Consider the following 72,089-nt stretch of genomic DNA (forward strand, 5'->3'; position numbering starts at 1 on the left):
TTAATTCATTAGTTTCTTGTTTCTTTTCAGCCATTAAAAACAAAAGACTTAAGACACATGCGTTAAAATGTTTTAACCACTTGTTACACTTTACTTTAACATTTTATGGGTATTTTCAAATATTTAACATTATTGTCTTCACACATACTTCACCCACTCATATTTGTATATGTATAACGTTGCCACCATTTTAAATCTGCTACATAATTTTTTATGAAATACAAAATTATTTTAAATTACCCCGATTAACATCTCGGCAAGTTGAAAATATTTAAAAGAAAAACACATAAACATTTAAATGATTTTATAATTCACTTGTTGATGGTGTATTTTAAAGTTTATTAAATTTAATGAATATTGTTTAAATAACATTAACAAACATCAGACGAAAAAGTAAACGTTACGAGTATTTAATGATGTTACACAAAAAAAAAATTAAACTTCCACATACACGACGACTACTCAAACAACCTACGCATATTATGAGTTTGAAAACATTTCAAACCCCCTAACATCAGGTGCATTTGGCTGGCGTACGAAAAACGCTGAAATAATAAAAGGAAGTTTATTTTGTTTTCATAAAATATTTGCTGCTACCAACAACAACAACAGCAATAGTAATTTGTCAGTTTTAGTTTAAAAACTATTAAATAAAAATAAAAAACAAACAAACAAACTACCTCGTCTTACATTAGGGCAGTCATATGAATGTTTTTATAGCCATTTGCTTGCTGCATGTGAATTTGAACGTTTAAATGTTTGAATTTGAATAGCATGTGCCAAGTTAATTTGCATATTATGAGACACATATTTTTCCTTATGCGAATACATATTTGTTGTTATATCGAAATTTTGTAGTCCGTTAAGTGTGGGTGGCTTATTTTTCTTGTTACCAGTTGAATGATGGCCATTTGAAGGAGCGTTTTTCAAATGTTTAGTTTTTTTTTCGACTATTTCTTTTAATGACCAATTAAATGGTGGAAACTTTTAATCTTGATTTAATTTAAATTTGAATTTTTGTTTTGTTATAACTGATGTTAGATAGTGAATGAGGGGTTATGAGAAATACCACTTAAAACCGACTTGTACTTCAAAAATGCATTATAGCCTGTCCATAGACAGCTTCATAGACTAGTCCGTAAACTCATATTCAAAAGACTAGACTATAGAATAGGCTAGTCTATAGACTAGTCAATAGTCCATAGACCAGTATATAGACTACTCCATATAGCAGTATATAGACTAGTCAATAGACTAGTTCACAGAGTAGTCAATAGACTAATTCAGCACCTAGAGAAGAACATAGACTAGTCAATGGTTCATAGAGTAGTCCATAGACTAGTTCATAAAGGAGTCAATAGACTAGTCTATATAATTTTCATGGACTAGTATATATTCAATAGACTAGTACATAGACTAGTTCACAGGGTAGTCAATAGAGTAGTTCAGAACCTAGAGCAGTGCATAGACTAGTCAATGGTATAGTTCATAGAGTAGTCCATAGACTGATTCATATACTGGTTCATAGCCTAGACCATAAAGAAATTTATAGACTAGTCTATGGACTTTTCGTGGACTAGTAGTTCATAGTCTAGACAATAGAATAGACCATAGAACAGTCGAAAGACTAGCCAGGGACCTAGTCCATTGAGTTGTAAATGAAATAGTCCATAGACCAGTATATAGACTAGTCCAAAAAGCAATATATATATATATTAGTTAATGGACTAGTCTATAGCCTAGTCAATGGACTATCAATAAACTAGTACATAGACTAGTCAATGGACTAATCCACAGACTAGTACATAGACTAGTTCGTAGTCTTGTATTCAATAGACCATAGAATAGGCTAGTCAATAGAATAGTCAATGGACTAGTCTCTGGACTAGTATATAGACTAGTCCTTATAGCAGTATACAGTCCATTGACTGGTTTATATATGCTATATGGACTAGCCCGTACATAGACTAGTCCACAGAATAGTCAATAGACTAGTTCATAAGTTAGAGTAGTCCAAAGACTAGACTATACAGTAGTCAAAAGTCTAGTCCATAATCTTGTAAATGGACTAGTCCTCAGAGCGGTATATGGAATAGTTAATAGGCTAATCAATATACCAGTACATACATTAATCAATGGATTAGTTCATAGTCTTGTCCATAGACTAGTCCTTAAACTAGTTCGTGAACTCATAATCAATTGACTAGTCTATAGACTAGGCATTGGACTAGTCGATAGACCAGTCTAGACACTAGCCCATATATCAGCATATAAACTAGTCAATAGACCAGTACATAGACTAGTCAATGGACTAGTCCATAGCCTGGTCCTTAGACTAGTTCGTGGACTCATAATCAAGAGAGTAGACCAAAGAGTAATCAATAGACTAGGCAATGGACAACAGACCAGTGTATAGACAAGCCCATATATCAGTATATAGACTAGTCAATAGACCAGTACATACCCAGTAAAAACTTTCATTACCATGTAAGAAGTTAAAATGCTAAAATTTACTTACACAATAGCATTTTAAGTCATTATTTTAACACGGTGATGTCATTGGAGGCAACTACTTACCACAAACGATTACAAGTAATTAGAAAAAGTAGTTATTGTAAATCACGTGAATAAACGTATACAGCATCTGTATCTTCACTGGCAAGATGACTAATGAATTATAAATGATTTATATAACACATTATTAGTAAGACCTTATTAGACTACTTCTATGTAATCCAGACCATATGTAGTAGTCATTGAAAAGTATGTTGTTAGGTAAGTAATTACAATTGAAAGCCATTACCCAGGTTTTGCTGGGTAATGGCTTTCACGGACCTACGGACCTATGACTAGTCCGTAGACTAGTCATAGGTGTAGTTCATGTAGTTCAAGATAGTCCGTAGTCAATAGATGTCTCAATAGATTTGTCTATACTCTAGTCCGTAGACTAGTTAAAAGACTACTCAATAGACTTGTCAATAGTTTAATCAGTAGTGTGATCAATAGACTACTTGATAGACTTATCTATAGTCTAGTCAATATACTATTCCATGGATTTCGTCATACACTTATGGCTAGTAATAATAGACTCTTGCATAGAATAGTCCATTGGCCAGATTAATATACCGATCAATAAATTAGTCCACTTATACTCCCGACTAATTATACAACAAAATCTCCCGCTTGTTAGCTAATGTTTTACACAATATTTCTAACTAATTATACAACAAAATCTCCCGCTTGTTAGCTAATGTTTTACACAATATTTCTTTCAATTAAAATCCTTACATTAATTCAATAAATTAATTAATTCACTAATTTTTACCCCGATAAAGAAAACTCATTACAAATATTTTCCAACATCAATCAAACACAAATTCATTGAATCATATTAAAAATTGATTACAATCTTGGCAAAAGTCAAAAAAACTGTTACAGCTTTCAGAAATCAAACAAATGTCTCAAAATTTTTTTCTTTGAAAATATAACATTTTGACAAGTTTCACAGTTATTATACACAAAAATGGTAGTAAGTAATCACTACAAGAAATATTGCATTTTAAATAAAATTTTAAAAATTTTTATATTAAAAAAAAAACAGCAGGTTATTTGTAGGATGACTGCAGATGATGACTTTAACTTAAGCCGAAAATTTGAAATTCTACATAAATTTGAACAACAAAATTTTTTTGCAAAAACTAAGCTCGTGGTCCATATATAAATGATAGTTAAATAAATTATACGTAAACGTCTATTTCATAGAAGTTTTGTGATGCTTGATTACTATGTGTATGTGTTTAAATAAAAAATGTATATAATTTTTATATGTCTATCTAATTCGTTAGTGATACAATAGAGCTGTCTTAGTGACAGCTTAAATGTCATTTTGATTTTTTTTGTGGTGTTGTTTGCTGCAACTAAAGTTTTACTTGGGATTTAAAGGTTGTTGGTTTTTATTTAAAAATATAAACAATTTTCTTTAGGTGACTTGTTTTTTCTGTTTGCTACTTTAAATGTTTTATAGTGCTACTTTGGAATTTGTTTTTAAAGCCTTTAAAGCAAGTGGTAAGTTTAACACTGTTTCGAAAAAATATAATTTCAAATATTTATTTTCAGTGTTTATTGTCATTCAAATATTTAGCTGTTATTTAAATAATTCTAAAAATTTACTCAAATTACTTGTGGTAGTAGTATGTTATTAAAAGTTATTTGTTTTAAATACTAACCTGTAAAGAAAAGAAAGAAACAAATTGGATTAGTTAGGAAAAAAACTTAAAAAATGAGGGATAAATTTAACATAAAATAGTGTAAAGTTATTGTCACATTGTTCAAATAATTAACATAAAGCTACCAACACGTTTTCTTTAAAAGTTTATTTGATCAAACTCTATGGAAGTGGATAACTATTGATATTGTTTGTGTTTTTTGTAAACAGGGTCAAAGGAAGAGTTTTGTTTTTTTATCATATTTTCTTCAAATATTTGATTATTGTGACAGTTTTTTTTTTGTTATAACATAGTTTGATCTACCACATATTTTGTTGACCTTTTAAATTGTTAAGTTTTTTTTTTATTAAAAAAATTATTTTATATTGTGGGTTTTAAATGCTGTTTAGTTGCATTGACATTTTAAGTTATTGATTATTAAAAAAAATAAGATTAATATGTATGTTGTTTCTTTAATTAAAAAATAATTTTTCAAAAACTTGAAATATTGACCTTCAAATTATTTACAATTGATTTAATTCTGTAAATGAAATTAATTTTTCTTGTCTAAAAAGTCAGTAAAATTAGTTTTGATTTGATAAAATTTGTATTTGGTTGAAAAACAAATTATCATGAGAAACGTTTTTATTCATACTTGTTTTGTCTGGTTTCGATCTAAATCTCTTCATGCATTTCACTGATGTTTGTAACGCTCAAAAGTAATGGATCCCAACCTTAAAGTATATCAGCCCGTTTGTCTGTCTTTGATTTAAAAAATTTCCCCAAACATTAGTGTTTTTTTAAAACCATTGTATTGAGAAAATTATAAAGGATTTGGATCATATTTGTATTGGAACAGCTTAAGAACAGCAGTCCTGTCTGCTTGTCTATCTGTTCGTTCGTCTGTCTGTCCGTCGGTGTGCCTTGCTATATGTATATCTCTCTTATTTTCTATTCATACGGTGGAAATTGAGTCAAATTTGAAGCTAGTGCCTTGTGCTCTATCTAATATCACAGGCTTTGGTCTATAATTGATCCAAACTTCCATAGAGGTTCTACTTCATCCTTAAATACACCAGATTCTCTATTTGTTCGTTCGTCTGTCAGCCTGTCCGTCTGTCTAGCTTGCTATGTGTCTGTTTTAATATCTCATAGTTCACCCAAACTCCTTTAGAGACTTTACTTAATCCTTAAATACACCAGTCTGTTGATATATCTGCCTGTGCATCTGTTTGTTTTGTCTATATGTCTGTCTATCTTTCTTTTTGTTTATCTGTCTTTCTGTCAGTCTACCTTTAGTCCATAATTGACTCAAACTCCTATACAGATTCATCTTCGTCCGTTAATATACCAGTCTGTCTATCTGTCCATTCGTCTGTCTGCCTTGCTATAAGTCTGTTTTCTCACTTTCTGAAAATATGATGGAAATAGAATCAAATCTGATATCACATACTTTGGTCCACCAAAACTCTTTAAGAGACCCTGATTAATCCTAAAATACACCAGTCCGTCGATATATCTGTCTGACTGTCTTTCTGATTGTTTGTCATGTGTCTCTCTGTCTGTCTATATTTCTTTCTGTTTGCCTGTTTTTCTTTCCGACAATCTGCCTTGACCCAAGCTCTCTGTTGTTTCGTTTGTCTGCACGTCTGTCGGTCTACCTTATGTCTATTCTCACTTTCTAAAAATATAATGGAAATTGGATCAAATCTAAAATCACATATTTTGGTCCATAATTCACCCAAACTCGCTTAGAGGCCCTACTTGTATTTGCCTATCCGTCTTTCTTTCTGTCTTTTTGTATATTTTTCTACCTGTCTCTCAGTTTGTCTAATTTTTTTCTTTTTGCCTGTTTTTCTGTCTAAAATTGACCCATAGAGAATGCAACTTCATCCTTAAATGTACCAGTCTGTCTGTCCATCTGTTCATCAAAATATGTTGAAAATTGGATCAAATCTAAGACTTTGAATTCCCATAGAGGCCCTTCTTCATCCTTAAATATACCAGCCTTTTTTGTATCTGCATGTCTGTCTTTCGATCTGTCTGTCTGTCTGTCTGTATTGTCTGTCTGTCTTCTTTTTTACTGTTTATCTGTCTGTCTATCAACCGTCTGTAAATATGGTAAAAATGTGATAATCGGGCAATTTTAGGACCTAAACTCAATACGAAATACAGTTTACAGATTAAAAATTATTTAATTATTTCAATATGGAATGTACATTGTTACATTGCCATAATCTTTGAATTCAATAAGGATCAACATATTTTGGATACTACAAATAAAACTTTTCAATTTGCAGAACTGGCAATCAGTAAGAAAACAAATATTAAATGACATTTTATACTGGCTTAAGTATTTAATTTAAAAATTCAATATTAATTAATTTGTTCAATAAATTGACAAATCTCGTTTGAAAAATTACACAATTAGAACTCGTTCTTTCAAACCACATAACGACCAATCATAACAAGGAAAAATATCACAAATTGAATGTTGTTTTCTTCTAAAAATGGTGTTAAACTGCAGCTTCCAACAAACTAAAAACACATTGATCATAACTAATAAGATTAAATTACTACATAAATAAAGTATAACAACTCTAATGAAAAAAAAAAAAACATTCATAAATAATTATAACATGCTGCTGTGATTTTTTCACATTTCACTACAATAAATTGACACTGACATTGTCTTGGCGAAATTAATATGACGTGTTAAATTTCAGGAAAACAGGAAGTTATTTAGTTTGTACTTGAAAACATAAAAAAAGAAAAAAATTTTTACAATTTTGCATGATTTTATAAGTTTTACATAAATTATGTAAAAGTAACAAGAGAAAGAAACAAATACTAGTAATAAATAACAATAAGACAATTTTCATAAATAATCTGGCAAATTGAGTGTGAGTATCCCAATATAATAATAGCTTAATAATACGTTACAAAAGATTTTCCTTTCAAACACTAAGCAAATAAATAAAATACCTATAAAGATGTTCAACAGCTTAGTTTATGGAGGTGGTAGACAATGTGTCATTTTTATAAGTATGTAGTTACTTTGAGCCATACAAAATCCATCCACCATACATGGGCTTAAGATGGTCAATGTTTTTTTTAATGTGTTTAACTCATTCATTATAGACGTGAGGCGGCTGTCATCATTATCTATACATTACGTTAAAATTAACCAAAAAAAAAAAGGCAAATACCTTCACTAAAGTTACCCATCATTATGGCAATTTGAAATAACATGTGTAAACATTGTATTGTGTATTTTACTCATTAAACGTCATATGGTTGTCTAATTTTTTACTTGCAATTTCTTACATGAATGATGAACGAGTTATTGAAATGTTTATGATGGCGGAAGGTGGATTTTAACGCCTTTATTAAAATTGAGCTACTGATTTAAAAAAAAAGTCAAAAAATATAAGTTGATTGCTAAAATTTGGCTAATGTAAACATAGCACAGTGGTTAAGAAACTTTTATTTGTGAAATTAATTCGATATCTTTGAAACAAGTTTGAAGCTGAGTTATTTTCGAGTTGGTTGACACTTGTAGGTGATCGTGGGCAGAATGGAGGCCAGTGGATAGCCCCTCAAAGTTGGTCACTTCGGGTATAAAATTCTTTTTGTTTTACCAAGTCGCTTTATTCTTTCTTTCATAGAACAAAATTTTCTTCAGGACTATATACATTTTATATACATTTTTCCTAAAGGAAGTGGGTAATGCTCCCACTAGCCCCTTACAAATTTGGTAAATTTTGTAAAAAAAAATTTGATTCGAGTAAAAAATTTTAAAAACGCAATGCACTGCTCCTCATAATGGATCTATATATATCAGCTGTATATAGATCCCAAATATATCCGAAGTCTTTTTACACGGTAAATAGCCTTACAGTGGGCACTTTTATCAAAATAACTCATTTTTTGGAACAAATTTTTTACTTTTTAGGAATTTCGGTTTTTGTATAAAGAAAACGAGAAAACTGGTAACAGTGTTATTTAAGAAAAATTTTGGATCTAAAATAACCAAAATGTTGTTCTGATATCTTTATCCGTTAACATATTGCGTTAATTCAACTTTTATATTTGTGTTATTAAAAAAATGTCAATATTATGATTTGTGAACTTTTTCGTAAATACTGTTCCAAATATTATATAACTATTAAAGTTTAACCCTATGTCAATATGTTGTCAATGGTACCAAATACTTGTTTAAGAACTATGGAGGCCTTGTGACCCATTGTAATACTCTTGGAATTGCCATTTCCTTTTGTTGAGAGAATGATTTCTCTCCCCAATTTCATTGACTACTTGGTTCTTGCGGTATCCGTGAAAACCAGCCGGTGTTTATAATAAAACCGATTATGTTTACTAGTGATGCATCTCTGAGACAGTCCAGATTATGGAAAAGAGATCTACCAAGATAGAGTAGTCTGTGCTCTTGTAAGGCTGGGCAGTCACATAGAAGGTGTTGTACCGATTCCACATCTTCTTCTTATGTGGGTAGCCCATACGTTCCGACATAATATGTCCAATCATACAGTGCCCAGTAATTATACCAGTTAAAAAAAATCCATATCAACTTAACGTAATGTTGTGTCAGTTGTGCCAATGATTGAATACAATTGAGAAGACATTTCGACTTAATTACATTGCAGTTAAGAGTCTTGATTGATGCAAGGCTTTCCAAGTATATATGTATAGTCGTATTTTCTTGATTTAGTTCCCGGATTCTTCTTGTGGCTATATCTATGGCATATATCTCTGTCTGAAGGACCGTGCAGGTGTCAGGTAGTCTAAGAGATAGTAGAAGATTCAGTTTTTTTGGGAGAAGATTTCCGATCCATTAGTATAGATTAAGATCACGTCGTCCCTTAGGACAGTGTTCACGACCCAATCATCCCTTGTCGGTATTCTGGTCTTGAATGACCTATTTAAATTCAGTGTAGATAGTATGTAGAGCTCTACCTAGATAGAGTAGTCTGTGCTCCTACAAGGCTGTGCAGTCACATAGAAGGTATTGTAACGATTCCATTTCTTCTTCTACTAAACAGCTTCTGCAGTAGCTTTTATGTTGGTAGCCCATACGTTCCGATATACTATGTCCAATCATACAGTGCCCAGTAATTATACCAGTTAGAAGCCTAATCGAGTTCTTACTAAGAGACAAGAGAGTCCTAGTCCTATCTGTTGTCAGAGTGGGCCAGAGCAGTCTCGATATTCTATAGAATATCGTGGTGATATTTGAATACAAGTGGCGATATTTGATCACCTGAGTTCCGTCTCACTCAAAGACCAGTCATCTATCAATTTTGTTAGGGTCGCCAGGGGAGTGTGAGTATCTAGGGACAAACCTTTGGTTGCGCATTCATCAGACATTTCCCCGGATGCCTTCATTTCCTGGAACCCATATCAACTCAACGTGATGTTGTGTCAGTTGTGTCAATGATTGAATACAATTGAGAAGACATTTCGTCTTAATAACTTTGGAGTTAAGAGCCTTGTTAGATGTAAGGCTTTCCAAGAGTCTTATTTTCCAGATTTAGTTCCCGTATTCTTCTTGTGGCTATATCGATGGCATATTTCTCTGTCTTAAGGACCGTACAGGTGTCAGGTAGTCGAAGAGACCGTAAACATTTCAGTTTTTCGGAGAAGATTCCCGACCCTGTGCCCCTTTCTGTTTTTGAGTCATCACTATAGATTGAGATCACGTCGTCCCTTAGGAGAGTGTTCGCGTCCCAATCATCCCTTGTCGGTATTCTGGTCTTGAATGATCTATTATTATTCAGTGTATATAGTATGTAGTCCGTTTCCTGTGCCCCATAATTGGTCCATAGAGTAGATTCTACTTCTACGCTTCTTTGGAAGTTATTTTTTTCATTTGGAATTAAACATTTGGAAGACAAACCCGTTTCAGATCACTTCTAGTTAACAATCAGGCGATATTTTAGAAAAAACCAAATACATTGCGAAATGATTTTGTCACTTCTTAATGAGATAGTTTGTACGCAACTGTAAAAGAAAGTTTATCATCTGGTATAATATAAACCACTTCTGAATGATGGAAGGAAGAGATAAAATATATTGCTGCCATATTTTCACCATCTTGTTGTGTACCTTCTGAATGTCTTCTAAAAGTCTCATCTACATATTCTATTGAGGACGTTTTGACTAGAAATAAGATCATAATATTGATACTTTGGTGATTAAATTCGCCAGCAATTTGATCTTATTGCATGGAAGATACTTTTATGAGACTTCTACGATACCTCAGATAATTTTCAAAGTTTCAATAGACAATGGAACATTTCTCAGTGAATTAAAAACTTTTAAAAAAATTTATAATATTGTTTTTGTTTTATTTTGTACCTCTTCAAAATTAACAAATCATTTTGCACTTTAAACATTTCATTTCATATGTTTTTTTTTCTTCCAGTTTTTAACGGTAAATATTTAACTAACTACAAGTTCAACACCTTCAAAAAAAAAAAGCAAAACAATTATAATTCATAACATATCATACACACGGACGTTAATATTATGAACGTTAAATGTCAGTGTAGGCAAAAAATTATGAATGAATGAATTGTATGTATGACTTTCAGGTACACACTTTTGCAAAAGAAAAAAAATAATGAGAGAAAAAACACGGTAATAAAATAAATTGTTTAATAAATTATACATAATAAATTAAAAAAATTTCTCACGTTTTTTTTTTTTGTAGTCTTCAAATGCATTTCTTTACTTTTTCCTACGCCTATTATGGCATCATAATTTTGTTGTGGGTTTCTATTGTTTATGTTGTTTTTTTTTTTTTTTTTCAATATGGTGAAATTGCCATAAATAATAAATGACAAAAAAGTGTAAATTTTATTATATTGTTGTAAAAAAGTTTTGAAGATCAGCCAAATGTCAATAAATGCCAATTTTCGAAAAATGATTTTTTATTAAAGTGATGGAAGTGATAATGATTTATTTTTAGAAATGTGAATAAAAACTAATTACTCATATAAGGGAAATTGAAAAGCAAAATGCCTGAAGCAAGATTTTGTACAATATAAAAAAATAACAATTTAAACCAGGTCCATTCTTTCTAAACAAGAGTGACAGAATCCGTAATAACAGATATTATATTTTGAAAGGATTCTAAAGCAATTGTGTAATTCTAAATTAACTTTAATTTACTTCCAACAATATTTCTTGCATTAAAATACATATACACGACAAAAAAATGAAACACTCTTTTCGTGCTACACAGCGTATGATTATTATGTAATATAAATAAGTATTTTTTTCTCATTTATCTAAATATTTTTATTATAATCAAATGTATGTTAATGTTTCAGTTAAACACTGACAATTTTATGTGAATATTTGCATGTTTACTTATTTATTCATTTTATTTTTTTTTTTTTTCATATTTAACTCTAAATACACATAATCATCAACTTTTACAAAAAAGAAAAACCAACGAAAAAAACTAAATATTAACATACGCATCATATTCCCTGCTCTATCAAAAACAATAAAATTGTAACATCTTCCGCATTCAGGCAAATGAAAAGTAAAGAAAATGAAACGTCTCATATTTAAGTCGTCTGTCCGTCCATATGGATGTAAGAAAACACTTGATTTGCACAAATTGCAGATGGGCTTTTTATTTTAAATTTTAAACTCTTTTTCTTTGCAGTCAAAACAAAATCATAACAAACAACCTACAACTAATACAAACTACAAATCTGTCTAAGATTCCACGAAAATGGCCTAAAAAAACAAACTGCTTGTTTAAAGCGCAAAAAAGGCACTTTTCTTTTTCTTCTTTCTCATCCAGTGAATGTGTGTAAAATTTATATTGCAAAATGCGTTTGACAATTGAAAGTCATAAAACTAAAATGTTGTAAAAATTTGTAATAAAAACGTGACTTTTGATTAGATGATGATGATGATGATGACTCTGTTGCTCTGTTACAACTGCTGATGACGTTGGTAATGATGATGTTATTGTTGATATTTGTGATGGTGATGAGTTTTTCGTTACAATTTTAAATAAATTTTAAAGGTAAACTTCCTTGTTTTAGTAAATATATGTTTGTATATAAATTTTGGGTAATTTTACAAATTATTTGCATTTTATTTGAAATAAATTTAAGTTCTTTTTTGTGGTATTTTCACGAAATAAACTTAAATGTTTATGAGCAGTTTAAGAGAGTGATAATTTTAGTTTAATGTATGTGGGATTATATTATTGTACCCTTCACAAATATGTCGTATATTACACACTATCCTTTGGTAAGTAACAATTTTCTTTAGAAATAACATGCGAAGAGAATACATCAAGAATGGACTATAGAAAAAATATAGACCAGACTACAGAGAAAACAACAAAATAGATAGGCTACAGTATAGACAAGACTATAGACTAGACTATGGACTAGACTATAGACTAGACTATAGACCAGACTATAGACTAGACTATAGACTAGACTATAGACTAGACTATAGACTAGACTATAGACTAGACTATAGACTAGACTATAGACTAGAAATAACATGCGAAGAGAATACATCAAGAATGGACTATAGAAAAAATATAGACCAGACTACAGAGAAAACAACAAAAGACTATAGGCTACAGTATAGACAAGACTATAGACTAGACTATGGACTAGACTATAGACTAGACTATAGACTAGACTATAGACTAGACTATAGACTAGACTATAGACTAGACTATAGACTAGACTATAGACTAGACTATAGACTAGACTATAGACTAGACTATAGACTAGACTATAGACTAGACTATAGACTAGACTATAGACTAGACTATAGACTAGACTATAGACTAGACTATAGACTAGACTATAGACTAGACTATAGACTAGACTAGACTAGACTATAGACTAGACTATAGACTAGACTATAGACTAGGACTATAGACTAGACTATAGACTAGGACTATAGACTAGACTATAGACTAGACTATAGACTAGACTATAGACTAGGACTATAGACTAGACTATAGACTAGACTATAGGACTAGACTATAGACTAGGACTATAGGACTAGACTATAGACTAGACATATAGACTAGACTATAGGACTAGACTATAGGACTAGACTATAGACTAGACTATAGACTAGACTAAGACTAAGACTATAGACTAGACTATAGACTAGACTATAGACTAGGACTATAGACTAGACTATAGACTAGACTATAGACTAGACTACTAGACTAGACTATAGACTAGACTATAGACTAGGACTATAGGACTAGACTATAGACTAGACTATAGACTAGACTATAGACTAGACTATAGACTAGACTATAGACTAGGACTATAGACTAGACTATAGACTAGACTATAGACTAGACTATAGACTAGACTATAGACTAGACTATAACTAGACTATAGACTAGACTATAGACTAGACTATAGACTAGACTATAGACTAGACTATAGACTAGACTATAGACTAGACTATAGACTAGACTATAGACTAGACTATAGACTAGACTATAGACTAGACTATAGACTAGACTATAGACTAGACTATAGACTAGACTATAGACTAGACTATAGACTAGACTATAGACTAGACTATAGACTAGACTATAGACTAGACTATAGACTAGACTATAGACTAGACTATAGACTAGACTATAGACTAGACTATAGACTAGACTATAGACTAGACTATAGACTAGACTATAGACTAGACTATAGACTAGACTATAGACTAGACTATAGACTAGACTATAGACTAGACTATAGACTAGACTATAGACTAGACTATAGACTAGACTATAGACTAGACTAGACTAGACTATAGACTAGACTATAGACTAGACTATAGACTAGACTATAGACTAGACTATAGACTAGACTATAGACTAGACTATAGACTAGACTATAGACTAGACTATAGACTAGACTATAGACTAGACTATAGACTAGACTATAGACTAGACTATAGACTAGACTATAGACTAGACTATAGACTAGACTATAGACTAGACTATAGACTAGACTATAGACTAGACTATAGACTAGACTATAGACTAGACTATAGACTAGACTATAGACTAGACTATAGACTAGACTATAGACTAGACTATAGACTAGACTATAGACTAGACTATAGACTAGACTATAGACTAGACTATAGACTAGACTATAGACTAGACTATAGACTAGACTATAGACTAGACTATAGACTAGACTATAGACTAGACTATAGACTAGACTATAGACTAGACTATAGACTAGACTATAGACTAGACTGTAGACTAGACCATAGACTAGACTATAGACTGGACTTTAGACAATACAATAGGCTAAACTATTGACTAGACTACGGATTGTGTAGAATATAGACTAGTATGTAACCCTGTTAAGCATTTAATTTCTGAAATATTACTATACTTATTAAGAGTAAAATGATGAGTTAAGTTTTATGTTGGAAATATTTTATATCATATTTCCTTATTAGCTTCTTAATGCTCCTTAAATTGAAGTAAAGACATTATGAACATTTTTATTTCTCTCGCATTTGTTGTTTCGTATTTTGTTTATATCGTGCAAAAATATTACTTTAATTATTACATTTTATTTGCCATTAAAACGTGATTGTTTAATTTATTACCAGCTTATGACTGAATTTTGTCTTAAGATGCGAGTGCAAAGCATTTAACCTTCGTAATACCAAAAAACAATATGCATCGAATTTAATATTTGATACTCACTTTAAGTCGAACCTTTTTCTGCACCTTTCTACAAATGGCACCATAATGCTTCTACGTTTGCAATTAGCTTTATATTTGAGTTAAAGCAAATATTAAAACCCCACTCAGGTGGTAGTGCAAGGGTTAAATGTGATTTTAATTTAAATTTTTTATTATGCATGAGTGCTAAAGTAAACAAACTTAAAAAACAAAACGCCTACAACTTGAGTTCAAGCGTAACAGCAACAAGAGACAACCGTAGACAACAACAATTAGTTGACAACCTTAACTAAAATTTTAATTTTAATAATAAACAAATTGTGTTTTGTTTTTGCGGTAAGTAAATAAAATGTTAAATTATTTATAATATTTTTTTAATAATGCTGCAGCAAATAAAGGTGTGTAAATTTTGTCATTCAAGAAACGGATGTATAATATGTGGTAATTTGTAGTTTAAAAAGTAATTATTATTTTTATTACGGCAATTCAATATAAATTTAAGAACAATAACTTAAGAAAAAGCCATTCTAATAGAAGTTAATAAAGGGGTTAAAGTTCCTAAAGATATACAATCAAATTTAAATCCTGTTTATAACTTGGTAGACCCATAAATTTGTATTATATTATTGTTGCAATTATTCATGTCCAAATCTGTTACAGATGTTTTTCTCTGGTGCCAAAATGGCTTATAAATAAAACTAAGCCATATTTTTAAACTTTGACTTGTATTTTTTTTTTCTTAGAAAACGAAATTTTTAAACCATATTCTTAAACACCGCAGATAACATAAAAATATGTGTTACAAAATTCATGTTTTCGTTAAATTGTTTTTCGTTTTATTTTTTGTTCGTTTGCATTTTCATTTTTATAGTTTATTTTAATGCAAACAATGCAATGTTGCAATAATTTCTTTTGTGCACCAAAATGCAACACTTTATAGTAACTGAAATGAAGAAAAAAACAAAAAACGAAAATTAAACTAACACAACTACTAAAGTTTTGAATTACAACACTGAAAGAAAAATTGTTGCGACGGGGAAAATATTAAAATTTTGTAATACATTCGTTATTTAATTTCGAACTTAAAATGTATTTAGTTTCTTGATTAACTCTTCTAGATAAGACCATTTTCCAAAAAGGAGGGGGACTCTTAAGACTCTATATATATACTATAGATTAAACTATAGACTAGACTCGACTATATACTAGATCATTACTTAACTATAGATAAGACTAGACTACAGACTTGACTATAAACCTGACCTTAGACTATAGACTAGATTAAAGAATAAACTATAGACCGGACTGTAGACTATACTATAGACTGGACTATATATTATGAAACAGACTATAGACAATACGAAACACTAGACTAGACTATAGATTCGACTTTTGGCTACACTATAATCTAGACTTTAGACTAGACCACAGACTAGCCTATATACTAGACTAGAGTATAAAGTAACCTATAGACAGGAATATAGACAAGGCTATAGACTAGATTATATACATAACTATTAGCAATACTAGACTATTTAGACTGAATTATAGACTTGACTGTAGAATAGACTATAGCCTTGACTATAGGCTAGATTATAGACTAGAGTATGGCCTAACTTTAGATTTGACAGCAGACTAGACTATTGGTTAGATTATATGTTAGACTATAGTCTAGATCACAAAGTAAACTATAGACAAGACTATTAACTATACTAGAGTATAAACTTGTATAGTTACACCAAACTACCGACTATAATATAGACAAGACTAGACAGGACATAGACTATAGACTACATTATAGGCTTAACTATTGGCTATACTACTAAACTATAGACTAGACTGTAGACTAGGTTATGAACTAAGACTATGCTATAGACTGGACTATATATTATGATGCAGACTATAAACCATACGAAACACTAGACGATATACTAGATTAAAAGTTAGACTATAGACAGGACAATAGATAATCTGGACTTTAGACTAGACCACAGACTAGACTATATACTAGACTAGAGTATAAAGTCGCCTATATAGCCTAAGCTATGGACTAGACTATAGACTAGGATTTAAATACTATACTAGTCTATAGACCAAATTATAGACTCGACCACATACTAGATTAGAGACTTAACTGTTGAAAATACTAGTCTATAGACTTGACTATAGACTAGACCATAGACGAGACTTTAGACTAGATTTGACTATGGACTTGACTAAAGACTAATCTATTCCGTAGACTATTGACAATATTAGACTATATAGACTGCACTATAGACTTCACTGTAGACTATAGACTTGACTATAGACTAGACTTTAGAATTGACTTTAGACTAGACTTTAGAATTGACTTTAGACTAGACTTTAGAATTGACTGTAGACTAAACTGTAGACTTGACTTTAGACTATTGGCTAGACTATAAGCTAGACTATAGACTAGGCCACAGACTAGATTATAGACAAGACTATAGGCAAGACTATAGACAAGACTATAGACAAGACAATAGGCAAGACTATAGGCAAGACTATATACAAGGCTATAGACAAGACTATAGACAAGACTATTGACAATAGTAGACTATATAGATTGGACTATATACTTGACTGTAGACTAGACTATAGACTAGACTAGACTTTAGACCAAACTACAGACTAGAATATAGATTGGTCCAGATTATTGACTTAACTCATAGCTATACTAGACTATAAACTAGACTCTAAACTAGATTGTACACTAGATCATAAACCAAACAATAGACTAGACTCATTTTCAACTATAACCTGTAGTATAGGCTAGACTATGGACTAGACTATATAATGGACTATAGACTTGACTATGGACTTGTCTATAGACTAGGCTACGGACCAAATTATAGACCCGACTGTATCCTAGATTTGAGACTTAACTATTGACAATTCTAGACTATAGAATTGACTATAGACTATACCATAGACTACACTAGACTAGACTATATTTAACTATGGACTTGACTATAAAATAAACAATACCCTGGACTATAGACTAGTCTATGGATTAGACTATATACTATCCTACAGACAGACTGAGGGGCAGATGATCTTAATACATATCATACAAATAAACATACTGACAACATTTTTTATTCCTTTTTGCAATATATTTTCCTTATATTCCAAGTGTGTCATTTAAGTTAAGCTCTAATGTTTTACTAGCAATTTTCGTTGTTTTTCTTTATGTTACTGCTCAAACATGTCAACTGCATTTGTATGTATAATGTCTGTTAACTGTTGCCACAATATCATGCAACAATACACACAGTTACTTGGGAACAATGCTTTAAACAAAAAAGAAACAAAGTTTTTTCATAAAAAACAAAAAAATATTGTATCATATCTTCTACTGCTATAAACAGAAAAACAAACTTATACAGTGACAAAACATTTCATTGAAAAACACACAAAAATTGCTCTCATTTTCTTTAGCATTTTGTTTTTGGAAAAAAAATGAAAATTATACTAAACAATAAGAAAATAATAATACACCACATGTGGCATGTTGTATGTTGAACCCGTCATGTGAATTTTTTGTGTTTTTGTGATTGTTGTTGAGTTGATTTTTTTGTAAATTTAAAATACACCTTACATTTTTTTGCTGATTTTAATATTTTTTGCTTGTTTGTTTAGGTTTTGTAAATGTAATGAAGTATGAAATGTATGCGGATTTGAAGGTATTGGTAGGGTTTTAAAAATGCAAGTTATGTTAAGTTTGTCATAGCTTAGGAAACACAAACAGTTTCTGTAGTTTTGTGCAAAAAGAAAGAAATTATTTGTTTAAATTAGAAATGGTGTAATATATTCATTATCCATCCAGCTCTTTAATGCTGTCAATATTTTTGAAATTTTATCTTATTTTCTTTTTGATTTCCCTAACAAATTTTTCTTTTACTTATAGTAATGTATTCTCCTAATTCGACCCTTACCCACTTCAACAAACCTCTTGTCTTTTCATGTGATTATTTGGCAATCGATTTGAATTTTAAATGAAGTTGAAATGTATAGTTTTTTTTTATTCGTCTCGCGTTATTAGTAATGTTACGCCTTTTATATGTATATTTATTATGGAGATGTTTGTTTTCTGAAAACAAGGGAATTTTGATTTTTCTTTAATTGTTATTATATGCTAAACATGTGAATTATGTTGTGAATTGTTGGAAATTTTCAAAATTTAATTGGCATAGAAAACTCATTAATACCCTTCAGAATTGTAAAACATCATGTAAATCATAAAAAATATGTAATAAAAAAGACCTTAAAATATTTTTGGAATTAAAATAATTTATGAGAAATAAATTAGGTTAGAGATTCCATGCAGACGTAATGAAGTTGTAAACTAAGTGAGTTTTTGAAATTGAAATTAAAATTATTAAGATATATTAATGGGAACTTTATAGAAATAATTTGAATCATTAGATGAGAAATGAATCAATCAATTTGTTACTGACTTGTACCTACTCAACGTATTAGTTTTCTACGACCTCTACATACCATCTACATTACTTTTAAGTAGACTAGTAATGGCTGATATATAATCCGATATACTTGTCACAAGACTTACTTTTTTGTGAAAGCCATTAGTTGATTACGACAGCGGACTAATCATCACGAGATCCAGGTTCATATTACCGTTAACTATTCTCTTACGTAAAATATAACAGCTTATTCAAGCGCCTATTTGTAAGCAATCTACTAACACCAGTTTACTAACTTCCAATATAAAAACGTTTTATTCAATTAATATTTGCCGTGTTCTTTTTTATAAACACTAATTTTGCAACACATATACAACAAATAAAACATAATTTTTATTTCACATTTAACATAAAAACATTAATTACAACTATGAAAAATTATAAATCATAAATTATACAAATAAAATGTACAAACATGTACCCACAACATAAAATGGTCCATAAAACTAAAGAAACCGCAAGAAACTTACAGAAGATAAAAAAAAAAAAAAAAAAAAAAAATAACAACAAAAACAAAAACCATAAATATAAAACATTACAATTTAATTGTTGAAGTTAAAAAAAACTTAAACGAAGGCAGGCCAATATAAAAATAGTAACAATTACTAATAAGTTTAAGAAAAAAAAAAAAAAAACAGTAAAAATAAAAAAAGTAACCAAACAATGACTTTTAATACTTAAGTAAATAGATTTTTTTTGCAGTAGTGTTAGACAGCAAACAACATAAATATAAATTTATGCTTACTAACATAAACAGCTTAACTCAAAAGTTGTAATTTAAAAAAAAAATTAAGGAATTAATAAGAAAAATGTAGAGTTTTGTTATTAGAATATGGTGGCATATACATATTACTTAGTTGACTTGGTTGATTTTGTCTTGTGATCACAAAAATTTATAAACATTATAACCGAGTAACACAAACAAAAAAGTTAATAGTCATGTTAAAAGACAATTATGTTTTGGTTTTAGTATGTTTAATGTTTTTTTTTAGCTTGTACTAAGTTACAGTTTAGTTAAAAACTAAAAAATATTTAATTTATTAGTCATGATTTTATATAGGTCTGCAATTTTAGTAAGTTGGTTAGAGCCAACTCAAACAGCTAAAGAAATAAGAAAATGTTGTGTTCTTATGTCCCAAACCCCTTGTTTGCATTTCAACAGAGGAACCCAGTGAACAGTTTCGTTATCGGGGATGGTAGTATGCTAGTCTGTTTGTTCAAAGGACACTGGCAAAGGAGCGTTCCTTCAAACTAACTAACTAACTAACTAACTAACTAACTAACTAACTAACTAACTAACTACTAACTAACTAACTAACTAACTAACTAACTAACTAACTAACTAACTAACTAACTAACTAACTAACTAACTAACTAACTACTAACTAACTAACTAACTACTAACTAACTAACTAACTAACTAACTAACTAACTAACTAACTAACTAACTAACTAACTAACTAACTAACTAACTACTAACTAACTAACTAACTAACTAACTAACTAACTAACTACTAACTAACTAACTAACTAACTAACTAACTAACTAACTAACTAACTAACTACTAACTAACTAACTAACTAACTAACTAACTAACTAACTACTAACTAACTAACTAACTAACTACTAACTAACTAACTAACTAACTAACTAACTACTAACTAACTAACTAACTAACTAACTAACTAACTAACTAACTAACTAACTACTAACTAACTAACTAACTAACTAACTAACTAACTAACTACTAACTAACTAACTAACTAACTAACTAACTAACTAACTAACTAACTAACTAACTAACTAACTAACTAACTAACTAACTAACTAACTAACTAACTAACTAACTAACTAACTAACTAACTAACTAACTAACTAACTAACTAACTAACTAACTAACTAACTAACTAACTAACTAACTACTAACTAACTAACTAACTAACTAACTAACTAACTAACTAACTAACTAACTAACTACTAACTAACTAACTAACTAACTAACTACTAACTAACTAACTAACTAACTAACTAACTACTAACTAACTAACTACTAACTAACTAACTAACTAACTAACTAACTAACTAACTAACTACTAACTAACTACTAACTAACTAACTAACTAACTAACTAACTAACTAACTAACTAACTAACTAACTAACTAACTAACTAACTAACTAACTAACTAACTAACTAACTAACTAACTAACTAACTACTAACTAACTAACTAACTAACTAACTAACTAACTAACTAACTAACTAACTAACTAACTAACTAACTAACTAACTAACTAACTAACTAACTAACTAACTAACTAACTAACTACTAACTAACTACTAACTAACTAACTAACTAACTAACTAACTAACTAACTAACTAACTAACTAACTAACTAACTAACTAACTAACTAACTAACTAACTAACTAACTAACTAACTAACTAACTAACTAACTAACTAACTAACTAACTAACTAACTACTAACTAACTAACTAACTAACTAACTAACTAACTAACTAACTAACTAACTAACTAACTAACTAACTAACTAACTAACTAACTAACTAACTAACTAACTAACTAACTAACTAACTAACTAACTACTACTAACTAACTAACTAACTAACTAACTACTAACTAACTAACTAACTAACTAACTAACTAACTAACTAACTAACTAACTAACTAACTAACTAACTAACTAACTAACTAACTAACTAACTAACTAACTAACTAACTAACTAACTAACTAACTAACTAACTACTAACTAACTAACTAACTAACTAACTAACTAACTAACTAACTAACTAACTAACTAACTAACTAACTAACTAACTAACTAACTAACTAACTAACTAACTAACTAACTAACTAACTAACTAACTAACTAACTAACTAACTAACTAACTAACTAACTAACTAACTAACTAACTAACTAACTAACTAACTAACTAACTAACTAACTAACTAACTAACTAACTAACTAACTACTAACTAACTAACTAACTAACTAACTAACTAACTAACTACTAACTAACTAACTAACTAACTAACTAACTAACTAACTAACTAACTAACTAACTAACTAACTAACTAACTAACTAACTAACTAACTAACTAACTAACTAACTAACTAACTAACTAACTAACTAACTAACTAACTAACTAACTAACTACTAACTACTAACTAACTAACTAACTAACTAACTAACTAACTAACTAACTACTAACTAACTAACTAACTAACTAACTAACTAACTAACTAACTAACTAACTAACTAACTAACTAACTAACTAACTAACTAACTAACTAACTAACTAACTAACTAACTAACTAACTAACTAACTACTACTAACTACTAACTAACTAACTAACTAACTAACTACTAACTAACTACTAACTAACTAACTAACTAACTAACTAACTAACTAACTAACTAACTAACTAACTAACTAACTAACTAACTAACTAACTAACTAACTAACTACTAACTAACTAACTAACTAACTAACTAACTAACTAACTAACTAACTAACTAACTAACTAACTAACTACTAACTAACTAACTAACTAACTACTAACTAACTAACTAACTAACTAACTAACTAACTAACTAACTAACTAACTAACTAACTAACTAACTAACTAACTAACTAACTAACTAACTAACTAACTAACTAACTAACTAACTAACTAACTAACTAACTACTAACTAACTAACTAACTAACTAACTAACTAACTAACTAACTAACTAACTAACTAACTAACTAACTAACTAACTAACTAACTAACTAACTAACTAACTAACTAACTAACTAACTAACTAACTAACTAACTAACTAACTAACTAACTAACTAACTAACTAACTAACTAACTAACTACTAACTAACTAACTAACTAACTAACTAACTAACTAACTAACTAACTAACTACTAACTAACTAACTAACTAACTAACTAACTAACTAACTACTAACTATCTAACTAACTAACTAACTAACTAACTAACTAACTAACTAACTAAACTTCTTCCGACGTTCCCAAGCTTTTGCTAGTCATTTTTAAATGTTTTGTGAGCTCGTTGAGAAAAGTTTACAGTATTCCAAATTTTAGTGAAAAAACTCAGTTCTCAATCCGTGGATCAACTACTTGTTTACTAAATTTCGTCCAAATCTATAGGACTATATAGACTATGAGAAAAATCTTTTAAAATTCCTCAAAATATTTTTAACCAAATAAGAATTATAAGGATTGAACTCTAAACCTAGTTAATGCTTTACTGCTTTCATGTTATGCTAATGTTATATAGTAGTCATTAAAAACTAAAATTTTCCTTAACAGCTATGTTTTGCTGGGATACGTAATACAAACTTCATTCATAAGTAAAACTTACTAACTTTTATAAAAGGTGGTGTAGCTTTTTTTTCCAAGCTTTTGTCTTAAATTCAAATATGTATGTATTTCTGTTCCAACATATTGCATTGTTTTTGTATTATTATTTTAATACAAATTAAATATGACCATTTAAGTTTAACAAGATTATCTTTTCTTTAAATTTAACTATATGCTGTTGTGGTGGAGCACAATATTTGCTTAATGTGCTGCTAGAATAGTATTAAAGGCGAGTTTATAGTTTTTGTTTAATGCATATGCCAAATATTATGCAATTTTGTTAGTTAGTAGACTTTTTTAATCATATGACTCAAAGGTGGGTGTAAAAATTAATTGATTGAAAACAATGGGAAAATATTTATGTTTTTTTTTTTATTTAAGGGTAATAAAACGTTTATGTTGTTCATATATAAATATGCTGACTCAACAAGTGTTAGTAGTTGGTTTGTTGGATCTATTACTATTATGAAATTTTATAAAAGTACAGTTTAGTATAGGACTGTAAAGAAACTCATTAAGGTTTTTTCATTTACTTAGAGGACTACTGGTGGTATGAGTAATATATATATTAAGCAATTTCAACATCTGGCCTTTAATACTTTTTAATAATGAAACAATTGTAATTTTGATTTTTTAACTTAACTGTTAATAAACTATTTCATTTCATGTTGTCTACTTTATTAACCGAAAAATTTCGCCCATTTCAAAATAAATTCTATTCATTCTTAAGTATTTTTTAATTGATATTTTCTTAGTATTAACTATTTTGTTTTCTACACGCTGAGAAACTATGTTAGAATTTTGAAATGTTACAAATAACACATTAACAAACTAAAGAAATCTATTAATACTAAATATTTCCGTTCACATTTTGAACAAGTGACCATTAAGCGAATACCAATATATATAGTATTTTAAAGCACAAATTAAAACTTATCACGATTTTAACTTATTTTGGTAAATTTAAGGCCGACTTTTAAAATAAATTGAAACTGTTAAATTTTGAGCATTCCTTTTAACAAAAGCAAAAAAAAACATTTAGATGATATTTTTATGATGTTTTTAGTTTAGTTTGTTAATTTTTTGTGTTTGTTTTTTTTTTTTTTTGCTAACAAAACCTCAAATAACAGTTAAATTTTATGCCCCAAATATGTCCAGAAATGTAATGCTGTGCAATATAAATTTTTTAATTTAAACTGGTGGCCTAGTATAAATGCTTTTTTTATTTTTTTTGTGTAACTGTCTGTATGTTAGTAATAACTATTAATAACTAACTAAATGTAACGCATGATTTGTTGTTAAATAAAAACTAAAAAAGTACAATATGAAAAAAATGTTTAAAGAAAAACTATTTAAGTTAAATTTTATTAGATATTATCTATTTTGCTTTAGTTTAGTTTTTATAAACTAAGAAAAAAAAAAAAAACATAAGTTTTTAACCTTTTATGGTTAAGATGAAAAATAATGCTTGATTTTTTTTTTTACTCAAACGACATTATGATTTATATTTTCTTAAACTAAATTGACAGAATTATAATTAAAGGCGCTTAAATTTCAAAAGAAATCAATCAAATTGTTACCGTTTTTTTTTTCTAGTTATTTAACAAATGTTAAAATAATACCACAGTTTAATATGTAATTTAATCTATAGTTTATTACGTATACGTCTTGGTGGTCTGCTTTAAGAAAATTATAGAGTTATATATGGTAATTAAAGAAAACTTTATTTTTTGAAAGTACTTATGTTAGAATTTTGTTTTATTATTGTTATTTTATTCTACTATATAACTAATACTATAACTAGATTCTCATGTACTTTAATTGTTATTAAAATTGTTAATGTGTTCATGATTTCATTTCAAGGATAATTAAATATATACTTTTAAAATTAACATCATTAAATAGTATTACTTTTACTAAAACAAGTAAGAATTTATAGTCGGGCATGACCGACCATAAGATACCCTACACCAGTGACTATGTTACAAATGTTGATTATTTTTTTAATAATAAGGCATTTAATTTTAGTTTTACGTTAATTTAGAAATATTTTAACAATTTGTTCACAAAAAGAAAAGGATTTTGTAAGAGTGGGGTTAATATGGGCTTAACCTTTTAAATAGATAGAGGGATTTACGTCTACATTAAAGTTATTAATACAGAATATCATCGTGATATTTGTGTTTATAAGTGAATAATGACCAGGAAGCCATTTTCTGAACACGATTTTATATGGAGGATATGTTCAAATGAGGCCCGATCATTACAAAAATCAGCAGTACCATTAAGACTTATACAAGAACATTTAACATATTTATTTATGAGCTTAAAAGCCCTATTCGGGGGGTAGGATTGTATGGATTTCAAATAGGCGACCTGTAGCGTGCGCACAGATGGACAGACAGATAGACAGACAGACAAACAGACGGACGGACGGGCATAGCTAAATCAACTCAGAAAGTGATTCTGAGACGATTGGTATACTTTAAGTTAGGTATAGGACCAATAATTTTGTGCGTTACAAACATCAGCAAAAACTCATAATACTCTCCCCACTATAGTGGTAAAGGGTATAACAAAGGCATTGCTTTATATGGAAAATGTTCTTTTTATTTAAACTTTTAGGGCAGGTATAGATAGTACTTTTATCAGGAATAAAGGTATTCATTGACTTTTCTATTGTCTATTGACAAACCTATTGATCGGTATATTGATTAGTGTATTCTTAATCTATTAACTGGTCTATAAGCCAATTTATTACATAATCCGTTGATTAATACATTGATAGGTCCGTTAGCTAGACCATGGACTAGTCTGCTAACTATTCTATCAATTAGTCTATTATTAGTCTATAAACTGTCATATTTATTTACTAGACAATTGAGGGGCCTATTTGTGTATTAAATGGTCTGTTAACTTGTCTATTATATGTTTGTTGTCTAGACTATCTAGACTATTTTTTAGTACGACTTAGCCTTTGGACTAGATATATTTAGACTAGACAATATACTAAACAATGAAACGATGCAAATGTTTATAATATTGGGGAGATAACCAGAATCTACTTCCTGCTCTAGATTATTGACTAGTCTATTAGCTATTGACTATAGAAAGACTTAGTCTTTGAACTTAAATCATTGACCGATTCCTGACTACTCTACGGACTTATATGAAGTGTTTGGACTAGAAAATGTGAACTACAAACTAGTCTATGTAAAGTTTATAAAACAGAAAAAATACATAATATGTCGTGGAGTTACTGTGGTATTGTTCGATATCCAAAAGTACTTTAAAAATGTAAAATCTCTGCAAAAATTAATGGAGAACATGGTCCATTTGGATAATTCCAAAACTACTCTTCTGTTAACATTAATGGAGTACATGATCCGTTTAGTAGTCTTATGTAATGCACATTATTTTTTTGATAACACCATCGTCCATAGTCTGCATTAAATAGGACAATGTTACGGATCATGTACAGCCATATTTTCAGCAAGGGAGTAGTTTTGTGATTACTCTAATGTAATATAAGTATAGATTACGTGATCCTTATCTAGGACATCACATTGTTAAATAGAGTATGTTTTTTCTATATATTTGAATTAGTTTTGGACCAGTCCTAGTCCTTTGAGAAGTACTCAAATTTTTGCTGCCATAGCACTAAATTTTCATCCCTGTTTTAGATGTGTTTCATGATTGTGCAGTACTTCGAATTATATTAAAACGATTTAACGTGTAAGTCCGTCCATCTGTTAGTTCATCCAAACAAACCTTGTTATTAAACATTAAGAAATAATATGATTTGATGATTAATATTATTGAAAAACTTCCTAAAATTAATAAATTCTAATGAAGACATCCTTAATTAATAAGAATTAATCGCATAATATTTTGGAGAACAATCATTCTTCTTGGTCGTCTTCTCAGAGCCTTGCCCCCGTCTTTATATAAAAGTAGCTCTAGCTCTTTTAAAACAACTTTTAGAAACTACTCTCACCTTAAGCTAAAAAATGTTCAATTTTAAAACTTTTTTTATATAATTATTTTTGTTTATTTAAAGAAAAATATCTAACAACTCAATATTTTGCTATTTAACTTGCACCTGCACCTCAGTAAAATAAAACTTATTGACAAATGTTGCCATTTATTTAACTTGCTTCACATATTATTTCGACTCATATAAATATGTGACCACATTTATTATGAAATAAAAAAATTGCAATTTCTTACGTTCATTCACTTCGTTAATTATTAATAATGGGAAAATATTTTCATTTTTTTTTTTCATTCTATTCAATGGTAATACACTACAATTTGTAAGAGTCTATGTGATTTGTTAATTGGTTGGGGATTTGTATTGAGCTTTAGCTTGTTATTGGTTGAAATTTATTTAAACAAAAATATTTGTCTTCAGCTGGAATAAATCTTATATATTCAGCACCAAAACACGTATTACATTTCAACCAAAACTTTCTTTCTTATAAAATTGGATAGACTGACGGACGATGGCAGAATTATCTTCAAATTTTATAAACATTTTTATCTATAGTTTAATGTGTTACAAACAGAACGATAAATTCAACACACTCCTATCTTTTTTGGTTGGGGTTTAAAAAATATTAACATTTTATACAGTTGCATAAATAAATTACTTACTGATCACAATTAAAATAGTTTTGAAACATACCTGCAAAAAAGAAAAAGAAAAAATATATTAATATTGAAAAAATAAATGTAAATAAATCCCCACTTATTAACCATATAAAATTGTCACTTTGTATAATAAACAAAATCAAAAGACTTAAGACACAAACCCATTTTTTTTATTTAACATAAATATCTCAATCAATCATAGACATGCATATTTTAATGTTTTTGTAATAAAAATTCTTTCCAATTAGAATTACTACAATTTTCCCTAACTGTCGTAATATTTATGTTAAAAATTTATTTGTTTTGCCAATTATTGAAACATTTTGTTTTCTATTATATAAAACATAACAACACTTAACAGCGAAATCAAATCACAAAAAAAACCTTAACATATGTTTGCTGTAAATAATAAATTATTTTAGATAAACGTTATGCAGCAACAGTTTAGAGCAGACAAAATACCAAAAAATTAAATTACAAAATATTACAACATGTTATGTGTCATTTTGTAATGCTATAAATAAGAATATAATTTTTGTGTTTTTGTTTTTTTGCTTTTGCCCAGTTGATAGGAAATTTACAATAAACAAACTAACAATTTAAGCAAGAATTTATAGTATTAGTCATCTAAAGATAGCAAATACATACAGACAACAATTTTCAATTGCAGTTGTTGTTGCTGTTATAGGAAAATGTTGTAATATACTACAAATGAATTGAATAAGGAAATGTTATAATTAACACAAACCTAAGGTAAATTATCACAAATCTGATAAATCATTTAGACCATATAAGTCTAAAAGCAGAATTTTGCTTCAGTATTCTACACTGAAGTAAATAATTTCTCTGAAGTAGAATTTCAATTATGTTAAATAAAAAGCTTTGTATTTAGCGAGATCAGTCCATTGTGGTAGCCTTAAAATTATTCCTTCTACATCTACGAGGTCTTCCCTTTCATGTGGTCACAGAGCAGATCATCCGGTACTTCTAACAAATTTAAATGAATTGGTTTGTAAAACATCCTTTAGATACTTCAGAGCATGAAAGGGTCTTGTATCAAGACATCTCATTCTGTACTTTTATAGAGCGTGGCAGTCAAATTGTACTGATACTGTTCAATAACATTCCGTTGTGTGATTTCGTTAGAAACTTTATTTCCTTGAATGTCCCGTTTCCAGAAAACCATATAAATTCGACAGAGAATCACAGAATGTGACAGGGAGAGAATGAAATTAGAATATATTTCAATATTATTCTTTAGAGTTGGGAGCCTCAAGATTTAGTACTCGATTATACATATCTCATAGTCTTACAGTAACAGTCAGTATATACTGATATCGCAACCGTCGGCGTATGTACATATGTTTGAATGAAAGTGTTGAGTTCTATAATTTATTGTACCTAGCCCCCATACAAATATCCTCCCAAATCTGGATACCTTTATTTTTATAAAAAAGCCAGACAGATAGACAAACAGATAGTCAGACAGACAGACAAACAGACAGACAGACAGACAGACATATAGACATACAAACATACATACAGATAAAGAAATTAATGTCGAAGTGCTTTAATTGAACACCTGCCGTGTTGGCCTATTTCACGGTGGTCTTTTTCGACCACGGTGAGCTTCTATAACGAGCTTCTATGGTGAGCTTCTTACACGCAGGTAGCAATTTTTGTACATGATTGTGCTGGTCCATGTACAAACACTTTGCACAAATACTCGAGCTATCCAATCTCTGACCATTGCTGCCTAACTTCCGAGATGCAAGAACACCACTTCCTTACAACTACTCAGATGGTTGGATGGCCTCTGTTGAGTCGGCAACAGCACCTAGAGGCCACACGAATCCCGAATTATAGACTTCACCGTACATCAGTTCTTTAACCTCAACCAACTGTCCACCCAGGACAAAGTTCTACGTGCAACTGGCCACACGTAGACTAGATTATGTGGTTTTCTGGTTCGACCACCTGTCAAATCATTCCAAGGAAAGTCCGAGCAGTGAATTGACATCACCAATTTATAGACCCGGCAGACTAGGGGTACTAATAGCACCTCTTTACCCCGAGATTGCAATACACTAAGATGGGGTCTTCATCAAGGAAACATGCCCCGGGGGGAAGATTTACAAACAGACAAATAGATAACAGATAGACAGACACATAGACAGACAGATACATTAGGATAGACATCGCTTTATCCACTTAGAGATCTATAAGAATTCAAAATATAGGGTCCAAAAAATTTATTGTCATAGTATATTGGTATAGAGTATCATATAGTCGTTGTTGATCAACTATTCTTTCATACTTGCTTTTTTTATGTGAGGGTGTATTAAGTAGATTGTAAAAACAGCCAACTGTTTATGTAGTTAATATGACAAAGTATTATTAATATTTATTTAAATTATTATTAACTTAACTAAAATGCTCAGCATTGAGAAACATTTGTTTGTATTTTAAATCTAATGCTTTATAAATTTTAGCATATGTTACCAATATTTTTTTTTATTTATTACTTACTTTTGATATTATTTCTCAAACTAATTTTATTAACATTTAAATTTAAAAGCCTTCTAGTATTAGTTTTATGTCTCAAGAAAAAAAAAAACAACTTTAGAAATAAACTAAAAACTCTCGTTTTCAATCGCAATAGGGTGTGTCATATTAATATGGGTGAAGTCTGTTTTAGTTTAAAAATCAAGCGTTTTTTTTTTTTTCTTCTGTGAACCACTAGTTTAGACTTAGATACTAGATCTTAGATATCTTTTCATGTTTCTATACGAATTGTAGTCAGCTGTAATTGGGTGTTTGTTGCTTTTGAAGTTTCTAAGTTGAAACTTGTCATAGGATTATTTAAGCTTTCAGTATATATATACTTTTCATTGTTGCTGTTGTTTTAGTGGCAAATTGTAATAGTTGTTTTGTAGTTGCTATGTTGTGTATATTTGTTGTTTTTTTTTTTATTAATGTCATGCAATTAATGTAGATTTTAATGCTTATGTAAGCCTTGTAAACCACTGTTACAATTATTTTTATTAACATTTTTTTTTCAACATTATTATTTTCAACTTAGTATTTTTTTAATAGTTTGTTTTAACCACATAATATTTATATAGAAGTAAAATTTATAGAAAACAACTAAAAGTGAGTGGTTTTTATAAACCAAACGCTGTTGCTTTCAAAATTAAGTATTTTAAATTAAAGCATTTTGTTGTATTTTATTATTATAAAATTTTTTATATTTATATTTCTTTGTAAAAAAGACCATTCAATTTATAACACTGGGCGTTTGTTTCATTAAAGGCTTGTAATTTTTGTCTTTAGCTTTCTTACAGTAAATGTCTGGTTAGAAATATGTATTTGTTTTGTGTTTCTGTAGCTGTTAAGCAATAATGGTGGGAAATTCATTATTACTTATTACAATTTTTTTATTATTATTATTATAATTTGTAATTGTTTAAAATTTAGTTATTGTTTGGAAAAAAAGGGGTGGTGGTTGGTTGGTTGCTTGTTGGTTGTTTTGTGTTGTATTCTCTTTTTCATTTTCATATGACATTGCAAGGTCATAAAGTGGTTTTGCTTTAAATGAGTTTGTGGCTAAAGGGCGGCATTTTATTAAATGTATTACAAATGCTGAATGTCATTGAAATAGTTTTTTTTTTCTGGCTAATGTTGTTTGTGTTGTTGAATTAATCATGAAAATAATGCAATTGTTACTTTAATATTAGATATTTTTTTTAGTAGAGTTTGTTCTAAGGTAATTTTCTTGACATACAAATGAATTTGATTTGATTGATACTGATATATTTAAATGGTAACAAAAAAGTATTTGAGTTTATTTATTATATATTTTTCAATTTATTAAAAGTTTTTAAAATCAAATTCTCTTTTATCTTTATAATAGAACTTTAATAAATTTAAACATTAATTGTGGATATAGGGCCACTCCCTTATTTTACACAACACTTCACTATCGTGTTGAACATTTCTAAAGCAATTTTAGCACAAACAAAAGCACTCTTTTAAATATTTTTTTTTAAGCAAAAAATAAATTATTATTTTAATTTAATCACACAGAAACTTCCATCGATATACGAAAATTGGTTCTTTTAAGGTACCTTCATGGACCTCGTACATCTTATAAACCTTTGAATATAAAAGCGAAATTTATATTACATTTATACCTTATTGAAAAATTACTAACACAGGTTTGGTACTTTTGGGAAATTTAGAAGTTTAGTACTTATTTTTGGTACTATTTTGTAAAATTTTGGTTTCTATTTATTGATTTGTACATATGAATGAATTTTTGGAATACAATTTTGATTGCATCTCTAGGGAGAGAAAAAGTACCAAAAGAGGCGTAAAAATGGGAATTTCAAATGTATTCAAACTCAATGAACTAATATTAATTACAATTTTATAAATTGACAGATAAAGTTCCACTAAATGCTGAGCCTTTTGGAAATGAGATTTTAGGGCCTACTCAGAACTAAATTTGGATGAATAATTTGGTTCTTTTGTTAAACGTACTTTTTGTGTAAATGAATAGTACTTTTAACAAAAGCAGAATTTACCATAATGTTACCATTTTTTGTCCCGATTGAATGAGATTATATATGAGGGAACTTTTTGGAACCTTTTGTTCTTTAACTGGTAATTTCAAAATGTTCTTGAAGACAAATGTTCTTGAAACAAAAACGGAGAATTTTGGTAAATTTTCGTCCATCAAATGGTACCTTGTTTGATGTACTACAAGAAAAATTGAATATACACATTCGTGAATAAGTGTTCTATTACCTAGGTTGGCGTTCCAGTTTGGTAAACCGGAGGTTATGTGTTCAATTCCCACCTAAGGTACTAAATAACTAACTAACTAACTAACTAACTAACTAACTAACTAACTAACTAACTAACTAACTAACTAACTAACTAACTAACTAACTAACTAACTAACTAACTAACTAACTACTAACTAACTAACTAACTAACTAACTAACTAACTAACTAACTACTAACTAACTAACTAACTAACTAACTAACTAACTAACTAACTAACTAACTAACTAACTAACTAACTAACTACTAACTAACTAACTAACTAACTAACTAACTAACTAACTAACTAACTAACTAACTAACTAACTAACTAACTAACTAACTAACTAACTAACTAACTAACTAACTAACTAACTAACTACTAACTAACTAACTAACTAACTAACTAACTAACTAACTAACTAACTAACTAACTACTAACTAACTAACTAACTAACTAACTAACTAACTAACTAACTAACTAACTAACTAACTAACTAACTAACTAACTAACTAACTAACTAACTAACTAACTAACTAACTAACTAACTAACTAACTACTAACTAACTAACTAACTAACTAACTAACTAACTAACTAACTAACTAACTAACTAACTAACTAACTAACTAACTAACTAACTAACTAACTAACTAACTAACTAACTAACTAACTAACTAACTAACTAACTAACTAACTAACTAACTAACTAACTAACTAACTAACTAACTAACTAACTAACTAACTAACTAACTAACTACTAACTAACTAACTACTAACTAACTAACTAACTAACTAACTAACTAACTAACTAACTAACTACTAACTAACTAACTAACTAACTAACTAACTAACTAACTAACTAACTAACTAACTAACTAACTAACTAACTAACTAACTAACTAACTAACTACTAACTAACTAACTAACTAACTACTAACTAACTAACTAACTAACTAACTAACTAACTAACTAACTAACTACTAACTAACTAACTAACTAACTAACTAACTAACTAACTAACTAACTAACTAACTAACTAACTAACTAACTAACTAACTAACTAACTAACTAACTAACTAACTAACTAACTAACTAACTAACTAACTAACTAACTAACTAACTAACTAACTAACTAACTAACTAACTAACTACTAACTAACTAACTAACTAACTAACTAACTAACTAACTAACTAACTAACTAACTAACTAACTAACTAACTAACTAACTAACTAACTAACTAACTAACTAACTAACTACTAACTAACTAACTAACTAACTAACTAACTGACTGACTGACTATAAAGGTAAATTTTCTTCGATAGTATGGAAAGACTAAATTAAACATACTTTAGTAAATGAGATTCTAAAAGAAGTCATTTTCGTTCTCTTAAACCAGAATCATAGAGGGTTTTTATAGCTACAAAAAAATTTTGATTCTCTAAAGCATTTGAAATTTCACTTCATGATTAAAAATGAGCCAAATATTTAAAAAAGAAACAAAAACATAACAAAATGTCCATCCATCCGGCTTTGCAGTAAAATGAATAATGTTCTTTCAATATTATTTGTTTGTGAATAAACATGAGTAAAATTTTACTTACATATACACATGTATCTTCAATTATAGCTTAAAAAAGCTAAATAAATATTTCCCAACTCAGTTATTTATTTTCAGCAAATTTTCAAGGTTTAACTAATTACACGAGTTTTTCCTCATATCTGTATTTTTTTTTTTTTTTTTCTTACAAAATTCCTTATGTTTATTCAATAGTAATAATTAGAAATAAATTTATTAGCAATTTATTTAAAAATACAAGTATATTTATATAAATTAAATTAATTGGAAACAATTTTATTACAAAACTAGCAAAGACCAACAAAAAAACCCTCTATACAAAAAAACCCATCCTAAGTTTTTCTGTTAACAAAATATAATAAAAATTTTAAGTAAATGTTTACAAACTGAAGGCGTTTGCATTTGTTTTCTCGTGTATTCGCCAAACCATGTATGGAAAATTGTATAACAAAACCACTGCCAACCACTGGCAGTATAGTTCATATGAACGTTTTCATGATTTAAAGTTCTTGATTACCTACATTTTATACATTTAATACAACCAAGTGCTTTAATATGTATTTGGTACGTGTGTGTTTTAATAAAAATAATTTTGGTTTACAAATTTTTCAACACTTACAAAAAGAATTATTTTAGTGTTTATTTACTTGAGTGACTTCAATTTGAGATTTCTAACTTTAAAAGAAGTTAATTGATTACTGAACATATCACAGGTAATCTAGCATATAAGCAAATGTCACTTTAATCTTATTAGTTATTTGATTTTTAAGTTATTTTTGTAATCTTTGGACTTCTAGATTTGTGACCATTTAATGCAGTTCAAAGACAGTCCCTCAGAACTACTGGGTAATCTGGATAAATAAAAATTTCCTATTAATATGTATGTGTGTGGTGTGTCTAGAATGTTTTGGAAAATTATTCAAAACAAAATATATTTCAAAACCATTGTTCTGGTTTTGGGTTGTGTTTTTGTTTATTTTCCATCTTTTTGTTTTTCTTACTTCTAACATTTGTTTACTCGCATTTTATTATAAAATCTTTAAAACAACTATAGATTTACAACATATACCTACATACATGTTGTTTACATGTTTATGTCTAGCTTTTTTTTTACTTTGCCAGTATTAGTGTATGAGAATGAAAACTAAACCAAGGTTATTGTAATAATTCAAATGAAACTGAAAACAAAACAACAATAACTATGTATAACTATAACGTAATTGAAAAAATAGAAATAAGCAAAAATTTTTCATATGAACATTTCGCTATAAGACAACAAATAAAACGAGAGAAAAATTAATATAAAAATCTGTTTTTGTTTAATAAGAAAAAAAGTTTGTGTCTTAAGTCTTTTGTTTATGTATGAGCAAATAAACAACAATAAATGTATAAACATTTATAATTGTGCTAATAAAAAATTAATGATATCTATTTATTTGCTTATGAGAACTGACCACTCCTCTAGGTGCAATTAAAGTTAAACACAAAATTAATTAAAATATTGATTGTTTAAGTATAGGAACTAAATATTGAGTATAACATTTTATTATTTAAGTTGTTAAATGGTTGAAATTTTGTGGCTATAAAATTTAATTGGGCCATACTTATTTGATATAAGGAATATAATTGAAGGTTTCTGTAAATTAACTTAATAAACTTTTAGTTTAATGGCTTGTTGTTGGTAACTATTGTACATTCTAATTGTATTTTTTTTAATTTAATTTCAATTTATTACAGAGAAAACAATAAGTCTTATTTGGAATGATTTTTATTTATTTTTTCCAAATCATATTAATTTAGGTTAAGTAATGATCCTAAATAGTATCGGCGGTAAGTGTTGCTCTGCTCACGAGTCATGTGGCGTATTCATCCTGCAATCGTGAGCAAAATACAGGTCGGAGGTGGGTGCGAACAATCCGTCAAGTATACCCCCCGGGGCATGTTTCCTTGATGAAAGACCCTCATCTTGGTGTATTACAATCCCGGTGTAAAGAGGTGCTATCAGTACTCTGCCGGGACTATAAACTGGTGATGTCTATTCACTCCTCTCACTTTCCTTGAAATGATTTGACATGGGGTCGAAACAGAGAACCACATAATCTGCTACTACGGGTGGCTAGTTGCCTGCAAGACTTGTCCTGGCTGGTTAGTTGGTTGGATTAACGTAGTGGCTGTGGCTTAAACCCAAATTCGCGGGAAGAGTAAGTGGCGGTTAAAAGACTGATGTGCGGTGAATTCTATATTTCGGGAAAAGTTCGGTGCTATTGCCGAATGGCAACAGATACTCTGGGAGATACTGTGGAACTAAGAGGAGTGACTGTGGAACTAAGCGTTGGAAATTAGTTGGTGTTAAATGTTTATAATACTGGCTTAATGCTGGGGTATACGGAACTCATCCGTCCGTATAAGTACCTACAGCGTGTCGGTCGTATGTTGTTCTCTTATGAGTGTGTCGGATAAATGAAAAGTGTGCAGGGTTGAATGGTGATGGATGCAAGGTATCTTATACAAGTGATATCATAGAATTTTCCTTCCTTGTCCAGGTATGTTCACAGCAAACTCTGTTCATATCAGATTTACAACAGTGTGTCCTCTGTGAATAAGAAGTCTCTGCTTATTTGATGGATTCGTACTTCAGTCTACTGATTATGTCTCTAGGTGCTGTTGCCATCCCATCTGCGTGGTTGTAAACAAAAGACATGTTTTTGCATCTCGGAAGTTAAGACCTGTTACTTAACTTTCGAGAAATGGTCAGAGATTATATAGCTCAAGTACTTGTGCAAAGTGTACATATACTGCACCGAAAATTCCATATACCTGCGTGTAAAAAGCACAACGAGGCGGTGGGTGGTGAGTCGTCACAGAAGCTCACCCAGTAGTTGAAAAATACCGTGAAATAAGCCAATCATGGCAGTTGTTCACGTAAAGCACTTCGACAAGTGTACTGTTTGCCATTGGAAAAAATGTAGGGATGAAAGAGAAGGATGTACTCATAGAGAAAGCTCTAAGCTACCTCAGTCGTTAAATAAAGTAGAGGGTTCCGACTCTGAATCCTGAGGTGATAATATTAACACTAAATACTAATAAAGATAAAGTAAAATAAATACTGAAGAGGTGAGTTATAGCACAGCTATTCTACATATAACTAAACATGGCTTTCTGGACAACAGGGGAGGAAGTTGAAAAAGATGCTTCAGGAAGTCATTGTAAGTCAATCTCATGGAAAAATCAGATTATCTCTTAATATCTGATGCAAAGAGGAGCTGAAAAGTGAAAATGAACTGAAGAAGAAAAAGAACTCTTCGTCTTCTAATATACAGTAGATGCCACGTCATACCTCACTCAAAGGAATACCAAGTCAGAATCCTGCGATTAAGGGTGACAATGCCATGCAAAGTATTCCAATGATGAGTGCAATTCCGCGAAAAAAAGCTAAACACTGAAAAGTGAGAAGACATCGAGAAGATCTCTGCTGTGCGGTATACGATGCTGATATTTTCAAAAGGCAAAATCCCAATAGGCTTAAGCAGAAGATCTGGTCCAATCGCAATCGCATCAAACACCAAACAACTAATATAGTTCCGAGAAATTAGATCCAAATATCTTGGGAGTGATAACATTCTTTACAAGTACTGATTGGAAAATTCTTAAGAATTTTGAACAGGAAAAAGAGTTTCTGAACATTTGATGACAATACCTTCATGTTTTTAACAACAAACATTTTCCATGAAAAGAAGCAATAGACGGGAACATATCGATGTTCTTTACAGTAATAACTGGACATAATGCGCTGCTCTTCGTTTTAGTTTCAGTTTTACCAGTTTTAGAAGGGAGTAGGAACGGTCTTCGTGTTATTCATTAGATAAATTACAATATGTTAACCATATCCAAAGGGAGTGTGATTTAATAAAATATCAATAAATAAAACTTGTACTTACCTTTTGATTTGCTAATGTTAAGCCAATTATACATCCTGTTATCAACACGTGATATTTTTCCTATTTATTTACTTTTAACACTGCTGTATCAAAACAGGTTTGGGTCTTAAGTCTTTTGTTTTCATCTAAGTAAGTTGTCCTAATATGAACTTGATAACAATTGTTCATAAATATCTCTTTAAGCACACTTTTCTAATTTATGTATTTATCACAATTTTTAACAAATTTTCACTTTTTTTTTTGTATGATTTTCTAAAATCATGTTGCAAATACAAGAAACATACAACTCTAACAGATAACAGGTATTTTAGACATACAATACAATTTGGTCAATAACATTGAAACAAACTTTGTTAAGAAAGAAAAACACAAAACAACCAGATAATAAAGAAGACTTGGAAAAAGCGCAATAAACTCTGTTTTATTAGTATTTTGTTTGTGGCAACTACAACTATAGATACCCACACAAAGACATGTATTGCAAATCATAGCGGAGTTTTATTTTAAATAATGAATGTTGCGGCTCCTACGGCTGGCTATTGCAGTTGTTGCTTAAGAAAGCAGCATTTACAAATCATGTGCAACTGCAACAAATACAACAATTCAATGCAACTACAACTCTATTAGCAACAAAAGAAAAAGTAAAGAAAGCATCTTCGGTCATTATCAAACATGTGAAGAGCAACAAAATCTTGTTGCTGCTGTTGTTTGTTGTTGTTGGCGTTGGTGTATAGAAACACCGGTTAGCAAATCTTTTTTTTAAAGATTTTTGTTTACCACTGTTTTTTGTTGTTTCCATACTTTTATAACTTTTTTTGGAAAACCTGTCAGTTAACACGTTTTGTTTTTCTTCTTTTAAATGCTGCAAATATTGAGGTAATTTTTTTCTTCTTGTTTATTTTTTTCTTTCTTATTTTGGTGAGGTTTTGGTTTTCGCTTTTAACCACAAATATTGGTTCAAGTTCAACATTTACAAAAAAAGTGAAGTTTTTTTTTTATTTCGTTTAGATTTTCTTTAAAATTTGAAATATTTTGAATGTTAGTTAAAGGCGCCAAGCTTTTGTTTACACCAGCTAAAAGGTAAATGTAATAAAAGACAACCTTAACCGTTGTTTAGTAAATCAGCCTTAATGCCTCTACATTATATTTAGCAAATAGTTTTTTTTATTGTTGGTTTTTAGTGTTTTTTAGAGGATGGTCGCTTTATAATTTGTAACGCCTTTGGCTTCTTTTTTTCAAGACTTTTTTGTATTGAGTGCTGTTGTGTTTATTTTAGTCGTTAAGACACCATCAGCATGATTTTGTTTTCAATTTAATTTAAGTTGGCAACTTGCATCTTTAGTGACCCACTTGAAGTATGATTTGTTTTGCATTATTATTTGATTATTTTCTGACTTGCTGCCAATGTATTTTTTGCTTTTGCAAGACTACCTTGTCTTTTAGACTTTAATTTTGTTCAGAGGTTATTTGCATTTTTATTGTGTTTTAAGTTTTTCATACAAATGTTTAAATTTTTTGAGTTGCATTATTATGCATTTGCTTATAATATGGCGGACATTTGGTGACCTTTAATGTTTTCCAAACTATTAACTACTGCAACAGGTTTTTTTTTAAATATTTTTTCTTAATTCAAAAAAGGATTTTCTTGTAACAGCTTAAATTTATTCATTTTTCTATTTATGATTTTTATTAAATTTGACCAAAAAAATATTATATAAATCACGTTTTTCATGTTCAAAATCTAGATTTACAAGCTAAAATAGAATAAATTTCAAATACAAAGCTGTAATCATGTTTTTAGTGAATGATTTTTTCTTTGAAAAGTTCATTGCAAAACATGTCATTAAACATTGTTTTTGGGGCAAACAAAAAAAATATTTTTTTAATAAATATTTTAAAATATTATTAAACTTTTTGTAGGTGCAGTGTGTTGTTGTTTACCAAAACAAAGTTCTTGAAATATATATCCATATTTGTTCAATAGTTCAACTAAATCAAGTCAGGGGCAGTTATAGATAATCTGCATGCATATTTTTATAAATATTTATTTGGTAATAATAATCGCTTTAAAATGTTACTTTATCTAAAAATATACATATATTTATCAAGTTGGGAGCTGGTGTTTTAAAAATATTCAAAATTTGTATAGATAAATATTCGTAATGTTTGTCTCAATCGAGAACTATTTGTTATATACAAAGAAAAACTTTTAAATCAGTTTATTATAAAACCAATTTCAAACGTTGCAGTGTTGTTAAAAAAAAACAAGTAAGAAATTATAGTTGGGCGAGGCCGACCATATAATACCCTACATCAGTTATGAGAGTAAAGATGTTAACCATTCATCACTGGCACAATAAATCATACAACAAATTTTATTTAATTATCTTCAAAATTGCGACCTGCAATTTGATTACAAGTTTTACATGGACGGACGGTCAGACAGACGGACGGACGCAAATAGCTAAAAAGCCTCAGAAAGTTATTCTAAGCCGATTGTTATACTTAAACGTGGGTATACGACTAGTATTATTGTACGTTACAAACATCAGCACATCAACCAATATAGGGTATATTCCACTAGAGTGGTGTAGGGTAAAACAAAAGACTTAAGCAGTGAAATTTTTCTTCCATATTTTTCTTCATGTTCCTTCGGAATATGATTTATTGATTTCTGGTATCCAACATATTGGATCTTTTTCTATATTTTTAAGACAAATTTCTGTTTACAAAAACTATATAAACCGATGTTTCTGCTTAAGGTATTTAAAATTCTATACAACAAAACAAAAGACTTAAGCAAAGAACTCTTGTTTTATAAACTAGAGAAAGTAAATAAAGATGCGTAGCCGCTAGACCGGAATGTCAAGTTTTGGTTATTTTTTATTATTATTTTTTTTTCACTTAAATTAGTTTCTGCGTAAATGATTTGTATGCAATTTTCGCAAACAAATTTTAGAGAATTTTTATTAAAGAAATGTTTAAATTATTTAAGTTATGTTATGTTAAAATGTTAAATTTTTTGTGAGAAAAAATAGTAAATAAATACTTTTTTACATAACAAATTGTAAAATTCTCTTTTTGTCAAAATTTTTTAGGACGACATCTTTTTTATTAATTTAGTTTCTAAATTAATTTTATTTAAAAGTAAATCTCAGAAATCTATACAGATACAACCTTTTGTCATTAACGGGTTAAATATAAGTTTGTTCGTCTGAAAGTAACCATATTAAAACTCAGACATAAAATATAGTAGATACGCTGTCAATTTGTATACCCTACACCACTATGTTGGGGAGGGTATTATACGTTTGTGCTGATGCAATTTTCAAGATAATTTGATGAAATTTTGACCAAGCATGTTTTTTGGGATGAAGGCACAGGGATGAAACCTATTGAAAATGGTTGAAATCGGTTCATTATTTCACCCAGCCCCCATACAGCCGTACCTCCCGATTTGGGCTTTTTAAAAATTGGCACAAATAAGTTTTATATAAGTATAAATGACACTGCAGATTTTCGTAATGATCGGCCCTTATTTGACCCTAGCCCCCATACAAAACCCCCTTCAAAAAATGTCTTAAACGTCTAAAATGGACTTGTAACCATTTGTATCGCAATGAAACTCAACAAAACTAACTGTTATATAAAAATATACCCTTTTCCCAAATTTAATGAGGATCGGCTCATGTTTGACCTATACTCCTATATAAAGCCTCATTTAGAAAATTAGTTTTTATCAATAAACTGCTTAAATACTTTGGAATTAATATAAAATTCAACATAAAAGTTTTTGTATGAAAAATAAAAATTTTAAAAATATACTCATGGTAGAGGGTATTATATGGTCGGCCAAGCCCGACTATACTTTCCTACTTGTTTTTATTATTATTTAGTTTGATGGCTGAGCTCTTAAGCAAAACGCCAGGGTATCCCACGTTGGTTTAAAGGACATCCTCCAAGTCGACCCATATCTTCATATAGGAAGCTTTAAACACTTTAGTAAAATTTGAGTTTTTAAAGGTACTCCATCAGTAAAGTTGAAGAGTTTTAATGGTCTCCACCAGGGTATAAACATTTGAGTATTCTATGGTCTCCACTAATAAAACATAACCTCACTTGATATAACACGAGGTTAATGTAGACAACATATAACTTTGAATAGTTATATGTATGAAGTAATACACTACACCAGCGCGAGCGAGACGCAAAACTGTCGAAAGCCAGGCAACAAACACAAGCCTGAAGGCGTTTAAAAAATAATCGCGATGACGCGAGAGTTGTTGCCCAACTCAGACCTGAATTACGACTGATGCACTGTCAAAGAGAAAATTCCATACGTTTTTAAGCTCAATGGACTTAAGCATACTATGGGAATTGTATATATGGACTTAGTTACGAGTCTTGCTAATGTTGCAACTTGGCATTGTGGTTTCTTTTGATTGCAGCATAAAATCCCTGCTTCTTGGAGTGTTTAAACTTTCATTGCAAATATCTTATGGTGAACTAAAAATCTGGACAAAACATTATTATTGTTTTGAACTGATCAGTGCTCTACTCTACTCTTATCTAATCAATTTATGTCTGCAATTGTGAGGTAATATTTCTAATATTTAAAACTAACAACTTTGAACGTATTGGTGATATAGTGATTCATAATATAGTTCAAATCATATCTGTGGCTCTCATACAGTTTTTTAACCTATATACACAAATCGTTTCAGTGTTTCAGATATTGAAAATTGTTGAAACTATACTTGGATTGTCAAACTTATTTCCCTGTATAGAATGATCTGTAATCGTTGGAATGACCTAAAATTTTGAAACATTAGCAAGGGGGAAATATTAATAATATAATTTTGAGTTAAACAAATTTATTTTGAGCAAAACAAGACGAAATTAATCTGATGATTCCGAGCATTTAAGGGACCAAGAGGTTGTCTCGGATTTTTGCTTATATCTCCACTATTTATGGATGGATTTTGCTGATTTTAAACATGTCTAACAGAATTATTGCACATTTGGATCCCGAAGATATCTGGGGGCTTCAGAAAACTGATTTCAACACACACACAGACAGACACTCAGACGGACAGACAGACAGACAGACAGGCAGACGGATACGGCTTAATCGACTCCGCTATCTATAAGAATTCAGAATATATATATAGTATATAGGGTCGGAAAATTATATTGTGAAAATTACAAAGGGAATGACAAACTTATATATAACCTTCTGACGAAGGTGAAGGGTATAAAAATAAATCGTAAATTTTAATAACAAATGAGTCGAAACTGATTGGAAATGGGGCTTTACTGTACTATTAAGGATACCATTGTCTCCCGACAAAAGTATAATTTGAGATCAAAAATATGCCCTGGAATGTTTAAGAGCCCTTAAAAGAATTAATTAGTTCTTTTAATTTCCAGGAGATTTATTTTTTTCACTTATGCTTTGTAAAAACAAAAGACTTAAACAACAAACATGACAATTTTTTATATAGGTACTATGAAGGTTAATTTCAGTATGCTTAAACTCATTTGGGAAATCCTAAAAAGTATTTAAAAGGAATGTAGTATTCCATCTGTCATTTCTGTCTTTATATTTTTTTTAATGATAAATGCATTTATTATGTATTTATGTTAATAAGAAAATGTTTATGTTAAGTACTGACAATTCTTTAATAAAAAATAATGTTCTTTAAGAAGAAGCTGTTAACACCCCTTTTCTACGAAAAGCTTTAAGCATGCGGAAATAATTTGTCAAAAAATATTTTATGTTTTTTTTCAATTTTTTTTTGCAGCTTAACAGTATAAATAATGATAAATGATTAATAATGTTTAAGGAAAACAAAAATATCAACAAGCCATGATTATAAAATCATAATTAATGTCATAAAAAATTAACTATTTTTTTTAAACAAATAAAAATCCCCACTACAAAAAAAAATAATTATTTTTTTAAAATTTTTTATACTCAAACCCTTCATGATGCCTTAAGACATACAAATTCTTTAAATATTTTTCCAAGAATTTGAAAAAAAAGAATTGTTTTCATTTTCATTTAGAGCCACTTTAAAAAAAAACTGGTATTTAATCATGGTTTCTGCTGTTGCTGTTTGTAATAAATTCTTTTAATCTTGCTTCTAGTTAAAAGTGATTTTATTTTTAACATCAATTTGCTTTTAAGTTGTTTGTTAATGTTATTTATTTTAATTGAAATTAAAAGTATTATTCTTTATCTTTTGAAATACATTTACTTAGATTACAAATTAAATACAATTTATTTAGAACAAAACTCATAACAATAAACTAATTTGAAATCATTTAAAATGGGCGTTTAAAAGGAGTTTATTTATCGTTTTTCTTTTAAGATTATATTTAATTATTTTAATTTAAAATATATTACTAACTTGTCCTCTAAAACTATACATAGAATATAAAGCATTTTTTGAAAAGCTGAGCTTAATATTTTAAATGTTTATAATATTTTCCCACACATTAAACAATTTAATTTTTTTTTCTCAAACATTAAAAAAAACTCATCTAGTTTTTTGGTTACCAGTTCTATATATTTAGTGCTATTTGCTGGTTTCATACATGATTCATGGTCAAACCTTGTAAAATGTCATTACACTAAATTTATTATAAAATTTATTCATTTATATATATTTAAAATAATGGTGCACATGGTGTAATTTAAACAAACTATTTTAAATCTTTAAGCTCTCACGTTTGTATTTTAAAGACAATATTTTTCACATAAATATATTTTCGTTTGAAAAAAACAAAATTAGTTAATAGGCGTTGTTTTTATTTATATTTTTTTTTTACATATTATTAAAGTTCAATTGTTTAATCTTACATGAAGTGTAATAAATTTGTTTTATGAACTTCAAGGTAATAGATTTTTGTTCTTGCAGTTTATATTCTTTCACTTTTTATGATTTGGTAAAACAAAAGACTTAGACAACAAACCTGACAGTTCTAAGAAGTTTGTATTGTTTATGAATTCTATATAAGTTAAATTTGAAGGTTAATTTTTTAACTCATTTGGAATGTGTGTCACTGCACATTTAATCTTAACATCAAAAGTAATAATGTTATTATGTATTTAGCTTAATTTGAAATATTTATACTGACATTTATATATCATTAATATGTGATATTTTATGTTAGTTCTAATTATAAAAATTGTCAATCATATTACTTGACATCTGTTCTTTTCAATAGCAAAGAAACTAAAATTTATCCCTGGTTTTAATGCATATTGTCTTTGTGGAACCCAAAAGTCTTTAATATAAGACAAGAGACTTTAGTATAAGACTTTAAAGAATCTATTATACTTTAGTATAATAGATCCTTTAATATAATAGATATTCACCCCTACCGCCAATCAAAATTTCATGTGAAGTACTTTTCATTCACGAACTTTTGACATGAAAGAATCTCCCCTGTTGTGAAATTTTGTATTGAAATTTGTTAAACTATGAACAGCTATTGTGAACGAAATCATCTATTGCGAATAAAATGTTAATGGCATCTTCACGAGGGCAATTTTCCCTTCGAGGGGAACGAAGGTAACAAAAATTTCACTTCTATTAGCATTATATGTGAATATTTAGTATAAAACAGGTAAATAATATCTTTAGTATAAGGTGGAAGTCGTTAGTAAGAGGATAGTTTTTTGTATAATATAAAGGAGTTTATTACAAGTCGTGAGTCTTTAGTACGACTCCAGAGCCTTTAGTATAATAACGAACGTTATTAGAATAAAATGAGTCACTTTGGTATAAGACTGGAGGTTTTACCTTAAGAGCAGAGACTTTGGTATAAGACGAAAATATTTAGTATAAGAGGAGAGAGTGTATTATAATACGACAGTCTTGAAGATATTATGACAGGTTTAAGTATAAGACGAAAGTGTTTCTTTAGTAGAAGATAAAAGTCTTTAGCATAAGAGGAAAGTTATTAGGTTTATCCTAGTCATAAGTCACTTTGGTACAAGACTGAAGTTTTTACTATATACATACGATGAGTGACTTTGTTATAAGACGAAAATTTTTAGTATAAGAGGAGAGTGTTTATTATAATAAGAGAGTCTAGAAGATAATATGAGAGATTTAAGTATAAGTTGAAAGTGTTTACTATAAAACTGCAATATTTACTAAAAGACAAATGTCTTCAAAAGACTTCCATATAGTTCTTATCTTGTAGAACGATAGATAGTATTTACTATAAGACGAGAGTCATTATTATAGGATGATAGTATTTATAGGACGAGAGTTTATAGCAAAAGACAAGAGATTTTTATAAGAGGTTCAATAATATAAGACTGGAGTTTTTACTGTAAGATCATAATATTAAGTACAGGAAGGGTATCTTTAAAAACCTTTTAATATTAGGCGGAAGTCTTTAGTATTGTGTAAGGCGAGAGACTTTAGTTTATTACGAGAGTATAAGACGACAGTATTTAGTACAAGATGGGAGAGATTTAGTACTAGACGAGAATATTTAGGACAAAACGAAAGTCTTTAGTATAAGTTTACAGCCTTTAATACAAGTCTTTAGTGTAAGATGAAAGTCTTTAGTAAAATCCAAATAAGACGAGACTCATCGGTATAAGTTAAAAATCATTAGTAGTAGATAAAAGTCTTTATAAAAGCCAAGTCAACATAACCCAGCAGTTCGACAAAGAGTCAATGCATCCGAAAAAAGCAGTGATTTCCACTAACGTCTAACCACCTTGTTGGCTCTAATTCATCTTTCGTCACAGATGTACTCTTTATAAACAAGGCATCGTTTTACCCTCGCGAGGGTGAAGATAATCGTCACTTTATTGCCCTCTTTGTTAGCGAGGGAGTGGACACTTAAAAAACGAACTTAATCCTTTTGTCTCTTCGTAAACTATGGGGTGACGATTGACTTCCTCGTATGACAAGCACATGTTAAACAAGTAAGAATTTATAGTCGGGCATGGTTGACTATATGATACCCTACACCAGTGACTTTGTTACAAATGTTGATTATTTTTTTTTTTAATAAAAAAGCATTTAGTTTAATTTTTGCGTAATTCAGAAATATTTTAACAATTCGTTGACAAAAAAAAACGGATTTTCTAAAAGTGAGGCAGGGGGTTAACATGTGCCTTTTGGTAGAATGATTTACGTCCACACTAAAGTTAATTAAGTAGAATATCATCGTAATATTAGTGTTTTTAAGTTAATTTTAACTATCAAGTTATTATTATCTGAGAGGGACTTTATATGGGGTATAGGGTCAAATGAGGCCCGATCCTTACGAAAATCAGCAGTATCATTAAGACTTATATAAAACTAAGTTTTGCAGCTTTTTGGAGTGATACAATATTCGGGCGGTACGGTTGTATGAGGGCTATGCGAAATAATGGATCGATTTTAATCATTTTCAATAGGCTTCGTCCTTGAGTCAGAAGAAGATTATGTGCCGAATTTCATTAAATTATCATGAAAATTGCTGTAGAGTGCTCTTAAGGTTTACATGGACACACAGACGGACGGATGGACGGACGGACGGACATAGCTAAATCGACTCAGAAATGATACTGAGCCGATTGGTATACTTTAAGGAGGATGTAGGACCAATAGGACTCCGACATAAAAGGACGAAATTAGTAGTTTAAGATAATGTTCCATAAATTCTTTAAAAATTTTAAAAATAGAGCTTTCTGTCAAATACTTACAAATAATAAAGATTTTTTTTGCTGATAAAAGTTTACGTACCTGAAAAAAAAGAGAAAATAAAAATTAGTATAGAATGAAAATATTTAAAAGAATCAAAAAAATTAGGTCTGAAACAATTTTAGGTATAATCTGAAAAACTTAAGTCCATTTTATTTCCACTAAAAAATTTATCTTTTTTGATTTATTTGCGAATATAGCAACAGTTGTCACTCCCTGTCTGTACATTTAAAATTATTTTTCAAAAGTCATTAAAAAATAATATATTAAATTTTTTATAAATCTATATTAACACATAATAGAATAATGTTTGATCGTCAGCCATAAACTCAAACTTAAGTAAAATGCTTATGTCTAATTGACTTAATTTTCGATCAATTTTTGTCTCCTAAGCAACCTACAATATCCCTTTTAAAAAGTCAACTAACTTGTAAACTATTTCAATGTCATATCAAAAAAAAAAAAAAAAAAAAAAAAAACATTTTCGTATATTAGTCATATAAATTGAAAAATATTTTCTATAGGATACAACAGCACACATCCTGTTAACAATGTCAAATACTTTTAATACCTTCACATATGCAGATTTCACCAACAATGTCAGTTATGCCACCAACCAGCAGACTGAATAGTTTTTTTGTTTATCAATTTCGAAAATTGAAATATTGAATTGTAAGAAAACCATACAACAACAGATAAATATAACAATCAACGCCTTAATATTAAATCCTTGTATATTCATATGAAACCCTTATAAACTTGTTAAACATGACAGGGTCCATATATTATATGGATTTATGGCTACCAGATTAAACTGTCGTCTATATACTTTAAACACTACATATCAAGCAGCAGCAGCAGCAGCAACCAACAACAAAATAAACAACCTAGACAATGAATTTAAATAAATGACAAAGAATTTATTACAAGAATTTTTATCATGTATTCCTAGGAAATGATGGTATTCCAAAAAGAAAAAAAAAAAACAAACCCATATAAAAATCTGTACATATAGACAAATGCAAATGTCAGTTGAAAATGATTTTAACATCCTTTAAAAAGGGTTTTTAACATAAAACTAAAATCTATTTACACGTTTTTACACTTTTCGCAACAAGAGGATTTATGTCTATAAGATTATGGCAAGTCTTCAAAAGTACCAAAATAAAAAAAAAGAAGTGCAGTTTTCCCCCGTATTTCTAAAAAAGAACTCAAATTGATTTTTTATTGTTTTTTGTGGTTATTTGTTTAAGTATCATAAATTTGCAACTTTTACAACTGAGGGCGTTGGAAGGCAAATCCAAAAGCGCAACGCACAAAGTCATACAACTCTAGTAAAGCAAGCGTAGGTTTTTGTAAGTGTATTTTTTGAAATTTTTTTTCTACAAGTACTTAACAATGATGTTTTCTGTTGAATGTTTGTTGTGTGTGTTTTCAAGAGGTTGAAGAGATGCTTTTGTAATGATTATAAAATAACAATAATGTTTTTGGATTTTTTTTTTTAATTTTTTCCTGCTGCTGCTGCTCTTCATCACATTGAGTAGTTTGCTGGAATGTTGTTTTATTTTTGTGATACACACATATGATCGAACATGATTAAGGTTGTAGAACTATGTTGTGTTGTTTGCGTCTATGTATGACATCAAAATTGCAAATTGTTTTTTTTACAATTTAATTTCGTATGCTATTTTTAACCCATTATTATTGTTGTTGTTGCTGTTTAAAACTATAAATTAGAGATATGAATTGGTATGTGCGCATGTTTTTAACGCCTTCATGTTTTTTTGATATATAGATATGTTCCCATCTAGTATATTGAAATCAAATTCCATGTGTTGTAATTTGTGCAAAAAAAGTGAAATATCTAAAGTTTAAGGAAAAATATTAATAAATTATTAAACTATAACTTAATTTAAAAGTATTGTAAACATACTCGTCTTATACATAAGACTCTAGTTTTATACTTAACACACTCTTGTTTTACTAATGCTAAAGACCCCCTATATTTCAAGTTATAAATACTCTTGTACACAACATATTCTGATCTTATATCATGGAACCCTATACTAGAGATTCTCATCTTATACTAAAGAATTTTGTATTATACTAAAGACTTTTATCATATACTAAAGAATGTCGTGTAAATACTTAGAATACTAATATTATACAAAAATCTCTCGTCTTATAATAAATATGATAAACTTTTACTAAAGACCCTTGTCTTATACTAAAGAATTTCTTATTTAAAAGACCATCCATCATACAGCAAATACTTATACTAATGACTACCGTTTTTTTTCTAAAGACTAAATACTATAGTCTTATACTAAAGACTCATGTTTCATACTACTGAAGAATATCACCTTATATCTTATACTAGGAACTCTTATTCTATTAATTCTTATACTAAAGACTATCATCTTACACTAAAAATTTTTGTTTTATAATAAAGATCTTATATTGAAGATCAGACTGATCTTATATTTTATACTAATAATCACGTCTTATACTAAACCCTCTTGATTTATACTAAATACTCACGTCATATACTAAAGACTCTCAACTTATACTAAAGATTCTCGTCAAAAGACTTTCTATAGACCCTCGTTTTATACTAAAGATTCTCGGCTTATACTAACGTTTCTCGTCTGATACTAAAGTCTCTCATATTATACTAAAGGTTCTCGTCTATACTAAATACTCACGTCATATACTAAAGACTCTCATCTCATACTGAATACTGTCGTTTTATACTAAAGACTCTCGTCTTATACTAAAGACTGTCGTCTTATACTAAATACTATCGTCTTATACCTAAGACTCTCGCTTCATACTAAAGACTCTCGTCTTATACTAAAAGTTTTCTTCTTATCCTAAAGACTATCGTTATATACTTAAGTCTCTCGTCTTATACTAAGCACTCTCGTCTTATACTAAAGACCCTCGTCTTATATTAAAAACTTTCTTCATCTACTAAAGACTCTCATCTTATACTCAAGATTCACGTCTTATACTAAAGGTTATTGTCTATTCTACAGATTCTCGTTTTATACTAAAGATTCTCGTCGTATATTAACCATTCTCGTCTTATACTTACTACACTCATATTCTACTAAAGACTACCATTTATACTAAATACTCACGTCATATACTAAAGACTATCGCCTTATACTACAAGCTATCGCCTTATACTAAAGACTATCGCCTTATAATAAATACATTCGTCTTATACTAAAGACTCTCGTCTTATACTAAAAGCGACTCTTATCTTATACTAAAGAGTCTCGTCTTCTACTAAAGGTTCTCGTCTACATTAAATACTCACGTCATATGCTAAAGACTTTCATCTCATACTGAAGACTCTCGTTTTATACTAAAGACTCTCGTTTTATACTAAAGACTCTCGTTTTATACTAAAGACTCTCGTTTTATACTAAAGACTCTCGTTTTATACTAAAGACTCTCGTCTTATACTAAAGACTCTAGTCTTATACTAAACCTTTCGTCTTATACTAAATACTCTCGTCTTATACTAAAAGCTTTCGTCTTATTCTAAGACTCCCATTTTTATATTAAAAACTCTCTTCATCTTCTTAGACTCTCGTCTTTTACCAAAGACTCTAGTCTTACTAAAGAATATCATTTTACTTATTCTCGTCTTATATAAAGGCACTCTTCTTATACTAAAGACTTTAGTCTTTATAAAGACACTCTTTACTTCAATAAAGACTCCCTATATAGGAAACAGAAGCTCCTGATGTTCTGGTCATAAAAATACAGTACGATACACGTTTTTTCAAATGTCCTTTGTTTACTTTGTTTGCAGCATTTATGTATATTCGACCAACAGCCGAATATATCTCTGATGTATGGGCCGGTACTTCAATGTTTATTTCGAGGCCATTCGATAGCGTAAGGTAATTATCGATAGGTAAGGTAATTATCGGTGATAGTAGGGTATTACTACAATCAGTTGTCATGGAAGAGTAAGTTGTTGTATAAGTACAAGTAATTACCAAGTTTTTGTTGGGTACTCTCTTTTCTAACATTAAATGCTTAACACAAATTAATCATTATAAAAATCTAGAATTTTAGATCAAATAACAGATATTGCATTTCTAACAAATAGTCATATGTCAACCTTGAAGATAAACTATTTAAATTATAACCAAATGAATAATTAATATATCTCATTGATATTTATTATTACATAAACTTATTTATAAAATTCCCACACTTTTTATTACAAAAAAAATAACACCCCTTCATATAATTATTAAATATATATGATGTAAATATAACTAAAGTTATTGAAGAAAGGCAAATAAACACTTATAAAAACGACAAACAAATTGTTCATTAATAATTATCAAATGCCAGTAATGATGATATGTGCAAAAATGAAGAGAGTTAGCAAAAAAAATATTAAATAAATATTGAATAAAATAAGTGCTTTATAATTAAACATTAACCTAATTAATACAAATAACAATAAAAATAAATTGAAATAAAAATGCAAATTGAAAAAAATTTGTAGCAAACATTGACTGACAAAATAACATTAATGAGATTTTTTTCTTTAATTTATACAAAAAATAGAAACATTTTGTTTATAAATGACAATTGCAAATTTAAGTACATTGTTTTTTTAACTAAACGTTTACATAATATAAAAAAAAATATTTGTTACAAAAATAAAAAAATAAGTAAATTTTATTGCAATTAATTCAAATTTGTAAATATTTTATTAAAATAAATTTTTGGACTTTTTCAAAAATTTTAATTAGCTCTTAATGGGTTATTATTTCCGTTTTTTTATTCACGCCACTTTGATTCTTCTATGTTTTTTGTGTTTTTATTATTTAATATGTAAAACAAATACCAGACAGAGAGTGAGATAAACATTTTTTTCTTAATAAAGTCAAAACATTATTAATAAATTTTATTGTTTTTAACTTAAGCTTTTTAGATTTGTTTAATTATTGTAAATTTGTGTTGGGTTTTTTAAGCCACTGTAAGCCATTTTTTCATCTTAACATTTTTGTTAAAATATTTTTATGGAAAAAAAACCAAAGTCAAGGTAATTTTTTTGTTAATCATAATAGGATTTTTTTTATAACTGGGTTGTGTTTAGTTTTGGTAAAAAAAAATCATTTATGACAGACTTCATTTTAAGCAGAAGTGCTTAATGATTTATTCTATTGAAATATGTTAAACTTCCTAAAATTGTTTGAGTCATGGTTGTCAAGTGAATTTGTTTGGATTAAAATCATTTATATTTTTATTTTTGATTTGAAACAGGTGATGTTTAGATCTCATCTTAAAAACAAAAAGACCGACTTATTGTTATATGATACAAAATATTATCGTTTTATATAGAATCGGAACTAGTAAGACTATAATAACAATCTTTACCATTTTATACAAGAGACTCTAGACTTCTGCTAAAAACCCTCTTATAATAATAGCGCCCTTATACCAAAAACCTACCCCTATATTAAAAGCTTTCATCTTATACTAATGACTCTCGTCTTATATTATAGATTCTCATCTTACATTGATGTCTTCGCCTTACTTTGATGACTTTATCGTCTTGCACTAAGGATTATTGTCTTATACTGATGACTTATATCGTCGAATTTCATCTTATACTAAAGAGCCTCGTTTTACAGTAAAGACTCTCGTCGTACACTATAGACTCTCGCCTTATATCAAAGACATTCGATGTACTGCCGACTCCAGTCTTACCAAAAACTTACTAAAAGCTTTTATCTTATACTAACAACTCTAGTCTTACAGTTACAACTATTTTCTTATACCAAAGACTCTCGTCTTATACTAAAAACTCTCACCTTATACCAAAGACTCTTGTCTTATACTAAAGACATTCAGTGCCGACTCCATTCTTACCAAAAACTTACTAAAAGCTTTCATCTATTACAACTTTCGTCTTATACTAAGGATTCTCGTCTTATACTGATGTCTTCGCTTTACATTGATGATTTCATCCTATACTAAGGACATTCGATATACTACCGAATACAGTCTTAGCAAAAATTTACTAAAAGATTTCATCTATTGCAACTTTCGTCTTACACTAAAGACTCTCATCTTATATTGATGACTTCGTCGTACACTGATAACTTATAATGACTACTAAAGATTCTTGTCTTATACTAAAGACTCTAGCCATATATACTAAATCTTATACTGGCGACTCTCATCTTATACTAAAAACTTTCGTCTTACGGGAAGTATTATTTTCATATACTGATGACTTATATTGTCGAATTTTGACTTATACTAAAGAGTCTCGTCTTACATTGATAACTCTAGTCTTATACCAAATACTCTCGTCTTACACAAAAAGCTCTCGCCTTATACCAAAGACATTCGATATACTGCCGACTTTAGTCTTAACAAAAACTTACGTATATACTAAAAGCTTTCATCTTACAATAACGACTCTCGTCTCATACTAAAGACTCATGTGTTATACTATAGTCTTATATCTTAAATTCATACACTCATGCACTTTTTATACTGATGAATTTCTAATTATATTTTAACTTTCGACTTACATTAAAGGCTTTATTCCTACAATCTCTAATACCGATGTCTTTCGTCTTACATTGGCGACTTTCGTCTTATACAAAAGATTCTAACCACTAAAGACTATTGTCTTATATCGACAGCTCTTATCTTATAATGACGACTCTAGTCCTAAAGACTGTAACCACTAAAGACTATTGTCTTACATCGACGATTTCTTAGCTGTCGCATTATACCAAAAACTTTTGTCTTATACTAAAGACATTCGACATATACTGCCGATTCCAGTCTTACACTCTCGTCCTATAATGATAACACACGTCTTATATTGACGACATTCATCTCAACGTCGTCTTACATTGGCGACTTTCGTCTTATACTAAAGACACTGTTGTCTTATATCGACAACTCTTATCTTATAATGTGACTCTAGTCCTACAATATCGTTTTATACCGATGTCTTTCGTGTTACATTGGCGACTATCGTCTTACACTAAAGACTCTAACCATTAAAGACTATTGTCTTATATCGACGACTCTTAGCTTATAATGACTACTCTCGTCTTACAGAAAAGATTCTTATCTAATACTAATGACTTATATCAACGACTTTTATCTTATACTCAAGAGTCTGATCTCACACTAAAGACTGTCGCATTACACCAAAGACTTTTGTCTTATACTAAAGAAATTCGACATATACTGCCGTTTCCAATCTTACACTCTCGTCCTATAATGATACACCCATCTTATATTGACGTCTTATACTAAAGACTGTCGTTTATACTCAAAAAATCTGGTATAACACAAGTGACTTTAGTATATCACTTGTGTTATACTGACAATTAACATCCTATACATCCTTATACTAAAGACTCTCGTCTTTTCTAATGACTTTCGTCGTTTCTGATGACTCTTCACTTATATTGACGACATTTTGTTTTTATACAAAAATCTATCGTGATTTACAAAAGACTCACGTGATACGTCTTACGCTAAAGATTCTCGCCGAATAATTTAGACTCTCGTCTTATAATATAACTCAACTAAGCTTATTTTTTATTAACAAATGTTTAATTATTAAATGGTGAGGGAATAAATCAGAACATTAACTTAGTTCTTAAAAAATGTTTGATAATATGCAAAACGAAAGATAATCATTACACTTAGGCCTCCTTCATTATATCGTGGTCATTTTATACACAAAACTAGTTATATCTATAAATATTTTATTCAAATTTATTTAAAGTCAATACTCTCTCTAAAGCAAGTTTTGGGTTTTTAATGACGCTTGTGTCTTAAGTTTTTTGTTTATTTTTTTTTTTACTTTGCATTTTAATTCTATGAAAAGTGTTAATTACTATTTTTGCTAAAGATCCGCATAATAAGCCATTTATTTGCATAAACAGCAATTAGAAAAAAAAACCAAGTTGCTCACTTAAGTCTTTTGTATTTTTCTAAACAGTTTATGCAAAAGAAATGTATGTTTATAGAAGAAAGCAGGTTTTTAATGGCAAATAACTATAATAAATTAGTATTTTAACTATTATTTAAAAAACTAAAAATAAAAATAAATAAAAATGTTAAAGTAAAGAATTTCATGCTTTTTTTGGTTTAATAAACAAACATGCATTTAACAGAAAACCTGAACATTTTAACAACACCCCTGAGTCATTGGGAAAAAAAGCAACATAAGTATTAAACCAGAAAATAACATAAGTAATGATTTAAAACAAAACAGCCGCCAGTTTACACAAGAAATGCTCAATAATAAGCAAAATTAAACAAAAGTGTAAAAAAAAGAAGCTGAAATATTCAATGTCAACATTGACAAAGAGCCGCAAATTATTAACTGGTTTCAACAATAAACGTTTAAAAATACAAAAATATAAACAAAACAAATATAAAATAATCAACAAAACGCAATGACATGACTGCAGGGAAGTATTGACAGAAAGAGAGATAGACAGAGAGAGAGAGAGAGAGAAACACAGAGACTGATAAATAAAACGACAGTCTGGTTTAATAAACAAATCTAAACAAAACCAGCTTACTAAAGATGTTGCCTAAAATAAACAAATAAATATTGACTAAAAACAATAACAACAAAATTAACAATTTTGCACTGAACCGTTATGTGGATGTTTAGGTAGCAGCTGACCAAACAAAAGTTTGATGACTTTTTTTCTTTGCAATAAAATTTTAAAACACTGAAAGCAATAACAAACCTCACTTTAGTTGAAACAAAAAATGACACAAGTGTAGTGTAATAAAATGATTAAACTTTTAATGATTGACTGGAAAATGTTTAATTTTTTTCAATTTTAAGTTTTTTAGTTTTTCCTTATTTATTTGAAACGGGTATTTTTGTGTAAATTTTTTCTTTTAAACTATTACGCATGTTAAAGACGGGTTTTTGTTACTTTTATTTTATATAAAATGTTGTAGTTGTTGTTGATTTAGAGCGCTTGTTTAGATTGTTTTAATAATTCACATATCAAAATATTATTTAATAAAAATTTTAATTAAATGTAAATATGAATTATTTGTTGAAAATCATTGTTTAAACACAATAAACTTATAAAATATTAACAGGTGTTGAGGATATTGAAAAATAATAATTTTATCAATAAGATTCCAAATTAGATAGAAAATTTGCAATTATATAAATTTTCTTTTTATAGAAAAAATTCGTTCAATCTTCTTTTTTAGAAAATTTTCGTTCAATCTTCTTTTATAGAAAATTTTTGGTAAATTTTCCTTTTTCTAGAAAATTTTTGATAAGATTTTCTTTTTGTCGAAAATTTTTCGTTAAATTTATTTATAGAATATTTTTGATAAATGTTTCTCTTTGTAGACTATTTTTGATAAATTTTCTTTTTATACACTAGACTATAGACTAGACTATAGAATAGACTATAGACTAGACTATAAACTAGACTATAAACTAGACTATAGGCTAGATTATAGGCTAGACTATAGACTAGACTATAGACTAGACTATAGACTAGACTATAGACTAGAATATAGACTAGACTATAGACTAGACTATAGACTAGACTATAGACTAGACTATAGACTAGACTATAGACTAGACTATAGACTAGACTATAGACTAGACTATAGACTAGACTATAGACTAGACTATAGACTAGACTATAGACTAGACTATAGACTAGACTATAGACTAGACTATAGACTAGACTATAGACTAGACTATAGACTAGACTATAGACTAGACTATAGACTAGACTATAGACTAGACTATAGACTAGACTATAGACTAGACTATAGACTAGACTATAGACTAGACTATAGACTAGACTATAGACTAGACTATAGACTAGACTATAGACTAGACTAGACTATAGACTAGACTATAGACTAGACTATAGACTAGACTAGACTAGACTATAGACTAGACTATAGACTAGACTATAGACTAGACTATAGACTAGACTATAGACTAGACTATAGACTAGACTATAGACTAGACTATAGACTAGACTATAGACTAGACTATAGACTAGACTATAGACTAGACTATAGACTAGACTATAGACTAGACTATAGACTAGACTATAGACTAGACTATAGACTAGACTATAGACTAGACTATAGACTAGACTATAGACTAGACTATAGACTAGACTATAGACTAGACTATAGACTAGACTATAGACTAGACTATAGACTAGACTATAGACTAGACTATAGACTAGACTATAGACTAGACTATAGACTAGACTATAGACTAGACTATAGACTAGACTATAGACTAGACTATAGACTAGACTATAGACTAGACTATAGACTAGACTATAGACTAGACTAGACTATAGACTACATGATGACTAAGATACTAGACTATAGACTAGAGCATATTCGAGACTATAGACTATTTATAAATTCTCTTTTAATAACAAATTTTCGATAACCTCTCGTTTTATATAAAATTTGCTTTAAATTCTTTTCTCATGGATTTTTTGGTTTAATTCTGTTTTAATACTAAAAATTTCATAAAATTTCTTTTAAAAAATGTTTGCAAATATTTGCGGCCCGATGTCTTTTGTCTACTATTTTGACGCCAAAAACAAACATTTTAAAAACATGACAATTTACTTTCTAAAAAAACCCACCAAAAAACAATCAACATCACTTTCAGCATTTTTTTGATGACCTTGCCACAATGAAATTGTATTTTATTTTTGCTGACAAAAAATGTTGCATAGCTTGATTAATATTAAATAAAATTTAAAAAAATAAACAAAGGCAACATGACTAAGATACCAAGTTTAAAAATTGTTTATATTAAAATTAATTGAAAAATATACTTGTACGCCTTTCTTTCTTTGTTTTATTTTTGTGTAATTTAAATTAAACAACATGACATTAAATAAATTAATATATTTTGAATAAAACAATAGCAAAAATTATTTTAATATAATTTTCAAGTAAAAGATTTAATTAGGAAACTGCTTAATAAAGGAAGTATATAAATTGAATGATTTTTTTTTATTAATTCACAATAATGAAAATCATATTAAATATAAATATAGTAATTAACATTCCATAACTAATGAAATTCAATTATAAACAACTAAAAATTTTAACAATGACATGCAATTGTTGGTGTGTGGTAGAGTATAAGTGTGTATGTGTGTTATACTTAACTCCTCTAAAGGAAACAGATCTAATACTGTTGTATGGTGGCAGCAATAGGATCTTGTTGTAAAACTTTAAATGAAGTAAGTTAGAAGTAAGCTGTATATCCCAGCAAAAAATTGGTAATGACCTGTACTTACACAACATCTTACTTACTTTCAATGTGGAAATACTACATACCATCTACATTACTTTTAAGTACTCTAATAATGGCTTATATATAATCATTTACATAAGTACTTATTTTGAGTTTTATTTACATATTTGATTTGTTTGCGTACTTGAGACCCAGGTTCATATTTTGTGCAGAAAAACTTTTTTGTTGTGCATAAAACAAAACAATTTTGTAATGACTTATTTTAGTGGTTATTTGTAAGCTAGCAATGTTATTACTTATTTAACTCCCTAAATGCTAATGTAGTTACTTTTTAGTGTTAGTTTTTGCAGAGATGTTAACCAATCTTTGATGATAAAATCCAAGTGCTACTTATATTATATAAATAACAATTAACATATTTTTCTAATTTGTCATATTTCTCTTACAAATATGTAAAATGGTTTTAATAAAACATTAATCATCTTTAATGGAAAGTTAATGAATTTAACCAATAAAACTAAGACAAAAAGACAAATATGTAAATTTTTAATATATTAAACATTTACAATAACAAACAAATGACAATAATGATGAACCACTAACGAATTGTTACCACAAACTTACAGATAAACAACAACAACAACTTAAGAAAACAATTTCCGCATAATAAAGTCGTCTATCAAATTTTGATGGGTTCAAAAAATAAATGCAATTATTACTTATAGTTTAAACATTATGTTAAGTGGATTAATTTTTTTTTGAATTTTAGTGTTTAGAAAAAAAAAATAAAAAGATTTAAATATTTAAACATTATTATTAACACAAAAATAAAATTGAAAATAAAAACAGCCAATATTTATACAATAATGAATTGTATAAAAAGTAGTAGTCTTAAGAGGCAACCAATTAAGCAAGCTGCACACAGCTGGATGTCTTGTGTCTTGAAATTTTTTAAATTTTAATTCAATGTCATTTTAATATAATAGGCTGAAGACAACAGTTATTCCCATTACAAAAAAAAAAAAACTACAACAACAAAAAATGTTAAATATACAAATTAATTCCTAACAATGTATAAAGTTGGAAAAAAATTACTCATATTGCATTTTCCGTGAAAGGTATTAAATGACACACAATACGAATACAAATATTAATATATGAATATTTTTTTATTTCCGCAAGTTTTTTTTTTTTTGTCTTTTCTTTAGCCAATTCATTCATTAAATGTTAATAAACCGAAATAAACAATCTCTTAATGTTGTAATTGAAACAAAAACAAAAAAAAATCCGTATACTGACCTTCAGCAAAAACTGCCTGAGAAGCCCTTCATTTTTTCGTGAATGTTTTTAAAGTTTTTTAACTTTAATATTGGTAACAGATTATACTGCAATCATGCATGAACTATTTTTCTTTTTAAAAGAAAAAAAAATGCATTCAAAATACATATACATCAGGTTGGAAGCTACAAATTGCTGTTTTTTCATTAATTTTTAACAAGGTCGTTTACTTTAAATTCGTCTTTAGCAGAGTTTCTTGTTTGTGGTAACTTTTTCTGAATATTAAGAACCGTTTTTCCCTACATACGTATTTTTACGGTTTCTTTTTTCTTAAAGATTTTTTTTACAAACAAAACGTTTTTTATTGAAAATGACGGGCATGCATACATCTTGTAGCTTTTATTGAAAGGGACTGTCATAGAGTCACAACACACGTCAAGCGTTATTAAACAAAATACAATTTATTTTTAAGGCGCTAGACCACCGCTGTTAAGTTTTGAAATTTTAATATTCTGATAACATGTAAAGAAGTTGTTAAAATTTTAGTTTATTTTTTTATGCATCATCTTTAATTGTAGTAAATAAAAAACTTATATTCTAAATATGGTTTATTTAATAAGGCATTGTACATTATTTACTTTTAATAGATTTAGATTTTTTTTTGGTCAGACAAGAATTGAGACATCAGTTAACTTCCGTCATTACGATTCATTTTTGGAATGGTTTTTTTAGCGAATGCAATTACAATAAACTAAAAAGTAAAACAAAAGATTTAAGAAAGAAACTTCAAATCAAATTTTATTATATAAGTTTGATTTTGGAAATATTTAGGACTTATGTATGGGATACGACATCTAATTGTTATGTATGTAATATTTGGGTACAAATAGGTTCCATTAAAAAGTTTGGGGTTGACGAGTGTCTATCGAAAGAAAAAAAACACATAATAGTCGCACATGGCCGACCATATTATACCTTAATGCATGTTAAAAATGTACCTTATTTTTAATAATAAAACATTTAAGTTGTTTTTATCTTTATTCCGAAATATTTTAAACTTTTTTTTTTTTTGACAAAAAAGTGATTTTCTGACAGAGGATTTATACGGGGACAAGCTTAAACATGTGCATATATTTATTAATTTTTGTACAGGGATTTGTGTCTACAGAATTTTTTTATTGTTGTACTATCCAGAATTTGATTGCGATACTAGTGTTTGTATGGGGGCTTGGGTCAAATGAAGCCCGATCATTCATTATTAATTCTCAGTATTATTTAGACTTATGTATATAAAACTATTTTTTTTTTTTTTTATTTTTGTAGAGAGACTTGAGTTCAAAAGCTCTAATCGGAGGGAACTTTGTATGGGGGCTAGGCGATACAATGCACCGATTAATCATTTCAATAGGCTTGGGATTCATTTATCTTGAAACACATAGACGGAAAGACAGGCGGATATAGCTCTACTTAGAAAGTGCTACTGAGCCGATTACATAGACTACACATACGACAGTCCGACGGATATCGCTTAATCGACTTAGAAAATGCTACTGAACCGATTACATAGACTACACATACCTTTTATAGACCACATATTTGTTTCAAAGTCAGTTTGAAGAACATGCTCAGCATAGGCAACATATCAACTCAAAAACATTTAGTTCAACATTTGTCATCATAAATTAATCAGAACATGCAAACAGAATCACCTTTATCTCGTTGTAACAATAATAACACATGCAAACACAATTTTATAAAAGACAAAATCGCTCTCTCTTTCTGTGAAGTCTTCTGAGGTCAGATTCGGATTCAGGGCAGCTCAATCCTTTAGTACCGATTTGATAAATCTCTGGAATAAAAATTTGTTGGCCGAGGTTACGTGAATTTATATTGAAAATCTACAGTGATCTCTTTAATGTGTAACTAGCTGAGTTCAAAGAGAGGACAAAAGGTTTTGCGAGTGTTATTGTCACATGCTTCATCAAACTGAGATATGCCCAGTTTCTCTGGACTAGTTTTTGATGTTGACTAAACTGATACTCAAAAAAAAAAATGCTTCTAGCAATTATTACATAAAATCTCAGCAACTGTACAGTCTGTTTAAACGGTTGAAGAATAATAAAATAATCATTGAATCTGGTTCTAGTTTTGATTCTATACTTCATTATATCACTAGCCATCTTAAAGCAAGTACTTACAACCCAATTACAAATAACTATTTAAATACGTACTTACAAATAGGAAATTAAAAAGTAAAATTAAGACGTCAAAACTCAAAATAAACTACTTACGTATCTAAGTATATGTAAGTCATTATAAGAGTACTTAAAAGTTATATGTAGAAGCTATTGAGAAGTAAGTGGATGGCGGTATCTACATCGCAGATACCAACATAAATCGGTCCTTCAGACTACCTGACAAATGTAGGGTGTCCCAATCTGAGATTATATTGATCGAGGGAACTGACTGATACTTAATCATATCGATTCGAGGTCGGTTGGAACAATTTATGTCGCTTGATGGTTTGATACACCGTGCATTTGTGCCTGGTTGTAGTTTGTAGAAGTACCGTTGTTTATATTATAAGACTGTTTACCATAAGATTGTGTTGGCTGCCGGAGCACTGCAATGTGCTAGATTAGGTTCGAACATTGATATAGATGATAGGAAAAGGATGATAAAACCACCCATTTGTCACACTTGATATTCGAAAATAATCCGACCATAATATACCAGTCCTTGAAAAGTGGAATCGATTGCAAAATATCAAAGGACTTATGGCCAAACCTTAACATGAAAGCCACCAAAAGTACTTGTAGGACTGGATAAACGTGGTCTAAGGATTATAATAGGGATGCTAACGGGACATTACTCAGTTAGGACATTTGTCAGTAAGTGGGAGAGTAATCAAGTTATAATGCTAAGATGAGGAGGAATTAGAAACGATCGAGAATATAATTTGCCAATTACAATAAACTCCGGCTGAAATGGCTGGGGAATACCTTCAATGATGAACTGGGGAAATTGCAGGACATAACCCTCGCAGTCTACAAGGTTTTATCAAGGTAATTAGTCATTTCTTCGACTGAGTTGTATAGGAGAATTTAGGTTTTCTCTTCTTTCTATTTTTAGGGTATTGACTTGGTAAACCTTTTGGGTTGAAATACCTTGAGAATAGACCTGTTTCCAGACATCTATCCTCTCTACCTTCTTTCATTCTTGTTTTCTTATGGTGTTTTGTTTCTCTATCTTTGGATCTTCGCTCTTTGAAGGGAAGCGCAATGGACCTTATGGTTACCAAGTAGAAGTGCATCTTTTTATGGTTCATAACTCTTCTTAACCAAAACCTAAGCCTAAGTGGTTGTAAAAGGACAAGTCGGTACCGAGTGTCCGAATCTAATTTCCAATAACAAAAAGTATGTAATCATTTAAAAATTTTCAAAGATATTATCCAATCAAATGTATTGATTGTTATTAAAGTTACACGTTGTGCAAAAAACATGCATTTATATTATAAAAAAAGTGATCAATAGCAATTTATTAAAATTTTAACAAAATTAAAAAAAAGTAATTTGCTTTTAGGATGTGTATGTCATTTCATGCGATTTAGGAAAACAAAAAAAACTTTAACAAACGTGAGAATAAATTTGTTACACATTCACCGCCAAAAAAAGGAAAATGAAAGGCAAAAAATTTCGATATAAATATTTTAAATAATGAAAGTGAACAAGCAAATACTAAGTATAAAAAATAAAAAATCAAACACAAAATTTAATTTGGTAAAAAAAAAAATTATTAACAAATTTAACAAATATTATCTTACATACATACACTTCATTTAATTTGGAAAGCCTTGAAATTTGGTAAAATTAGATTACCTCAAATTTTAATACAAACTTCCATTAAAACAAATGTAACAAATGTATAACAAATTGTTCAATTTGTAGTTCATTTTAAATTTAGACTCAATGAAACCTGATGGGTGGTATCATCTATTGTTAGGAAAATTTTTGCTGTGTGGTGTAAATTAAAATTTTCTTAATTTTCCAAAAAAAACTTTGTTTACGCTTTAATTTAACATTAGTTAACCATCTCACAACCAAAACCTCCCCCCATAATCTGTTCAGCCTCGTTGACTTGACTTGATGTTAATTTTTTGCTTGTCCATTTTTTAATTTCTTGGCTGCTCATAGATTAACTTACCTTCATCAATTTTAGCCATGTTAAATTTGTATCACACACAAGTTTTGTTATTATGTTATGGTTTTATGCATTTCTGCTTTTTTTATTATTTATTTAAATATTTTGAAATTCATGCTACAATTCTTACCTGAAATGATAATAAAAAGAAAAGGAAAAAAAAATGAAAGTTAATTTTATTTTTTTACAAATGGTTTATAAATTATTTTTATATAATAATAATAAAAAAATGAAATATTAAGTAAATGAAACTGTTTTAACCAAACAAAAAAAATTAAATGTCGTAATATTTATTGAGGGCAAAAAGGTGTTTTGTTGTTTGCAAAACTGTTCAACAGAAAAGAGATCAGAAATTAAATAAATAATGAAATGGGTGTAACCGTAACAGGATTTGTTTATAAACTTAAATGGTTTAGAAATTCTCACGATATTTTTATGGTAATCAGTGATCACAGGCTAATAAGAAAAAGAAATTTTCAAGCGAAATAACATTCGAAAAATTAAATTTTGTATTTCGAATATGGTCCTGGCACATACAGTAATATACATACTATAAAGTATAGTACATACATACTATAAAGTATAGTATAGTCTGGATTATAGAGTAGACTGTAGTCTTTACTATAGATTAGACCATAGTCTGGACTATAGAGAAGACTATAGTCTGGACTATAGAGTAGACTGAAGTCTGAGCTATAGAGTAGACTATAGTCTGGGCTATAGAGTATACTATAGTCTGGGCTATAGAATAAACCATAGTCTGGACTATAGCGTAAACTATAGTCTAGACTATAGAATAAACTATAGTCAGGACTATAGAATAAACTATAGTCCGGAATACAGACAAGTGTGGACTATCAAATAGGCTATAATATGGGCTATAGTATAGACTAATGTCTGCACTATGAAGTAGACTATAGTCTGGATTATAAAGTAGACTATAGTCTGGACTATAGAGTAGACTATAGTGTGGACTATAGAGTAGACTATAGTCTGGACTATAGAGTAGACTATAGTCTGGACTATAGAGCAGACTATAGTCTGAATAATAGAGTAGACAATAGTCTGAATAATAGAGTAGACAATAGTCTGAACTATAGAGTAGACTATAGTCTGGACTATAGAGTAGACTATAGACTGGACTATAGAGTAGACTATAGTCTGAACTATAGAGTAGACTATAGTCTGGACTATAAAGTAGACTGTAGTCTGAACTATAGAGTAGACTATAGTCTGGACTATAGAGTAGACTATAGTCTGGACTATAGAGTAGACTATAGTCTGGACTATAGAGTAGACTATAGTATGGACTATAGAGTAGGCTATATTATGGACTATAGAGTAGGCTATAGTCGGACTATAAAGTAGAATATAGTCTGAACTATAGAGTAGACTATAGAGTAGACTTTAGTCTGGAATATAGTCTGGACTATAGAGTAGACTACAGTCTGGACTATAGAGTAGACTACAGTCTGGACTATAGAGTAGACTATATTCTGGACTATAGAGTAGACTATAGTCTGGACGATAGAGCAGACTATAGAGTAGACTATAGTCTGCACTATAGAGTAGACTATAGTCTGGACTATAGAGTAGACTATAGTCTGGACTATAGAGTAGACTATAGAACAGACTATAGTCTGGACTATAGAGTAGACTAAACTCTAGACTATAGATTAGACTAAAATCTGGACTTTAGAGTAGACTATAGTCTGGACTATAGAGTAGACTATAGTCTGGACTATAGAGTAGACTATAGTCTGGACTATAGAACAGACTATAGTCTTGACTATGGAACAGACTCAAGTCTGAACTATAGATTAGACTAAAGTGTGGACTATGGAGTAGACTATAGTCTGGACTATAGAATAAGCTATAGTCCAGAATATAGACAAAATAATAGGCAATAGTCTGGCCTATAGAGCAGACTACTCTTTTGACTATAGAGTAGACTACAATCTGTAATATAGTCAATTGTTTGAACCGTAGAGCGGACTGTAGTATGATCTATGGAGTAGACTATAGCCTGAACTATAGAGTAGACTATAGTGTATAATAATATAGTCAATTATTTAACCTATATATTAGACTGAAGTCTGGACTAATGAGTAGACTATAGTATGTACCATAAACTAGACTATTGAGTAGAGCGTGTTCTGAACAATAACATAGACTGTAGCCTATATTGACCAATAAAATTTGTCCTGATCATGATCTCCACTAAGGAGCCGAGATGTTAATAAATATATCTAGGAAAGTGGCAGATCTTGCTAGTATACTTTCCAAATAGATATTATCTAATCGCCCTAAACCCCAACAACTTTATCGACTTAATACATCTTTCTCTCAAAATCTGTCTTTATTTAGATTAGTTTGTCATCAAAATTAATTTCATTCAGTGAATCACAAGAAATTTGTTAATTTATTTATATTATCATCCAAAAATCTACATAAACTATTAATAAATTAATTTATAACAAGTTAAACAACAAAATTAAATCAACACATATAATACAAATCTTAATCTCTATATTTAAAGTAGCGGGTGTTACTTTGAAAAAGTAGAAAAATTAAAACTAAAACTACACCTATTTTTTTTTATTTACATGACAAAGACAAAACAAAAACGAAAACTAAAAGTTGATTTGCATTTAAATTAAATAAACAAAGCAACAAATTGTTTTGCAATAATTTTTTTATTTCAATTTTGTTTTGTAGTTGTAAAATACCCCCAGAGAGTGATATTATTACATGGGGTATTATGTGAACACAGAAAAAAAAAACACGCAAAAGAAACAAAAGAATAATGAAAGAAACTGCAAAAAAAACTAAAGCAAAATAAAAAGAAGTGTAGTTTGGCTTTTGTTAAAAGTCAATCAAATAAATTCGCACAACACAAACAGCTAGTAGGTTTTTGCAAATACTAAAGTTTCTGAAAAAATATAAACAAATTTAACATAATAATCAGCAACATCATAATTATTATCATCATCATTAACGTTGTTTAGCATGATGCTGCTAAACATCATGAGATGAGAAACTAAATATGACTTGCTACTTCTACGACTACTATTTTAAATACAATGACAAAATCTCATATAAAAATTGGTTTAAAATTACCTAGCATATGCATAAAAAAAAAATATTTTATTAAAACATTTCATCATAATTTTAACACAAATATTTGTGTGATTAAAAAAAGCAAGTAAATTTTGCACAACTAAAAGTTTGCCGAAAAAAAAGACACGAAGGTGTTAGTAATGAGTTTTTATTTTCTTTGATTAAAATATTTTGTTCATTAATTATAAAGATTTTTTCATTAAAATATGTTAATTTAGTTTTTTCTTAAGTTAACAACTTTTTACTATTTTTTGTTTTGTTTATCTTGTTTTAATCAAGTTTGTGGCTTAAGTCTTTTGTTTTCATAATCAATAACATTGCACCAAGTTTAATAAGGAAATTTAAAGTTAAATTTATTATTTCATATGTTTGTTTAGAAGAAACAAAAAAAAAATACAAAAATAACATAACCTTTAAATCATTTAAACTGTTAAAATTGGTTTTTTGGTTTTTTGCAACTTCATATTTTAAGTTATTCTCTAACTGTACTTAAGTCTTTATGTCTATCATTTAAAACAACTCTTCTTTATTTAAGTTTTTTTGACTTATTGATTTTCAATTTGTTTGCATTTATTTGCACGCAATATTGTGTATTTTTTTTTTTTTTTTTTTTTTTTGTCTATTTAACCCATGTTTTTTTGTTATTATTTTTATGTTTTTTTTTTCTTCTTCCAAACGCATTTAGTATTTGTGTCAGAGTGCTTGAGAGTGTTATTTTGTATCTAATCTTTTTTAAATACTTAATATGAACGTTTTTTTTTTTTCTTTCTTCATCTTCTGTTTAAGGTTGGTAATATATACAATTTTTGCGTGACACGCTTGCTATTGCTTCATTCTGGTATTTTGTTTATGTTTTGTTTGTTTTATTTGCAATTTGAAAGATTAATTGTTTAATTTTGTGCAAATTGATTGAACAAAATTGGTCTTTAATCAATAGCATTATTAAGAAATAAGTAATTTTCTTTTAATAATCATATAAGTGTGTCGTGCCATTAGCGTAGTTTTGAGGCAAAATTGATTAATATTTGTTGGTAGAAAATAGTTTAGAACAAACCTTAAAATGCCAAAGGAGATTATGTTGTAGCTAAGAGGGGTATATTGATTTTATAATATCGTTACAATATTTTTAAATAGATTAAAGTGTTGACTAGAGTCTAGACTAATGTGTCTAGACTAAAGTGACGACTGCAGTCTAGACTAAAATGTCGACTACAATCTAGAGTAAAAAGTCGACTATAGCCCAGACCAAAGTGTCGATTACAGTCTAGACTAAAGAGTCCACTGCAGTCTAGACTATAGTACCGACTACAGTCCAGACTAATTGGCTAAAGCGACGACTACAGTCTAGACTAAAGGGTCAACTACAGTCTATACTGAAGTGACGACTACATTTTAGACTAAAGAGTCAACTACAGTCTAGACTAAAATGACGACTACATTCTAGACTAAAGAGTTGACTACAGACTCGACTACAATCTGGACTAAAGAAACGAACGACTACAGCCTAGAATATAGTACCGACTATAGTCTCGACTATATTTTAAACTAAAGAGTCCACTACAGTCTAGACTATGGAGCCGAATACAGTATAGAGTCGATTACAACCTAGACAAAAGAATCAGCAACAGTATTTAGAATGTATAAAAAGTGAATTTCGATTATAGATTAAGTTTTAGATTCTTTAGTAATCTTAACTTATTAACCGAACATGGTCTGGATATATGGAGTTGACTATAAATTCGACTACAGTCTCGACAATAGAGTCAAATACAGTATTGACTATAAATTCAACCATAATCTCGACTATAGAGTTGACTACAGTCTCAACTATTGAATCGACTACAGTGTTGACTATAGGGTTGACTACAATCTCAACTGTAGAGTTATCAACAGTCTCGGCTAGAGTATATATTATAGAGTGGACTACAGTCTCGACAATAGAGTCAAATACAATATTGACTATAAATTATACTACAGTCTCGACTAAAGAGTTGACTACAGTCTCAACTATTGAGTCGACTACAGTCTTGACTATAGGGTCGACTACAGTCTCAACTTTAGAGTCATCAACAGTCTCGACTAGTGCAAATATATACTAAAGAGTGGACTACAGTTTCGGCAATAGAGTCAAATACAATTTTGACTATAAATTCAACTAAAGTCTCGCCTAAAGAGTTGACTACAGTCTCAACTATTGAATCGACTACAGTCTCGACTATAGGGTCGACTACAGTCTTAACTGTATAGTCCTCAACTGTCTCGACTAGGGTACATATATACTAAAGAGTGGACTACAGTCTCGACAATAGAATCAAATACAATATTAACTATAAATTCAACTACAGCCTCATCTATAGAGTTGACTACACTCTCAACTATTCGACTATAGGGTCCTCAATGGGTTCGACTACAGTCTCAACAGTAGAGTCATCAACTATCACGACTAGAGTATATACTAAAGAGTGGACAATAGTCTAGAATCGAATATGTAGTCTCGACTATAAAGTCTACTTTATCTCGAACATATAGCGTCATAGTTCACTAACTTCGTTCATTATAGTCATCGCTAATTTTAATTATAGTTTAATAAATTTATTAATTTTTTTACCAAACTCTTGACTATTTTGCCGGAGGGCTATTAAAATGCTAAAAGCAACATGACATTGAGATTAAACATTTTATAAAATAAAATTAAACTTTACTTAAAAAAAACAAATATTTAACAAAAAATGAAACCATTTCACTTTCTAACAAAGATTCCCAAGCTAATAATACCCTACTGGGCAGAACAGCAGGATTTTTACTTATATTAAAAACCAGCAGATTTTTTAAATTTCTAATTTTTAACTGCACAGCTTCTGGTAATTGAGAGTAAACATAAATAATTTCATGGTTATTAATAATATTGTTAAAAAAACAGTTGCAAAAAATGCAAAAAAAAAAAAGGAAAAAAATAACAGCAAAAATAGTGAACCAATTTTTAATACTTTTTTTTCGAAAAGTTTGCAACAAAACTAAAAAGTAATAATTTAAAAGTAATAAACATTCAAAAAATATATAAAAAACAACATATAATTACGTGTTATTACATTATATACAAACACAAGACTGACATAAATATTTATTAATAACAACAAAAAATTAACAAATAATATATAAAGTTATAATTAAATTTTTGCAAAAAAGTAAAACAAAAACAACAACCTAACAAACTATAGGTAAAATATTGTAAATTAATAGTTATTTTAAGTCAATGGAAAGAAACAATTAAAAAATGGATCATTAATGAAATTATATAATTAATTTTTTAATTGATTTTTAGTTTCAATTTCTAAATCAAAGTAAATAATTTACATGAGAAAATCTTAATATTTCTACAATTAAACAAAAGACTTAAGCAACATACTTGTTAAAAATTTCTAAACATGTTTCTTAAAATAAAAATAAATATTAATAACAATAAAATAATTGAATTAATAAAACAACAACAAATATAACAAAAATAGCAACATCTTTCTCAAAGCAAACAAAAGACTTAAGCAAAAAACTTTCAAACCACACATATTAACAACAAAGCTAAATGAAATGTATACAAATATTTGCTTAAAAAATAACT

Source organism: Lucilia sericata, unplaced genomic scaffold, assembly GCF_015586225.1.
Source record: "Lucilia sericata isolate MDLA Ls3-8-SP2 unplaced genomic scaffold, ASM1558622v1 Contig000771F_arrow, whole genome shotgun sequence".
Classification (NCBI taxonomy): domain Eukaryota; kingdom Metazoa; phylum Arthropoda; class Insecta; order Diptera; family Calliphoridae; genus Lucilia; species Lucilia sericata.